General features: G+C 38.0%; 2 protein-coding genes and 1 non-coding gene across 5 annotated transcripts; 1 reads left to right on the plus strand and 2 right to left on the minus strand.

Moving 5' to 3' along the window:
- Window positions 1–13,516: 13,516 nt before the first annotated feature.
- LOC113292854 lies at window positions 13,517–15,305 on the minus strand. Its single transcript, XM_026541688.1, has 2 exons — window positions 15,207–15,305; window positions 13,517–14,263 (listed from the first exon to the last, which is right to left on the minus strand). The coding sequence occupies exons 1-2, from the start codon at window positions 15,303–15,305 to the stop codon at window positions 13,517–13,519; spliced, it is 846 nt and encodes a 281-aa protein (XP_026397473.1).
- Window positions 15,306–19,623: 4,318 nt separating this feature from the next.
- On the plus strand, window positions 19,624–24,175 carry LOC113294366 (zinc finger BED domain-containing protein DAYSLEEPER-like). Of its 3 annotated transcripts, none has more exons than XM_026542757.1 (9): window positions 19,624–19,779; window positions 19,863–19,927; window positions 20,153–20,265; window positions 20,386–20,676; window positions 20,793–20,936; window positions 21,079–21,447; window positions 21,648–21,922; window positions 22,019–22,504; window positions 22,603–23,637. In XM_026542757.1, exons 3-9 carry the CDS (start codon window positions 20,169–20,171, stop codon window positions 23,452–23,454), a joined length of 2,514 nt encoding a protein of 837 aa, XP_026398542.1. In that variant the 5' UTR covers window positions 19,624–19,779; window positions 19,863–19,927; window positions 20,153–20,168; the 3' UTR covers window positions 23,455–23,637. The 3 variants fall into 3 exon arrangements, with proteins under 3 accessions (XP_026398542.1, XP_026398541.1, XP_026398540.1); XM_026542756.1 differs by adding an exon at window positions 23,896–24,175 and having other exon boundaries at window positions 19,625–19,779; window positions 21,648–22,504; window positions 22,603–23,477; XM_026542755.1 differs by having other exon boundaries at window positions 19,625–19,779; window positions 21,648–22,504.
- A 17,002-nt stretch (window positions 24,176–41,177) lies between these two features.
- Window positions 41,178–41,281, minus strand: LOC113300714. The gene has a single exon (XR_003335904.1). It is a non-coding gene; the product is annotated as a small nucleolar RNA R71 (small nucleolar RNA).
- Window positions 41,282–64,733: the final 23,452 nt, after the last annotated feature.

The following is a 64,733-nucleotide window of genomic DNA, read 5'->3' on the forward strand; positions in this document are numbered from 1 at the left end:
GATGTCTTCGTTATAATCGATACGTCTTCACGTTCTTCAGGTATTCAAAGTAATAATTGTATGTATCAACATTTATAGATTTTCTAGTCTAACCTAAACAAAGTTGACTCTAGTAATTTTAATCAAGTTAACCTAATTGAATTTTGATACTCAAATATGATAACCAAACTTGACATACCAATACTTGGTGGGTTCAACCGAGCAATGATCTAACATAACTAATATATCTTTTTTAGAGATATGTTTTGATTGCTGGAAAATTAAAAAATATAATTCGAAAATCTGAATTAAAATATTATCAATATTTCGGTTTGGGATCACCTTGAGTATCAAGGAATATCTTTGAACAATCAATGATAATTATGTACATGTACATATTATATCCACATCTGAAACTTTCCTACCTTGAAAACCCTAATTCCAAATTCACAAAAAGCCGTAAAGTAATATGTGAATGTTGAAAATCGATTTTGATCTTGCGAATGGTTCTACCATGACTCCTAACAGAGGTTAATATCGGTTCTACCAAGTCTCAAAATATGGGTAGGGATCGGTTCTACCATGAATCCAAACAATATCTAGGATCGGTTCTACCAAGACTCGCCATATAGGTAGGGATCATAACTACCATGATTCCAAAAATAGCTATGATCGGTTATACCAAGACTCCTAATATAGATACTGATCGGTTCTACCATGATTCCAAACAATAACTATGATCTATAGCAAGACTCCCAATAAAGGTAGGGATCGATTCTACCATGACTTCCAACAATATATAGGATCGGTTCTACCAAGACTCCCAATATAGGTAGGGATCAATTCTACCATGATTCCTAACAATAGCTAGGATCGGTTCTAACGAGACTCACAATATAGGTAGGGATCGGTTCTACCATGATTACAAAACCTAAGATAGGTTCTATCAAGTATCCCAAGATAGGTAGGGATCTGTTTTACCTTGACTCTCAACATAAGTTAAGATCAGTTATCCATGAATTCCCTCCTTAGGTTCGAATTGGTCATCCAAAAGATCTTGATAGAAAACCTGACCAACATACCTATTGATTTATTTTCGATTAGGAAGCAAGTTCGTATATGTACTTTATTTAAACCAATATAATGAAACATGGTTTCCTAGGATGAAATCACACATACATCCAATACACAATCAAGTAACAAATTACATATATTATGTTGATGTCGCATTTACACTACACCAAATTCTGGGATTAGTAACAGAACAGCCGTTACTAAAACGGGTTGTAACAGCTTCTGCTGTTTCAAAATGGGGTGTTACATTATTTTGTAACGGCAATGCAGCCATTACGAATTCTTCGTTGTAACGGCGTTAGTAACATCTGGGAGCCGTTACGAAATGACACGTAGTAACAGCTGGCAGCCCTTACGAATTGTTTGTAACAATATGGTCGTAAAATCTCAAGCTGTTACTACGTGGCAGATTAGTAACGCGCGCAAGCCGTTACTACGTGGCAGGTTGAAACAACTTGAAGCCGTTATGAATTTTTTTGTAACAGCAAATAAATTACTACCAGTGAACATTGACCTAGTCAAAATTGGTCGTTATTGACCAATTTTGACCATGTCAATATTGACTGGCAGTCCATTTTCAGCCGGAAATAATATGCATAAATCTTTCATCCCATCCAACAGATTCAGTCACAATTCAACAATAACTTCTTTTATTCTTTCTACATACATTCAAGTAGTTTACACTTGATAGAATTCTCAAGTTATGTGAAAGAATAATGCAAAACCAAAATTCCTAAGTTTGAGATAGCATATTACAGTCACAGAGGACAAAACAAAAGAGATAACATAAGAAATAAAACTGACAAAAGTGGGACTCATAAACCCAAGTGAGATTGAAGTTTCTGGTTTAAGACTCCCTGGAAACAGAAAGAGACAGAAGTCTGTGATTCCGAGAAAGCATGAAAAACGAAATGAACAAACATTCCTACCTATTGGACAGATAAAATGAAAGAGGCATTAATAGCAACAAGATAACAATCTCAAAAAGTGATAAATCCAACAACCGAAAATGAAAATTAGGTTCATTATGACATACCTCTACTTGAATTTTGAACTCAGAGACTATATTCTGAATAATTTTTTTCTACCTAGCCCTGGAAATTACAGAATGGAGAAAATTTTAAAAGTAATCAAACACACAAGTTCAACGCATATACACTTAAGATGCAACAGACAAAATGTGCAGAATAACCAATACCAAATTGACAAACATATGTCAAATCACAAGACAAGAATCAGATAACAAACCAATTATTATTCTCAGTGAAATGCTCTAAATCATCCTATATCAAGATCACATCATTGAGATCTTAAAATCTCTCCCCAAATTTTAAAGGAGGCATCATAAAGGAGCTCATATTGCCATCCAGACCATCAAAACTGAATGATTTCTGCAGATAAAACATACACGCTTAAGTTCAAACAGAATAGAAAACAAACTCTGCTGATAAACAAGTAAGAAGAAGGAAAAGCTGAGATTTCATACTTAGATGGATTACTAGACTTGACAACTTATCCCCTTGCTATCAATCCCCTACAAGCAGAACAGGGCATAGTTTCACTGCAAAGTTTACCACATCACTCGATGTTACATTCGACCTTCCTTTCTATATTGCCAGAGTCCAAGAAAGACCAACATATAAGAAAATAAGATACTGATCGGGAATGACTCGGACACAGATAAGGAAACAACTCATCAGTATATAGTATTCCTAATAAACCCTAAACAATAACACAAAAATTTACCTTCTGTACAACAACTCTTCGATCTGCAAGGAACATCACGAAGGTGCAGTGGTCTTTCTATGTAGAGCTTCTTAAAGATCTTAGATTTTTTAATTGAGAATGCAGTTCTTCTATTTCCCTGCAAACAATGGAATCAGAAGCATGACAAAGCTGGAGTAGAAAGAAAGACGAGAAAGCAGCTGACCTGGTAGGTTTTGCATTTGTCTCCAACTGGTTTGAATTATGCCCTCTGACAACATCCTCCTGTGGAAACATGTGCCATGGCAAAGGATTAATCAAGATATCCAATCGTATAATACATGGATGAATTGAAACATATAAGATGTTTGCAAAGACATAAACTAGATGATCAGTGGTGGAACAGTAACATTTTAAAGTAGTTGTAAAAAAGTTGTAATTAGTACACAACCGAGTACCGAATAAATTAGCAAGCGAATACTAAAATTGTGAGACTAAAATGAAGAAAGGCTTGATCGCGCAGTTCGGATACTTCAGTCATTAGCAGTTCTATCTCTCCTTCTTCATAAAAGTCATGAAACCTACAAGCTCAAAAAGTAAGTATGACTAAGTGTCATAAGGTATCAAACCACCAACAACCAGTGACTCAATTTTCTGAATCTTGTCCTCCCGAACTTCAACATCATTTTGGTGCATTGGGTGTCCTCTCATTGGCAAACCTGTAATATGAAAGTTCAAATAACTGGCTGAGATAATTTTGATCCGCAAAAGCAAAACATCAAATGCCACTAAGTTACCACATGATTTAGCTGTGCGATTTCAGCCTCCAACTGCTTCATAGACTTAACCATCTCACACAAGCTATGGCAGCAACACTTGTTTTCTTCATCTGGTTTCTCAGGTATATCATCACCAGAACTTCATCAAAAACCATTACAAACTCATCTACTCTGCTGCTAGAACTCAGAAATCGTAACTCAGGACTACAATTACCGCGAGCAAACATATTAATGACGAGTCACGCTTTTTTGCTATGCTACTAATACTTGTACTTGCTCTGCTAGTCATCCCAATCCTGACTGAGGAAGAATATGGATTCGGGCCGGGCATAAGTTTTGAGGGAACGCAACATCTGCTCCAACAATATGTCTCAGCAACAGTCCACTATGTTGTTCTCTGTTTCCCTAGATTATAACAAGCGAAAAAAAACCTAATCACTTGCAACTACAAATAATTATTACAGGTGTGGATTCTCATCTATAAAGCCACCAAAAGTCACAATGCACATTCAAAAATTCGCCATAACTAGCTAGCTCAAAGCTAATAAAGAGTAACTCAATTATAATTAATAGCACAATGACAACAATTAGCTGGGCACTAACGAAACCACTAAGGACAAAAGTGGAGAAATGTCTAAAGATATACTCACTTAATTACTACCTAAAAAATGTTTACCTTGAGCTTATGCTTCCTTTTCTGGAGTACTAATCCGTCCTTCTGTATTTATCCCCTCAACTTTATTATCAGTTACATTAAGAGTTTCCGCAGACTGGGTCTTCTCAACTAACTGCGAGTGGCGTACTTCATCCGGTAATAAACTTTGGAGCATTAGTAAAAACATTAACTATGGTCTTTCCAATAAAACAACATTTATCTTGATTTAGAAACTAAGAATCAAGCTGCACAATTACTAAATAATAAAACATTACTCTTAAAGTTTCAGAGAATAAAGTCTCCACCACTCTCATCTTCTTCATCATTCACTTCTGATTTTGATTTTTCAGATTCATTTTCACCCTCAACCTCTGCTTCAGAATCCACTCAACCCCCTACAGAACCACCTCTTCCTGAAGTTGCTGCACCTCCACTAGAGAACACCAAGTCTCAAATACCAACACCACCACCAGCAACACTAAAACATAGAAAAACAAAAATACGTAAATTAAGAACCTAAATTTAAAAAAAAAAAAAATTAAACCCAAAACAACACTAATACATATCTAAACCCCAAATCAGCAGGGAAAAAAAACTAAATTAAATTGAGAAATTGAAATTAGAGGAAACAATAATGCTTGAATACCTGAAAAATTGAACAAACCGAAATCAGAAGAATTAAATTTAGTGAGAAATCAAGCAAAAACACGGAAGATTTTATTTTTACGGTTCACAGAAATTAAGTAAGTTCATAAATAATATTAATACCTATTAACTGAATCAATCCGATTAAAGATTTGGTTTACTAGGTTCTAGGGTTTGTCTTTTCTCTTTCAGATAACATATTTCGAAACCTTAATACAGATCTAAAAAATGATGAACAATCTGAAACGATTCACTCCTAACACAAGAGATTTCTTCAGAATAATCGTGAGAATCGTGATTTCAGTTCACTCCTAATACAAATCTAAGCTTCTGTGATGGTTTCTCGGCTAATGGTTTAACTAGGGTTTCTGTGATTTCATTTTAGGGTTCGACGAGAAGAGAGGCAGGAGCAGAAAAGAGGGAGAGAAAGAAAATGAAAAATGAAAAATGAAAAATCGATTCATTGATTCACTAAGGTATGAGAGGAAAACCAATAGCACCCATGTGAATGGCACGCGGAGGGGAGGAAACATCCTCTAGTATAACCCATCTTGAGTGGAAAAAGAAAAGCACGCATGTTAATGGCGCACGCACAAAATGCATCTGTTACGACCCAAGTGTAGCGAAGCATGTGAACGGCACGCCTAAAAAATAATTCGTAACGGCAGGCCGATGTTACAAATTTTTGAAACATTAGTAACGGCTTCAGCTTGTTACGACTCTTTCGTAACGGCCATTTGTTTCGTAACGGCTCTTAAATCATTACGAATTCCTGTTACGAATTTGGGAATTTGGTGTAGTGTTACGAAGTTGAAAAGATAAACGTTATACTTCTTAATTCAATATACTTCCTTGACACTTTTATCATACTAATGCAAGTATAATACTAGAGTATCATATATATAACCTAACATGTTATGTTTTCAATCTTAAACGACTTTAAAGAAAAAAAAGAAATGAAAACAAGTCAAATCGGTATCACTGACCTCAAGCGGAAGGATGATGTCTTCGTGTAAGTAGTTGATACGCCTTCACGTTCGTCAGGTCTTCAGAGTAATACTTTTATGTCTCAGCACTCCTAGAATTTCTAATTTAACGTAAACGAAGTTGACTCTAGTAACTTTAATCAAGCGACTCTAAATATTTTATTTTCATACTAAAATATGGCATACCAACGCTTGCTGCCGAGAAATGCTCTAACATACTACTATAGCTTTTTTAGAAATATATTTTGATTGCTAGAAAATCAAAACATAAAATTCGAAAATCTATATGAAACGACTTTAAATATTTCGGTTTGGGATCACCGTAAGTATTAAGGAATATCTTTAAACAATCAATAATAAGAATTATGTACATGTTGAAATCATGTCGACATCTGGAACTTTCCTATCTAGAAAACCATAATTTCAAACTCACACAAAACTGTAGATGAATATGTAAATGTTGAAAATCGACTTTTCTCTTGGGACCAGTTCCACCATGACTCCTAATATATTTTAAGATCTTCCAAGTATCCAAATATAGGTAGGCATGGGTTCTACTATGACTCATAATAATAGCTAGGATCGGTTCCACCAAGACTCTCAATATAGATATGGATTGGTTTTACCATGATTTCCAATAATAGCTAGGATCGGTCCCACAAAGACTCCCACTATAGGTAGGGATCAATTTTACCATGATTCACAACAAAAGCTAGGATCAGTTCTACCAGGTATCCCAAGATAGGTAAGAATCGGTTCTACCTTGAATCTGAACACAAGTTAAGATCTGTTATATCTGAATTCTCACCGAAGGTTTGAATTGGTCATCCAAATTATCTTCATAAAAAACCGAAACAAAATACTTATTGATTTATTTTCGATTACGAAGCAAGTTCGTATGTGTACCTCTTTTAAACCAATGTAATGAAACATGGTTTCCTAGGATGAAATCACAACTGTATCCAATACAGAATCAAGTAACAAAAGTTATACATATATTATGTTGATGTCGCATTTACGAAGTTGAAAAGATAAAAATTCTACTTCGTAATTCAATATACTACCTTGGTACTTTGATCATTGATGCGTGTCGTGAGTGCAATCAAATTAAATCACTTATTTCCACTCAATTAACTGGTAATATAATGGAAGCAAGGATCGTTCCCACGAAGAGCAGGGAGTTTAGCTGTCAAAAAGGTCACAATTGGGGAGTTTTGTTTTTAGATTGTAAACAAAGTAAATAAAGCAATTGAAAATTGAGTTCCAAGCAATAGGGACAAATATGATCAGAGAATCCTTCTTCGTTACTAAATAGTAATCAAAGTAGCTTATTCATCTATTCTTTATCATTCACGGATTATTATCAACCGTAGGAAAGCATCTAGCGCAGTGCTATCCTCAAAATTCCTTAAGTCACTGGACACAGAAGCGCTCGAATGCCAGATTCTATTCTATAAACCACCTAAAAGTAGCGCACTCTAAGTGTAATTTGGTCGAATGCTTTATATTCTGTGAATTTAGGTCAATCCTAGTAGTTGAACTCTTAGCGCAAGGTTCACTTTCTAGTGTTGTTTTTACTTGCGATTGCTCCACAGAATTCCTCTGCAAGGTTTCGCAATTTCTACTTGTGTAGAGATTATCCAACAATTACGAATATCCTAATTCTCTACTAGCATTAGATTAACTAATAAACTAGTTCAGTTGGCCACCTAAACAATTTATCAATCAAACATAAAGCTAATTATTGTAAAAACAAACAATAATCATGCGAAGAGTTAAATTAGATTTGTATGCTAAATTGAATCATATATTAGAATTTAGAATTCATCCCCAATCACAAAGAAGTTTAGCTACTCATGGGATTAGTGAAACCCATGAGATACATATGATAAAAGTAAGATAAATAATTACGTTGATGAAAATAGTTCCAAAACCCTTGGTTTCTCCTCTTGTGTTCTCCTCTCCAATGGCTTGATAAAAGATTAAAAGATGATATCCCTCAAAAATATTAGAAGAGTCTCTTATATAGGTTTCCAAGTTATTGCTGCGCCCGTGCATAAATCCCCGTCAAAATAGTTGCCAAAACTAGCCGAAATCCCAAGTTTGGAAGTCTGGCCGTGTTAAAATCCTGGTGAAAACACAAACGGGCCTGCTATAAGAACTGAGAAGTCCAGCCCATTTCAATTCTCAACTTCATTTGGCTTGTCAGTCTTCCGGAACTGACAGCCTATTCTTCTTCTCATATTTCGGCCGGAACATCCTTTACGTAACTTCTCCTGTATCTTTTCTCAGATTTCTTCTTATCAATCACGGCTAGGACTTCCTAGACGTTTATTCTCCTGGATGTTTCCCTTACTTTCTCGTCAGTTTTACGGCTGAAACTTTCTAGCCGTAAACTCTCCTGAATTCCAACATCTTTTTCTGTATAAACCCGATCTTCTTTCTTAAGCTCAGTTCATTCCTGTCTCATCACCGTTGATAACAATCAATAGCTCAAATGATTTCGAGCTCCATCTTCCTTGTCACTCAACCACTGGCAACTACAGACCACCAACTCTCTCCATTCTTCTGCATTGCTGCCAGCAGCAGCGACCAAAGCTCAACTTCGTCGATCATTCATGATCATCACAGCCTCGAGTTCCTCCTTCCATCACACTTCCATCGTCCAACCATCACAGAAGACTATGTCCATTCTTTCTCGAGCTATTATCGCATCACAGCTGCAACCATCGAGCTGTTCCTTTCCATTACTGAGCATCAATGATAGATTCATCATCATCTTCTCGTCATTTATCCTCGTTGCTGCCATTTCCAATCAACTCCGAACAACAATGCAATACCCATTCACTCGATATAACACAGCAACACCCAAAACCAATACAGCTTCATTCTCGATCCAAAATCACCACGAGCGTTCCCATCTTGTCATCACCGGTGGCTTATAAGGGCAGAAACAACACGACCTCATCAACACCTGGTTTTGCTGTCGATATAGAGAAGAAGAAGATGGTGGTGTCCCCTGAATAATTCCGAGGGTCTCCTTAACATGCAATCAACTGTCAGTCTTGCAAGACTGACAGTTCAGTTTAGAACTGCATTGGCTGCCCATAGTAGAAGGCGTGCCTGCCTTTATCAATTCTGTGCTTTAACAAGTTTTACTTGCTTCGAATGATGCTATTTTCTTCATACGACGCCGGGATGACATCGTTCTTTCGCCGTTGCCTTCGTATTTCTGTCCTCTTCAAGGTGATGGCAAGCACTCCTAGATTTGAAAGAGTTTCACTTGGTCTTTGGTCCTTCTCCACTTGTAGCTAACCTCAATTCGCTTCTTTTGGATGATTCACCTAATAAAACACAAATAGAGAAAAACAAAAGTAATATACAAATAATTTACAAGAAAATAACAAATACTAGCATGGATTCGACACTAAATATATGCAAAATATGCACTTAACAATCATACTAATATGACCAAGTCCAACACTAGAGTATTATATATATATAACCTCGAATGTGATGTTTTCAAGGTTAAACGACTTGAAAGAAATGATAGGAATGGAAACAAGTCAAGTCGATCGATATCACTGACCTCAAGTGGAATGATGATATCTTCGTTGTAATCGATACGTCTTCACGTTCTTCAGGTCTTGAGAGTAATACTTTTATGTCTCAACATTACTAAACTTTCTAGTCTAACCTAGATGAAGTTGACTCTAGTAATTTTAATCAAGCGACTCTAATTGAGTTTTGATAATAAAATATGACATACCAACGCTTGGTAGGTTCAACCAAGCAATACTTTAACAATCTAGTTGGATTTGGCGGGTTAGGTTCGCAATGGGACCTGTTCTTTTTTACTTTTTTTTTTTCCTTTTTGAAGATATTTTAAACAGAGACTAAGTGAACTTGCAACAAGGGAGAAAACTCTTTGCACTAGATCTTCGTACAAAAGGCTAACCAAAAAAAACGGCAGGCTTAGAATCCAAATTTAGTATATACCAACAAATTTAAAAAATTTATTGGCAACAAAATTACATTCCCTATATAAATGTTGGAAGAAGATTGTCTGGAAACAGTTAAACAACTTATCCGTGAGAATGGACATGTTATTAGGCAAAAATGATTTGTCCACCGTGAGAAAAATCAGGAAAACTCCAGTTGCACTAATAGGGGTGGGATCCACCACCACCACAAGTGGGTCCCACCCCTATAGTGGCACGGAATTTCTCACGGTTTTTCTCACGGTCATCCTAGCATTACTCGTTATTAGGCAAGAGAATTTTAACTTCTTTTTTTTATAGAAAATAGAGTGAAGGGGCTCAGAAGAGCAGCCCACTCTTGGTTACAACCGGGATAGCATCTGTGCTATCTCGAGCACCAGAAGTATCCCTCAAAAGATGGTGGTAGTTAACATTGTTATTTACAGTTATCCCGTTGAATAATGTTTATAGCAAACTGTAAGGCAATTAAAAGAGTCTGGAGGTTGGGGCCTTTCTAGTTAAGATTATGAAAAAAGAGTAGATTTACTAGCTAGGCAGGCTAAGTTGGATGCGGTTGCATTCTGGTGCGTCGTAATGTTGATAAGTCTGCTAAGACAAAGTCGATTGGCTCACTGTTGCTATCCTGACTTGTAATACTCCTTCCTCGAAATATTTGTTGGACTTCCAGTTGGTAACCTGTTTGAATGGCTTGTAGAACGTCTTCTTATTCTGCAGCAAAGTTGATGTTTGTTTGCCGCCTTGTCTTTCCCAAATTCAGAACTAGTTGAGCTCTTATGCTTGCTCTTTTGGTTCTACTGAGGCCAATGGAATTGTTTTTATTGATCCTTGGTCCCATGCATTGACCCGTGAAGGACATTGCAACCAACGCAAAGTTAGTATAGGAAGCTTCATCACTATTAGCATGATGCTGGTTAACATATGAAATATGCATGCTAATGGTCATTTCAAACTTGTCTGTGTTGTGCATATTCAGACTTTTAATGCTTGAGTCCTGAGTGTTGATGTTAAATTGATGATAAAGATTATTAAGAATATGCCCTGGTTTATGATCCACTCTTGAAAAATGACAGAGATGTTGAGTGATTTTCCAGGCTGTGTTGGCTGCAGAAGGAGTGATATTCTTGAAAACCCGATCACATTTGGCTTTCCAGATGAATCAACATATGGTGGCATAAGTTTCATTCTAACTGGCAGTGTTATTGTTATGGTGGAACCAACTATTGAACCAGTCATGAAAGGATCTATGAGAAATAAACAGTTGATGATGATCTCCAAACAAAGTATCCCACACCTCAGAAGCAGCAGGACAAGTTAGGAGAACAAGAGTGATATCTTCAGCACTGTTTTTGCAGAAAGTGCATATGGGATCAATGTAGCTCAAGATGCTTGCTGACTTGGTATTGGTTGGGAGAATGCCATGAGCACATTTCCATATGAATAAGTGGATAGCTGGGGTGGTATCAAGCTGCCATATATTCCTCCAAGGTGCTACAATGATATCATTAGCATACTTATCATTTATTTCTTTATCATATAGGGATTTGACAGTGAATTTTCTGTTAGTGGTAAGATTCACTGAACTCTGTCTTCCTCATTAGGTGAATGTGGGGTTTGGGTGATGAGGTGTTGAAGGTCTTGGGTAAACCACTGAGGTATAATGTCTATATTTAATTCCCCATGGGTATTGAAGAGTTGGTTGGCAGTTTGAGGTTAGAAGGACAGTGAGTTGGTTTGGGTGTTATGTGTCTGGATAGTTGTCAATCCATCTATCCTCCCCCATGTGGACTTTTGTACCATTTCCAATCTTCCATATGTATTTTTGTTGAATGATTGAAATACCTTCTAGAATTCCTTTTCAGATCCAAGAATCAGAGGGTTTTGGCTTTGTGTCCATTCTGATAACTTCATGATTAGGGAAATGAGTATCTTTCATAGTACTGATCCATAGAGAATCTGGTTCTTCAATCAACCTCCAAGAAATTTTTGACATCATAGCCAGATTGAAGTATTCCATATTATTGAATCCCAATCCTCCTAGCTCTTTAGGTTTGTTAACAACATCTCAGGAAATATAGAATAATCCTTTGGATTTATCTTGTTCTTTATTCCAGAATAAATCCCTTTGTATGGCATTGATCTCCTTACACGTGCCTTTAGGGATCTTAAAGAAATTCATTTGATAAATGCAAGAAGTTGAGGTGACAGTTTGTATCTTGGTAACTTTCCCTGTTGTTGACAGATTGGTTTTCCAACCAACAAATCTATACTTCATCTTGTCTACACATGGCTTGAAAGCTTGAAGCTTGCTTCTGTTATTAAATAGAGGTGATCCCAAGTATTTGTCAGTGGTGCTGATTCTTTGGACCTGCATAGCTTTACTGATGTTGTCAGCAATGTTTGGAGCAATATTTTTACTGAAGAAGATACCTGATTTTACAAAGTTGATTAACTGTCCTGAAGATTGGCCAAATTCTTGAAATATCTTGATTAGATTGTTGCATTTTTTCATGTTAGCTATGCAGAAAACCATGCAGTCATCAACAAAGAGAATGGTTGGGGCTTATTTACAAATTCTAGCCCCATGAATGATATTTTGAGATTCTGCAGAGGTCAGCTATCTAGAGAGATCTTCCATGTATAAGAGGAACCGATATAGAGACAGGGGGTCTCCTTGTCTCAGTCCTCTAGAAGGTTTAAAGAATTTACCAGGAGAGCCATTAACTAAAACTACAAGGTTGGTGGTGGATATGCATTGGTATATCAGATTACACCATTGATAGCTGAAAACCATTTGAATCATGACTTTGATCAGGAATTCCCAGTTGACTCTATCAAAGGCTTATCAAAGGCTTTAGCCATAACAATCTTTATGCCCATATATAGTACCATTCTCACCTTTTTCCCCTTTCCTGGTATTCATATAATGGATTATTTCATGTGTTATTGTTATATTATCAGAGATCTGTCTTCCATGGATAAAGGAAGATTGAAATGGGGATATTATTTTTGGCAGGAGAGGTGTAAGTCTCTGAGCAAGAATTTTGGAGATGATTTTGCAAGTGGTATTACATAAGGATATGGGTCTGAATTGAGATGGGTTATTAGGATTTTCAGTTTTGGGAATGAGGGAAATGAAAGTTGAGTTCATTTCTTTTAGGATGAATCCAGAAGTGAAGAAGTTTTGAACCATGTTGGTGATGTCTTCTCCCACTATGTCCCAATTAGCTTTAAAAAAATTTGGTGGGAAAACATTTGGCCCAGGAGCTTTGTCACCTGCCATGCTAATATTTTTGATTTCTAGAGCATCTGGGGTTCTAATGAGGTTTTGGTTTTCATTATTGGTTATAGTAGTATGGATGAGATTTATAAGGTTTTGATTGATAGTTATGGGTTCAGCAGTGGCCATGGAAGCAAAATGATCAGTGAAGCACTGTGAAATTTCTGTACTTTCATGAAGCCAAGATCCATCTTCTTGTTTGATAGAATCAATCTTATTTCTTCTATATCTTTTCTTGGCAGCTAAGTGAAAGAAGCTAGTGTCTTTGTCACCAAGTTTGATGAACTGATCTCTGATTTTAGTTTTCCAAAAAGATTCTTTGACATTTTGCCAATGTTCTACTTGTTTCTTAGCCTCCCTGATGTCCTTCCCTCTAGTTATGATGAACTGGTTTTTGGTAATCCAATCAAGGTGTTTTAGGTACTGTCTTCCAGGTTTGTGTGAATGTTTCCATAGACCTCCTTGTTCCATCTCTTTAATGTTATTTTAACATCTCTTAGTTTCCTATAAATTTTGATAGCTAGAGATCCTTTGTGGTTAGTCTTCCAACATTCTTCTATGATAGTTTTGTAATATTTATGATCAAGCCAGGGACCAAAGAATTTGAAAGGGATGTGACCTGGTGTCCAAGAGGGATTGGTATTGAGAAGAATAGGGTTATGATCAGAACCTATGGCAGCAAGGTCGGATATGGTAGAGTTAGGGTACAGATCAAGCCAACTTTCATTTGCTAGCCCCTTATCAAGCCTTTGTTCAGTAAGATGAATACCATTTCTTCTGTTAGTCCATGTAAAAGGACATTTTGTGTACCCCAAATCTGTAAGATTAGCTGCCTCTATTTTGTTCAGGAAAATATCAGCTTCACAGTTATCAATAGGATGTTGGCTATATTTTTCATGTTCATGTAAAACAAAATTTAGATCACCCATAATTAGCCAAGGTAGATGAATAGCTTCATCGGTATTTTCTATCATTTTCCAAGAAAGGATTTCTTCAGGAGTGGTGTAAGGACTACCATAATATCCCATGAACAACCAAGGGTCTCCATAACTAGGGAAAATAATAGCACTAATGTGATAATTAGAGAAATCCTGAATAGTGACCTTTGGATTGATTTTCCAGGCTAGAACAAGGCCACAAGCAGCTTTGGTTTTTCCTCTAGGCTATACAAACCAGAAATTTGTAACTCCTATATTACCTAAAATTTTTTTAGGTTTCTGGTCTGTTGTTTAGTTTCAGAGAGAAAGAAAATATCAGGATTATGTTTGTTCAACATATTGTTTAAATGTCTACTAGTGTTATGTTGTCCTATCCCTTGGAAATTCCAAGCCATGACTGAGTAGAATTGCCAAAAGTAAGAGATAGTAGGATAAGCAAAAATGATGATTAGATATCCTATAAGAACTATATGCAGCATGGTATTGATGTAGATGTATATACTGTGCATACTCATGTAGTACCAATATAGAGAAGTTATATGAATTTCATAGTGCATGCTTTTGAAGTAAAAAACTTGAGTTTGTAGTTTAGAAGTTACATGAGGGTTGATAAATGGGTTAACTCCCTCCAGGTTGCTGGTAGTCTCATTAGTCAGATGGTCTTCCTCCATTTGCACCATCAGATTGTTGCTCTTCTTAGAAGGTTGGCATTGTTCCCATATTTGATTAATCTTCTCAGAGGGGTTTGTAGGATGAAGAATTTTCTTTTTGGATCTATGAGTTGGGGGTGAATATTAGTATCAACTGCTTTAAGCTTGAACTCCTGCTTCCTTCTCTCCCAAAGTAACTTCTTCTGATTATTGAAGTCTTCATTAATTTGTCTTTGTATGTCATCTAGAGAAGGTTGGTTTTCAAAAACATTAGGAGTACTAATGTCTAGATTTGTATGATGATTGGTGATAAGGTTTTTTGGAAATATATTCTCAGGAATGATGGTTTCTTACACACCCTTTTCAGGAGTTGCTTGATGTTTGCTAGCTGCATCTTTGATATTAATGTTTTTCCTTTTCATCAATTTATCTCTGTTCCTATTGCTTTCAGTAATTTTTTTGTGCTTCCTTTAACAAGCAATGGCCTCAGTGTTGGTGGTTGGTATTTCACCAATTACAGGTTGATGCAATCCAGTTTTAAAGATGATGTAGTTCTCTGGTCCATCTAGTTCTTCAGTGATATTCTGCAAGAGAATTTGTTGTTGTGCTAACCTCATCTTGATACTAAATTCTTCAGCAGGATCCTTGTCTATGTAGTGTCTAATCTTGATGTTTTTATGTGGGCTGTTAGTAGGGATGGTATGGGTGTTGGATGTTGAGGGGTAGAGATTGATGGAATTGGTGGGGTGAGAATTGTGGGGAGAAGATTGAGATGGAGATTCTTTTTCCTCACACAGGGGACCAGGATGATCAAGAATTCTACAGACTTTAAAGAAGGCAATGCCATGCAGAGCATAAGCTAATTCCAGCCAGTATGAGGTGGTGGGATCTTCATAGGCATTTATCCCATATTTTAGAGTTTTGGTTACATAAACAATTAGAGGCACTTCCAAATTCTTCTCATCATCATCTCTTCCATAAGCTTTCCTTGAGTCTTGGTATATTCCAGCTGGTCTTACAATGTTTTGAATATCTGGGATTATGTGTCTTGGAATTCTTTTGACTAGACCCAAATCCAGACTTTGTAGAATTTAGCTTCATCAATGTAATCAGGTCCTGAAGTTGGAAATTTAGTTAGGACAATGAGTTTATCAAATATTCCTCTGGTACCTCCTTTTCTAAACACTTTGTAGTCTTCTATGCTGTTTAGTTTGATTGAATAATAATTTCTTCTTTTCTTCCAGACAGATACTTCCGTATTTCTCCTAAGTTCCCAGTTGGAGTTGACGAATCTTGAGATTACTCTTGTTTCATGAGAGACTTTGCTGCAATATCTGCCAATAAAGACCCATTTCTAATCTTTTTTCTTCTTAGGAAGGATTGTGGCATAGTTGATGAAAACTTTTGGAAAAATGTCTTCAGGTATGTTAAGGGAAGAATTCATCTGTTCAACAAGATTTTCAACTTGTTCAGAATCTTTGGTTCATGAAGAAGTGGCCATGGGATGGTTTCCAGTGGTAATGGTGTAGGAAATGGTGTGGGAGATGATAATAATGAGGGTATGAATAGTACTAGTAAAGAGAACTTTAATTTGAATTCTGTAGGATTGGAAGATGATGACGTTAAGGTACATTTTATGTTGTTGTTGCTGCAGGTGTTCAGGATGATATTTAATACTCCAAAAGTTGGTAGAATGGAAGTACAAGTACCATGTGTTATCCCAGTGAGTCCATCGTTGATGAATTATAGATTGTCTGACTATGTTGGATTTGTTGACTACTAGCAAACCTTTAGAGGGTGACCTGTCAGAAAAATTATCTCCAAGCCAAAACCATATATGCTTATGATGAAGTTTGTTGCACTCGTGAAATTTGGCGTATCGCAAATAATCTAAGTTATTGGTATGATGATTAATACGATGTAGACAATAACTAAGCATGATGGTTATAATTTTATATATGTTACCATTTTAAGATTTGGAATACGAATCCGAGGTGAACCCTATGGTGAGAGTGACCTTCCAATGTGAAGAAAGTACACTTACATGTTGTTTATGTCCGTGAGTCTTAGCTGTGAATGCGAATTGTTGAAGTTGGAAATGCATACTGGTGAACGGATACCTGTTGAAAGTGTGCAGTTTCCACTGTTGCAGATCCAGTATCTTTGTGTACGACTTTTACTCCATGTTGAAGGCCCAGATATTTTATGTGAGGCAGAAAAGGCCCAATTAGCTCGTCGTGATATTTCCTTAGTCATTTTTTCATATCCACTAGAACTTGGGCTTTTGCAATCTGATTCATATTTCCATTCAGCCAGGACTGGTTTGTTTTTCAGAATTTCAGCTAACTCATAAAGGAGCATGTCTTTGGCACATGTGCGGATCTCTCTTAATATTCCCACCGATCTAGCTTTTGCTCCAAATGTGGTGCATGCGAGAGACCAAAATACATCTGTCAAACAGACCAAAGTAGGGGTGGTTAGCCAAAATCTGCAGGAAGGTATCAGATTAGACTGCAGGTAATGATACACTAGAATTGTAGATTTTGAAACGACAGAGATAGGATTAAGAGTGTGGAGAATGAAGAGTTGTTCTCTTTTGGAACCGTCGTCACTTAATATTGAGGAGACCCAACGCCAGATGATGGAGATAAGTATAAAAGTATTTCTACTAATTGGTTTTTGTCTAAAGATTTCCGTCGGTTCTTTTCCTCTCTGCTTTTCCAATTCTTTATTGTGAAATCTCCAAGAAACATGGTTGATGCTGAGAAAATTGCCGATCAGAAAGGAAAGCGAATGATGGTTGAAGTTGATGTTGAACCCAGAATTCATTGGTATCCCCAGGAGCATCTCATAACTCGATTGCCTTATGTAATTGCTTTTCCACATGGTTGTGAATCTCCTGGTTATGAAAGTAGTTTCTCTTGGTATCTTGATGACATGCAGCATAATATGGAGGTAAATATTGAGCAATGCTTGCAAGAGGATGGCCTCCCGGGATTTTGCATGAAATGTTGATGGATTCTCCGATGGATCTCCTTCGACAGATTTTTGAGCAAGCAAAACCAGCACCCATAAATCAGGATACCAGTAATCCTTTTGCTGATGTGTCTGCCAGATTGAAAGATGGAAGTAGTAGTAGTCCAAACTTTGCTGAGAGTACTTCTAAACCAGCTAGTGAGGGAGAAGAGGTTGGTAGGAAGTATGTGACCGGTATCCCTGTTGTTGCTACTCATCCACAGATGGGTAAGAAAGAGAATTGGTCCTTGTATGCTTTTCATCCCAAATACGGACCTTTTGAAGTTCATGAAGGAATTGCAATGGTTGCTGATCGATTCTTGGTCTCCTGTTTGAGTAGAATTGGTTATCAGTCCATTACTCTTGCACTTGAAGAAAGATTCATAGTTCGTCAATTGACTGGTCAGATATGGGATGAGCCTTTGAGATTTCCTGCATTGGATGCTCTTTGTCCAACCACTGGTAAGATTGGTCGAGCTATATTTGCAGGTGCAGTTAATCCAGAGAACAAGCATGCTACTGGTGCTGGTGCTTCCCAAGCCAATTCTGAAGATAATGTTGAGGATGTCGACCCTGTTAATCCAGTGAATGTAGCAGCCAATGGTCCATGTGGTGATGCATCAGATGTTGGTATGCCTAAGACCATTCCGGGGACTCCAGTGCAAAGCAGGGGATTCATGGAACCCAATATTCGTCTGACTCGTAGTGTCAGCCAAGGGACTCGGAGTAAGACTCGGTCTTTCCCTCAATAAGATAGATTTCATTTTCCTTTGTTTGATTTGAATCTCAAAGTTCGGTTTTCGGTTTAGGTTTGATTTGAGAGTAAATCTTTGTTGGACTGATTTTGGTATATTTGAAGTGGTTTATGTATTTTGGATAATTCATTCGTGGTTGCTTTGGATACTTTCTGAATATATGTTGTTGGATATCTCTGTTATATGGATAATTATAATTCTGGTAGTAATCTAATTTGGTTTTTCTTCTAGTTTGATGTTTTTGAAAGATAGTTGGTTCCCCCCCCCCCCCCCCCCCCATAAATTGATCGGTAACAGAATTTTGAGAATCTTTATGGTGATAAGAAATATTGTAGGATACATAGAAGATTGCAACTTTTGAGAATGTAGCTGAGTTTGATGGAATTGTGTAGTTGTGGTCAGGGTGATAGAGATGGTGGTAGAAAAAGGGGATTTTGGAGCTCCTTCTTCTAGGATTAGTGAACGAGATGTCAATAGGACTTAGCCTCTCAGTGAGATTTGTAGTTTCTGAAGTGTTGTAATCGCCAAGGTTTGCAGTTTTTTCATAGAATTTGGTGATTCCGCTGTTGCAATTAGATTTGGTGATGATTGTTGTTGGTGTGAGAACTGTGATTTCATGGTGATAATTGTGATTGGTGATTTTCATACTGATGAGGGAGTAAGAACTGGAGAGAAGGAACAAAATTGAGAGATTATCGATTTTCCGGCATGAAAACTTGTTGAAACAGAGCTGTTACAGAGCCATAAGGGAACAAAATTACAAGAATAACGGCTAGAAAGAGCCGGAAGGGAAATCAGGTGGGTTGGAGAAAAAAGGAGTCGTACATGATATCAAAGCAGATCTGCGACCCAGACTCTTTCTCTCTCGTTGGCACTCGCATATCCAAATTAACCACACTTGTCAATGATTCCCAAAGCATATTCTCACTTTAAAAAAAAAAAAATCTGTTTTTTTCTTTCTTTGTACTTCAATCAATAATCGCATTGATTTGTCGGCCGTGTGGGCACACTCAGAGACCTTATTTGTCGCTCTTTTAACGAGAAGTAGATCAAAAATGTTGCAAGTTTCCAGGAGCACCGTTGAACTTAACAGGCATCCACTTGCCTTAAGGGCACCCACTAGGGAGGCCCTAAGTAAACACTAGTAGAAATAGAAAGTAAAATGAGTAACTTTCCACCGAGTCATACAGTTTAAATCAGCTTCCATTGAGCTTCGATCTCCCTCACTTTCTTCTCCTCTGAGGACCCTTCACTGAAATTACAGCTACAGAACTTCAACCCAGCTTCAGGCATAATAATGTCTTACTCCCAATACAAAAAGGTCAGATTTTTTTTTCTTTCAGTGATTAATTCCATTTTTCTAACTAAAAAACCTAATTTTTTGTAGTTTAAATTTCAATTCAGGAGTCAAACTGAACAACAAGAAGAAGAAGAATTAGGTTGATTTCAGGGCATTCATCATCTTGGAGGTAAGAAAGTTGAGTTTTTTATATAAAAGATATTCATTTCTGGAAAGGGGCAGATTATCAGTAATTGAATCCATGGATTGCCCAAATTGGTGCTATTTGGGGCAGATAATCCATTACATAGTTTTTTTTTAAAGTGTGATTGTCTAACATGCTGTAGTTTGGGTTCTAAATGATCGTATTTAGTTATTAGCCGGAAGATTAGTTTCCGTTTATTGTCTTGTGCAGATTTGGAACCCAAAGCATGATGGAAGTAGTCAAGTTCTTTGAAACAGCTCCTGATGGGAAGAGTCGAAATTGCAAGTTCTGCAAGCAAAGCTATCCTATTGCTACGGCTTTCGGTAATCCCTATGTCAATTTACTATTATTGAATTGCTATTGCTAACTAAGAGAATTCGTCATCTGTTGTTCATTTTGCACAAGTCTATTTTTTTTGATGTCCGCTTTCTTTTACTGTTAAGGGAATTTGGGGAGGCATTTGAAATATTACCATCCTGGATATGATAAGATGGATGATGCAATCTCCAGCCTATCGCCACAACCCATCACCATTATATCGTCTTTGGGTGATGCCAATGCCAGACCATCTCCGCAGCCTATCACAAACGGAAGGGAAACCGCTGATAAGAATGGTGGTGCTGCCCCCAGGTCGTCGCTGCAGTCCATTACAAGTGAATTGCAGAGCGCTGATAAGATGGGGGATGCCATATCTAGTCTATCTCCGCAGTCCATAACAACTGTATCGAACAGGGGTCAGTGTTAACTCGAATATTGTATCATTGTGAATTTTTACCATGAAACATGTAACAGTGAGCACATATTATAACATGCTGTATTTTGGTGGTGCTGTATTTATTGCCATGTGCAGATGTGGAACCTAAAAGCACGCCGGAAATAGCAATAGTCACTGAGGTGGCATCATTGTATCTCAAGTTCTTTGAAACAGCTCCTGACGGGAAGAGTCGAAGTTGCAGATTCTGTAACCAAAGCTATCCTAATCCAACAGCCTATGGTAATCCCTGCTTCTCGTTCTATTGAATCACTATTGCTAGTAAATAGAATGAGATATAATCAAAGAAGTTTTCATCTATTGTACATTTTGCACAAAGCCATCTTTGTTAATGACTTAATGTTCACTTTCTTGTTTCGTCAAGGGAATTTGGGAAGGCATTTAAAATATCGGCATCCTGAATATGAGAAGATGGGTGATTTTCTCTCCAGCTCATCCCTGCGGCACACTGCAACTGTAGCAGAGAGGGCAGACAAGACGGGTGATGCCATCCCCAGCCCATCCCCATCGCCCATTGCAACTGTGGCGGGAATAACTGAGAAGAAGGGTGAAGCCGTTCCCAGACAGTCATTGCTGCCCATCACAACTGTAACCAAGACTGCTGATAGGGGAAACATTCGTGCCGCAAAACCAACTGAAGATTCAGTGACTTCGTTCTTTGAAATATCTTCTGATGGAATGAGTCAAAGTTGCAAATTTTGCAACCTCAGCTATTCTATTGCAACGGCAATTGGTAATTCCTGTTTTCTTTCCTTGAATATCACTATTAGTCTATTACTAACCAGTGAAAAAATTGAATTAATCAAAGAAAAGAGCGGGATCATAAGTGAGAGAGAGAGAGAGATGTTTCAGATTAACACTACGTCATTCATCAATTGTCTATTTTTTGCTTAAAGCTGTTTTTATTAATATCCAACTTGTTTTTCCATCAAGGGAATTTGCAAAGGCATCTGAAGCATCGTCATCCTGATGAATATGATAAGATGGGTGATACCGTCTCGAACACATCAACACAGCTTGTTACAACTGCATCAAAGAGTAGCACTGTGGATCTTGACAATCTGAACTGGTTACTACTTAGGTGGCTCATAGGAGGTTCTTTTCCACCCTCTGCTTTGCAAGATAAGTGGCTATCGAACTCCTTCAAATTTGTCAATCCCATGGTCAAATTATGGTCGAATGAAAGGCTTCAAGCTATCATTCGGGAGGTATTTAAAAGCACGCAGGAAGATGTAAAGGCTTCATTGGAACTTGTTAACTCTAAGATCTCACTTACCCTTGATTTCTGGACTTCCTACCAACAGATCTTCTATATGAGCATCACTTGCCACTGGATTGATGAGAGCTGGTCTCTGCATAAGGTTCTTCTTGACATTTTGCGCATACCTTTATCGTGTGCTGGTGCTGATATCTACCGCGTTATTGTGAAAGTCCTCAAGATATACAACATTGGAAACAAAATTCTCTCCTGCACCCATGATAACAGTCAGAAGACCATACATGCTTGCCACAAACTAAAAGCGTATTTGGATGGTCAGAATTCAATGGCCTTCTGCTATATCCCATGTGCTGCTAGAACACTAAACCTAATCATAGAGGACGGACTGAGAAATGCAAAACCTGTGATATCTAAAATACGGGAATTCGTACTCGAGTTGAACATGTCTCCAGCAATATCATCTGATTTCAAGCAAACAGCATCAGCATATCAAGAAGGTTCATGGGAATTCCCTATTGATATTTCTACTCGATGGAGTGGCAGTTATGCAATGCTAGATATTGCGTGCAAGGTAAACATCAGAGTTCATCACATCTACTGTAACATTTTTGTTTTTATACCGTTCTTTGGGGAGAACACAAATCTGATTTAACGTATCACCTCTTTTAGGCCTCTAAATCCATGGACGTTGTTATAAGAAAGCATGCAGATACTCTGGATGGTAGTTACATGCTCCTGAACCCTGGAGAGAAAGTTTCTGTTAGTATCATGCACCTATTCCTTGAGCCGTTCCAGAAGACCGCAAACAACATATGCACAAGCAAATTCCCAACTGTTGGACTGGTACTAGTCTTTATGGATCATGTCTTCGAGATGATTGCTGCTTGCAGGGGTTCCCGTAACACCCCAGACTGGCTAAAGAATTGTGCTGAAGATATGGCGATAAAGGGTAAGATCTACAACGATCAAGTACATAACTTATACACTTACATGGCCATAATCCTTGATCCGAGGTTCAAAGTTGGTCTTATCCCTGAAAGATTCAAACTGGAAAGCAATCTGAAAGAGGCAAGGGACCATTTCATGAGACATTATTCGACTACCCATTTTCCAACACCGGCTAATGGGTACAGCACTCAGGAAAAGGAAGACGGAGGCAATTGGAAAAGACGTAGAGTTGACATGCCAACATCTACAGATGAGCTCAGTCAGTATTTGTCCGAGGCTCCATCTCCCATCACCACTGATATCTTGGACTGGTGGAAACGAAACAGTTCCAAGTACCCACGCTTATCTGTAATGGCTCGAGATTTTCTGGCTGTCCAGTCCACTTCAGTTTCGCCTGATGAAGCTTTCAGTGAAAAAGGTGACGAGGTTGATAACCAAAGGTTCTGTCTTCCCCATGGAAGCACACAGCCAGTTTTGTGCATGAAGGCATGGAGTGAGAGTGGTTTCAAGTTGAAGTACCGGTCAGCGGAAGTCAACTTTGAAAAGCTTATGGAACCTGTCATGAGGTCCTAGTACTGACACCCCCACAAACCCAGGTATTCCTCTGTTTATATGTAAGTTATGCAGTCGAGAAGTTGTCATGGAAGTTAGCGTTTCCATTGATGTTTGTACATAAACCTTGTCTGGATTTGCTCTGCATTGGTTCAAATCAGACTTTTGGTAATGCGGCAATTTGCTTTCAGTTAGTATTTACAATGCATGTTTGATCAACTTTAATGGTCGAGAATGAACCTCCATGGCGGATTATATTTGACCTTTTAGAACCCATACAAGGTCATAGCCGCCAATGGAAGATATGTTGGTCAGCAAATCCGGTCAGTCATTAAAATACGTATCATCCGTTAAATCAGTAATTCAATGATCAGAATTGACCTAAAGTAAAGGTGTTAGCCCTATTTCAGTATAAAGTTAACTTGGCTACACATTATTTTACCATAAAAATACATTTTGTAGGCATGGAAGCTTTGGTATTGGAACCAAGGAAAACATCTAGAGTTGCTCGATGTCACATTGAGAGAACATTGCTATGCATCCAAATTGGATTACCATGTGTTCAAGAAGATATCAATGTGTAGGCATGGAAGCTTTGGAATGAAGGAAACCTCTACAGTTGCTCGATCCCAAATTTGTTTACTATGTATTCAACTACTCTGCTGTCACTCTTGCAGCACCTCTAACACCGTCTATACATTCAGATAACATAATCCAATATCCATTATCTAGATGTTAACAATGAGATTTCAAGTCAGATGTTTATTTATTTCTTTGGATTATTGCAACCTCAATGGAGGACATTCAGAGAACACATAAACTGATTGAATGGCAAAATTATACGTAGGACAATCATTTGGAAACATTATTATTACATAAAAAATATGCAGGATCATTTAGTTGCATTACATTTTAGAACCAACCCTAAAAACCCTTAAAAAATCTACATAGCCAGAAAGCATTCGGCAAAAGCAAAAAGTGGGAATTATATAATTGCCCTCAATTTTGAAGGGCTTCACAAATACCCTTGTCCCATAATAAAAATATTCCTCTTCATCCAAAGCCCATCAGGGGTCTATTAAAGAATATACAACATTACATGTTTACCCTTCATTCTATTGAGTATCTTCTTCTTTTTCATTTCATTTTCATTTGCAGATGTAAAATCTGTTCTCTCGACTTCATCGTCGTTACCACCACCTTCTCCTCCATCTCTGCAGATTCAGGAACACCATCTTCGCCATCACCTTCTATACTTCCACCTAATCCACCACCACCAGCAAACGACATCAACGAGAAACTAACTTCTGTAATTAAATTTGTTAGAGCATTGCTCGGTCGAACTCGCATGCGTTGCTATCTCAAGCATGTTTGTCAATGTTAGTAATCAAAACTATAAGTCTTGATTTCTAGTCTCATATAGCTAAGTCTGGGACTAGGATAGAAAGTGTAGTTGAGCTCAAGAACTCCATGGCGGATCATCATGCAAGACGAAGAACTACTCAAGGAACTAGTGGAACTTCATCGAAAAAAAGGTATGTGGAGACTTGAATTTATCTATCACTCAAAAGTCTATCTACTCTATCTCATATCTTGAGATAAAAGTCATTTTGCTATATAGGATTTGATTATACACATTTGTTATTTCGAGCGGAGTATATCTCGTCTATCTATTTCTCAAAATATGTGTTGGTAAGCTTTCACTTTAACCAAGTTCATCTTTACCTAATGAAGAAAGTCATGATATGTTTCAATCACATTGAAAATGGCTTTGACGAAAAATGGTTTGTGAATAACAACTATATAACGTCCTCTAAGAATGTTTCAATGATTGAAATGAGAGTTTAGATTATATAACCAATTGTGGATATAAGCATTATTATGGAAACACATATATGTATAAGTCCTTATTCCTTGAATCGAAGTTTGCGAACTTTGTTGATCAAGAGAACCGAAACAAGAGCCGTGAACTCAGTCCGCGAACTGGCGGAAGTTCTCGAGACGAGAAAATCTGCTGGAGTTTGAGAACTCCTTCCGGGAACTTAAGTCCGCGAACCCAGTCCGCGAACTTGAGTTAAGTTATATCTAAAGAACGATTGTTTTTGAACTTACACTTATATAAACTAAGGAATGCATTTTCCAAGCCGTGGCTATAAAGTTCGTGGACCGATTCAAGTGAATCAAATCGTTTTTGCTTCAATTGTGTCTTGTGTAGTTACATAAGATTTCTTTGCAGTTGAACAACTCCCTAACTAGTTCATTTGAGTCATTTGAACTAGTTATGGTGAAGAATAATATGGTTGATATGAAAGTGATCATATGGCTAACCATTTGGTTAACTATTGTTGAACCAAAAAATGTACATTTTTGGGTACGGTTACACAAACCTAGAAACGTGCATTTCATTTGTGTGTAACAAGATAAGTTTTCGATCTAACGGTTGAAAGATATTAGCTTCTATCTAATCAGGTTTTTTCATCTAACGGTGAATATTGAATGCTTTGTTCCCAAGCTAACATCGATTGCAAACCCTGATTTGAAAGCCTATATAAGAGAGAACTCTAGCAACTGGGAAACCTAATCCCCACACCTTACGTGTGATACTAGTTGTATCTGCTAGAGTCGATTCTCCTTTAACCTTTGGTTTCTTATTAAAAACCAGGTTAACGACTTAAAGACTTCATTGGGATTGTGACGCCAGACCGATACTATTTTTTCATAGTTGTGTGATCTGATCTTGCTATTTCTATCGTACGAGTACAATAGCAAAGATTGGATTGAGATTGATATCTCTGATAGGCAAGATATAAAAGTAATCACAAACATCTTCGTCTCATTGTTTGTGATTCCGCAATATCTTCTTTCGCCGTGTCAATTAAGATTATTGTGAGGTGATAGATAATTCTAGGTTGATCTTCGGGAATATAAGTCCGGGTTACCAATTGGTTCATGTTCACCTTGATTTATCAAAAGACGGAACAAAACTTGTAGGCATTTCTGTGGGAGACAGATTTATCTATTTTGTATACTTTTCTGTGTGATACAGTTTTGTTTATTTTAAGTCTTCGACTTTGGGTCGTAGCAACTCTTAGTTGTGGTTGAGATCAGGTAAGGGAATCAAGTGCGTAGTATCATGTTAGGATCAGAGATGTATGAAGCACAACTGTACCTTGGATCAGTGGAAGATTGATTGGGATTCAACTACAGTCCATACCGAAGTTAGATTGTAGTAGGCTAGTGTCTGTAGCGGCTTAATACAGTGTGTCTTCAATCTGGACTAGGTCCCGGAGTTTTTATGCATTTGCGGTTTCCGCATTATATTGTTTATCTTTATAATTGAAATATCACAGGTTGTGCGTTAGGTTCAATCAATTAGAATATCCGACCTTTGGGTGTTGATTTAAATTGATTGACACCTGGATATTGGTCTTTGGTACCATCCAAGTTATCTCTCTTATATTTAGTCAGACTCCCAGATTTCTATTTGCTTGAGTAAGGATTAAATCGAGAGATCGAGATAATATAACTCTTTGATATACTTTTTATAGATTGAGTCTTATTTGATTCTCTTAAAAGTATATTAGAGTTTGTCCATACAGATTGCTAAGAGAAATATTGGGTGTGGTTGTTGTACCCCCGCTTTTTCAAAATTCATTAGAAACATCAAATTCAATTATGATAACATCAGATTTGGATTGAATAACCTAAAGTCGATGATAACAATTAGTTCTTAAAGATCTTTTTGCATCAATTTAGGAAGACACAATTAAAATCGTCAGTATAAGTTGATGATGGTGGTGATGGTGGCGGTGGAGGAAGATACCAGATCTATAATGATGGTGGTGGCGGCGGCGATGAAGGAGGTATGTATTTCAGTCTATCACATTTTTATTATAAAATGATGGTGTTGCTGATGGTGGTGGTGGTGGAAGATACCAGATCTATAATGATGGTGGCGGCGGCGGCGATGAAGAAGGTATGTATTTCATGTTACTTGATTTTCAGTTTAATTTATGAGAGCGGTAGAATTGATGATGTATATTTGTTGTGGTTCTGGTTGGAATTGACGATGTATATAGAAGAAATGATGTAATTGATGATGGAGATTGTGGTAGTTCGGGTTGGAATGATGGTTTTGGTGAGGTTAGAATATTAATTTTGTTGATGGGGATAATGGTGATGATGATTTTTGTGGTGGTGGTGGTGTATATTTTGTGTGACTGTTGCTGATGGTGGATATGATAGACACATTTTTGTGTCCGATTTGTCTCGATTCTATATATTGTTAGGGCTCATTTTTGTACTTATTATGGTGTTTTATTTATTTGTAGGTATTTTTGGCCAATAAACATTTTTGGGAAAATTGGCTCGAAAAGTTGTCGGAAAGCACCCGGAGGACACTTGCTATTCGGACCCCCGGTTTGGATAAGGGGCACCCCAGGGCACCCCTTAAGGCAGCTGCTAAAGGCACCCCTATGTAGATAGTGGTAAAAGTGGTTCGATTCTCAGACTTGTGAAGGATATTAATTAGATTTAAATCCTAATATTAAAATAGAAAACTCACTAAAAATTACAGCAAACTCAATCAAAGATGATATCAATACTAAAAGAAACACTGAGGCTAAGATTCCACTATTTTCCAAATTCAAAGTGATTTAATCCAATATTCATATTCATGCAATTTTTTCGTTCAATTTGATTCTAAACTATTGCAACAAGTAGATTCTCAAAATAACAGGTGTAAATCCGAAGCATAGAACATCAAAAACCTAGGTCCAAGCATGCTCTATCAAAAGAAATAACAATTGCTTAACAAGAATCATTCAAACAATTTTCACTTAAGGCAAAACAATCATAAAAACAATTGCGATAAATAAATAAATAAGAATATACCACTTTTTGTTGGAAATAGCTTCCTCTGTCGCCTCAGTAATGAGGTTTAGCTCCTCATATTAACCACTTGCTCAAAATACATGTTTGTTGCTCAAAAGTTGATTATAAATAAGAGAAGGTATAAAACAACGTGTTTGTAACGGATATAATTGTTACGAACCACTGTTACAGAGAACCCTAACACGGAACTGTTACGAACTCTGAATAGTTGTTACAGAAATTGTTACAAAGTGATTGAATTTTGAAGGAAAAGGCCACGGATTCTACGACTGTCTTCGTCTGTCCGATATTCTTCAGCTTCGTCTTCTTCCTCCTGCTGCTGCAACTATCGCTGCAGTGTGATTTCTTCGTACCAGAGCTTCCCCTAAACTACGTAAAGGCCCCAAACTACTCGATGATCCCCCTATGTGATACTCTCCTATTATTTATATACCACAGGTCATATGAATCCCGAGAATATCTTCCTTTTTCTTCTCTCCCAAGTTCCGTAACTTCCTGCTGTTTTCCTTACTTTCACGCCTCTCTGATTTGGTTAAAACTCTTCAAAACGGAGAGTAAAATCTCTCGAGAATATATCCTCTCTTAACTTCACACGTACCTTCCCTTTAATGAACAGGAATTCCCGAAAATATGCTAACTTCCTGTTTTACCCAACTCGAAGATATTTCCTTCTATTTCTCTTCTTCATACGTTAAACAGAGTCCGGGCCCTTCTAAACCTTTCCTTATTCGAAAGATATGAATCCTGGAGGAATTTATCTTCTTCCTGTTGCACGTAATTCCCATATTTAGACACATAAAAATCACGAGACTTACCACTACCTGTTTTGCGTCAAATCAATAATCAAACCTGTTTAATCGACCAAAACTCCTATGTTATCCATGTTCATCACTAACAGGCCAAAATAAATCCATTCCCATAAACATCTCTTGTTAAATCTCGTCCAAATCCAAACCAGCAAATACACAGAGAGCTGTAACCATTTTCCCACCAAATTTAATTTTTCAAATGGAGAAGATGACCTCCCCCTAACCAACTGTCGTGTGTCTTTAACATTTGGGGTGTCCTGGTTGTAAATAACAAGTGGGTGCCCCTTAGTAATTGAGTGTCCCTTATCCAAATAAGGGGTGCCTTTAGTGATTTTTTCCCACGATCGCAAATAACACTTTTCGAGCCAATTTCGCCGCAAAATCTTATTTTTCCAAAAACACCTACAAAGACATAAAAAGCCAAAATAAATACAAAATCGAGCACTACCAATATATACAATTGAGATTATATCGGACACTAAAATGTGTCTATCAGCGCGCCCCTTTTTCTTCATCGTTCAAACACAATTTTGGCGGGAAACTATATTATTACCTGCGTGAATTTGGGAGCATCAGTTGGACGTGAAATAACGAGATTCAATGGCTGATTTTTGTTGGGCTGGACTTCCTAGAGCATAACAGGGTCGGTATATGTGATTGGATCGAATGAATTGGTTAGATCGACCGAGAGAAGGAAACAGAGGTGTTTTGGTCACGGGTTGCTGTTGGAATATTTTTTTTCGAAAATTCAGGGAGATTTAAGGCTAGAAAAGCTTCCCTAACATTCGTAATTATCTAATAAAGAGTTTGGAAGTATTGGGAGAGGTCAAATACGCGTGAAGAGAGTTTGGCAGAAAGAAAACTCTGAAACTTGAATCGTGAGCCCCACCTAATCACTTAGAGAAACATAGTTTAAAAACAAAACAAAATAAAAACAGAAGTAAAAAGGACTCAACGAGATATGGTGAAACTATCATGTTATTTCTAACACCTGAGCTCTGTGCTTTTATGAATAGACTCTTTAGATGTTGCCATCTAGTCAGATTGGCTCCTCAACTCCTACAACCAAAATGCTTCCATCCACTTAGATTGGTTAGTGCCATCCTTAATAAGCATAAATTTCTAGGCTCTGGAGTTTAATTATTGCAACGAAAAGGTAACAAAAAGTTCTACCCCACCCCCAAACTTAAATCTAACATTGTCCTTAATGTTTCTAATCAAAGAACAGTACCAAAAATATAAGTAACATGAGGAAATAGTAAAAAGAGAAGTCGGAAAGATAGTACCTGGGTGAAGTGTAACCAAAAAATCTACAAAAATATTATACAACATACAAAATCGCCTCGATGGTCAATCAATGTAAACAGGGTCCTCCAGAGGGACCTCCTCAACATCATCTGTAGGACAAGGCTCTAAAAAGGGCTTCAATCGCTGGCCGTTAACCTTCGAAGAACTAATACCATCTGGTGTCTCAATCTCAACATCACCATGAGGAAAAACAGTACGGACCACAAAAGGACCGGTCCACCGAGAGCGCAACTTCCCTGGGAATAGATGCAAACGAGTGTCATACAGAAGAACTTTTTGACCTGGAGAAAATGACTTTCGTAAAATATTCCTATCATGCACAAGTTTCATTTTGTTCTTATACTCCTTAGCACTATCGTATGCATCTCTACGAATCTCGTCCAACTCATTGAGCTGGAGCTTTCTTTGAGCTCCTGCCTTGTCAAGTGAAAAGTTTAAGTTCTTAATAGCCCAATAGGCTCGATGCTCTAACTCAACAGGGGTGACATGCCTTGCCAAACACTAAACGATAAGGTGACATTCCAATGGGTGTCTTAAACGCAGTACGGTAAGCCCATAAGGCATCAGTAAGCCTCGACGACCAGTCTTTCCTATTTGGATTAACTGTTTTCTCTAGAATACGTTTAATTTCCCTATTGGAAACCTCTACCTGACCACTAGTCTGAGGGTGATATGGGGTTGCTACTTTATGGGTAATACCGTATTGTTTCATTAAAAGAGAAAACGGTCTATTACAAAAGTGTGAACCTCCATCACTAATTATAGCTCGCGGCGTACCAAAACGTGTAAGTATATTCTCTTTCAAAAACTGGACTACGACCCTGTGGTCATTCGTTCTACACGGAACCGCCTCAACCCACTTAGACACATAGTCTACAGCGACAAGTATGTAAAGATAACCAAACGAAATAGGAAATGGACCCATAAAATCAATGCCCCACACATCAAAGACCTCAATCACTAAAATAGGGTTCAAAGGCATCATATTTCTACGGGAAATGGTTCCTAACTTCTGGCAACGCTCACAAGAAACACAATGACTATGGGAATCTTTAAACAACGAAGGCCAGTAAAATCCACACTGCAAAATCTTAGCAGCAGTCTTCTTAGCACTAAAATGACCCCCACATGCATGTTCATGACAAAAGGAGATAATACTAGACTGGTCACTCTCAGATACACATCTCCTAATAATCTGGTCCGGACAATACTTAAACAGATAAGGATCGTCCCAAAAGAAATGCTTAACCTCGGCTAAAAACCTAGAACGATCTTGCTTACCCCAATGTTGAGGGGTTCGACCAGTAACAAGATAATTCACTATATTTGCATACCAAGGTGATTGGGAAACAGAGAACAATTGTTCATCAGGAAAGCTATCCCTTATAGGAAGGGAATCACTAGGGGAACTAAAAACTAGCCTAGACAAGTGATCTGCTACTACATTTTCTGCACCCTTTTTGTCTCTAATGTCTGGGGAAAATTCCTGTAACAATAGGATCCATCTAATCAATCTAGGTTTGGTATCCTTCTTAGATAAAAGGTATTTCAAAGCAGCATGATCTGTATAGATTATGATCTTAGAACCTAATAGGTAAGACCTAAACTTATCCAAGGCAAACACGATGGCTAAAAGTTCCTTCTCGGTAGTTGTGTAGTTCATTTGGGCATCATTCAGAGTTTTGCTAGCATAATAAATCACATGAAGTAATTTGTTTTCTCGTTGTCCTAAAACGACGCCTATAGCATAATCTGAAGAATCACACATAATCTCAAAGGGTAGGTTCCAGTTAGGTGCCTGGACTATCGGGGCAGTAGTGAGTAAAGTTTTAAGCTTCTCAAAAGCCTCTAAACAAGCATCATCAAAGACAAACTTAACATCTTTTGCAAGCAAATTGCAAAGAGGTCTAGAAATCAAGCTAAAATCCTTAATGAATCGACGGTAAAAACCTGCATGCCCTAGGAATGACCTAATATCTTTTACGGTTTTTGGGACCTGTAAAGTCTTAATAAGGTCAACTTTGGCTTTGTCTACCTCTATACCCTTTGAAGAGACGATGTGCCCTAATACAATTCCTGATTTAACCATGAAATGGCATTTTTCCCAATTAAGCACTAAATTTTTTCCTTACACCTAGTCAACACTAATGTCAAATGATGCAAGCACTCATCGAAAGATGAAAAACACTAAAAATCATCCATAAAGACCTCTAAGAACCGTTCTACCATATCAGAAATATGCTCATCATACAACGCTGAAAAGTTGCAGGGGCATTACATAGCCCGAAAGGCATGCTCTATACGCAAAGGTACCAAAGGGACAGGTAAAAGTGGTTTTCTCTTGGTCTTCTGGGGCAATAACGATCTGATTATAACCGGAGTAGCCATCTAAGAAGCAATAGTGACTATGTCCAGCTAATCGCTCTAGCATTTGGTCGATAAAAGGAAGGGGAAAGTGATCCTTCCTTGTGACCTTGTTCAATTTCCTATAGTCAATATACACACGCCATCCCGTGGTCACTCGGGTTGGGATTAATTCATTATTATCATTCTGGACTACAGTGATACCTGATTTCTTGGGGACAACCTGAACAGGGCTGACCCACTTACTGTCTGAAATTGGGTAATAATACCGCATCTAACAACTTAAGCACCTCTTTTCGAACTACCTCTTTCATGTTAGGGTTCAGTCGACGTTGCATCTCCCTAGAAGGTTTGGAGTCTTCCTCTAAATGAATCTGATGCATACACACAGTAGGACTTATACCCTTAATGTCTGCTATAGTCCACCCTAAAGCTTCCTTATTGTCTTGAAGTACATTTACTAGCCTACTTTCCTGATCACTATCCAAATTGGAAGCTACAATCACAGGTAAAGTCTCAGATGGGCCTAAAAACACATACTTTAGAGTATCGGGTAGTGGTTTAAGGTCCAACTTTGGGGGCTCTTCTAAAGAAGGAATTAGGGTAGTCTCAGAAACTGGTAACGGTTCGAACCTAGCTTTCCATCTATCAGTGTCTAACACAGGGGTAGAATCTAATAGAGCATTCACCTGTTCAATAGTGCTATCGTCGTCAAAATCTAAACCAAAATGGGATAGACAACTTTCTAATGGGTCTTCAGACAAGATGTTTGGTAATGACTCCTGAACTAAGGCTTCTATCATGTTCACCTCCTCAACACATGTGTCATCTAGCTCATGAGGTTGCTTACTGACATTAAAAATGTTCATCTCCATAGTCATATTACCAAAAGATAAACTCATCACACCATTTCGACAGTTAATGATCGCATTAGACGTAGCTAAAAATGGGCGACCTAAAATCACAGGTATCTGGTTCTCTGGGTCAAGGACAGGTTGGGTATCTGGAACCACGAAATCCACTGGATAAATAAACTTGTCGACCTCAATAAGAACATCCTCGATAACACCTTGAGGGATTTTAACAGACCTATCAGCTAACTGCAGTGTCATTTGAGTAGGTTTCATTTCACCAAGTCCTAGCTGTAAGTATACATGGAATGGCAGTAAGTTCACACTGGCTCCTAAGTCAAGTAAAGCTTTTTCTACCCGGAAGTTACCTATTGTGCAAGCAATGGTAGGAGAACCTGGGTCTTTGTACTTTGGAGGTGTAGTGTTCTGAATGATTGAACTTACGTGACTAGCTACAAAGGCTTTCTTATGGACGCTAAGTTTTCGCTTTCGCGTACACACATATCCTTAAGGAACTTGGCATAAGCAGGAATTTTCCTAATTGCATCTAATAAGGGAAGGTTTATGGTAACTTGCTTAAAAACCTCCACTATGTCATTAAAGTTCGATTCCTTCTTTGTTGGTACTAATAGCTGAGGAAATGGGGCTCTAGGCCTAAAATCAAACCTTTGAGGAACCGAATTCACATCATTAGAAACTTTGTCAGTCTCTTCAGCTACTAGTACTGAGAGGTGAGATCCTGAGGGGTGAACTACAATATGTTCACTATCGGGCATGGTTACCTTATTGTCTACAACTCTACCACTTCTAAGGGTTCTAACAGCATTCAATTGATTCGATGGTTTTTCACCTAATTCATGAACTCCTCTAGGTTTGCGTTGCGTTTGATTAGAAAACTTACCTTTTTCTCTCAAAGAATCACTTATCAGACCAACCTGAGTTTTTAACTCGGAAATAACCTGACTGTTTTCTTGTCCTATCCTGTTACTAGCTTGTAGACTTTGTTCTACGGATAAATGGAATTTTGAAGTTTGCTGAGTTAGCAAGGCAAGAGATTCCTCTAAACTTAGGATTTTCTTATCTGACTGATTCTGAAACTGAGCTAGTCCTGAAGGATTCTTAGTATAGCCAAAACCCGGGGGAGCATTAGAATTACTAAACTGACCTTGACTTTGGCCCTTAGACCACGAAAGGTTCGGATGGTTTCTCCAACCAGGATTATAGGTTTCTGAATATGGGTCAATATTTTGACGGTTATAAAATCTAGTGTTATTATAAAGAGTATTGGCCTGCTCTTCAATATTCTGGCCTTCCCAAAAAGGCTCCACTCTACCACTAGTCTGTCCCACTTCTAAGGCTTCTAACCTTTTTGCTATAGCAGCAATTTTGGCATCTCATTCATAGCCTCCTTCTACCCTATTAACGTTTCCTCTACTTAAAAGAATTGTTTTCTGGGGTGCCCTACTATTTTCCTATTGCTGGGTTTTTTCAGCGATTTCATTAAAAAAATCGCCGCATCAACAGTTTGGTTTTCAAATCCATCAGTGCATAGAGACTCAACCATGGTCGTTATGGAATAATCTAAACCCTCATAAAGGATCTGAACTAGCATAACCTTTTCTAAACCATGATGAGGACACTGGGATAATAAATCATTGAACCTTTCCAAATACCTATATAAAGATTCTCCCTCTTGTTGTGAAAATGTGCATATTTGCATCCTAATAGACGATGTTTTGTGCCTAGGGAAAAACTTATTGAAAAAGGAAGATGTAAGTTGTTCATATGTCTCAATTGACTCGGAGTCCAAACTATACAGCCACGACTTGGCCTTATCTTTCAGGAAAAATGGGAATAACCTAAGTTTCAAAGCATCATCATTTAAGCCTCTAATTCTTAGAGTACTACAAATTTCCTCAAAATCCCTAACATGGTAATAAGGATTTTCATTTTCTTTCCCCTATGGAATCAATCCGAGTTAACGTAAGTTGAATATACGCGAGGGAAGCTCGGTGGAGCTTTTATACCCAAGGCTTCACCAGTATTACAGAGCGGCGCAGTCACGCATTCAACTTACAGAAACCGTCAAGAACTTCGAAGTATGCTTAAAAGAGTAACCAATATTTTTCGAATGACTTTCTTGTTAAGCTCGTTACCCTATCGGTCTCGTTCTATTCAAAATTTTAGTCTTAGGTTCGCGTAGGTTACGTGTTCCTAAAGCGGGCAAGAAGAGAACGGTGATGAAATCCGAACCCTTATCTTGTATGGCCAGGCCTTGCCCTTTACTAGAAAAATAAATGTTCGTATTCAGTCCTCAACATATATGCATACGAAGGAGTCCAGTAACTCGCTGACAGGGGATTCGCGAGTGTTTAGAATCTTACCTCCCGTTCCAGACGGGGGATGAATCGGTTGTAGTCGACTCGGGCCACTGACTCCGATGTTTAGTGTACGAACCCAAGGTGCAGAGACAATATCGTAATTGTCCTCCTTCTCTGCAAACAGTTTATATTTAAAGTACCCTTCCGTAGGGTAATAAAAAAAATAATGTCCCAAAGTCCAAAAGTCCAAAAAAATAAAGAAAAACTACAAAAATAATAAACCCTAGTACAGTTTTTTTTTTAAATAAAATAAACAAGCCCTAAACTAAAATTGTCTAAAAAAAAATAAAATTTTCTTCTTTTCTGTTCTTTTTGCTTTAATCTTTAGCTCCAAGTCTTTATGAAATCACCAAACTCCTTGGATCAATTTTCTTTATGATCCAGAACCTGTACACACAAGATAAATACCCAAAAACATAAAAAAAAGACAAAAATAATAAAAACAAAAAAACCAAAAAAAATAAATCTAAAACCCTAAAAACAAGTCCGCGTCGGCGGCGCCAAAAATTGATGTGATTTATAGATAGTGGTAAAAGTGGTTCGATTCTCAGACTTGTGAAGGATATTAATTAGACTTAAATCCTAATAATAAAATAGAAAACTCACTAAAATTTATAGCAAACTCAATCAAAGATGATATCAATACTAAAAGAAACACTGAGGCTAAGATTCCACTATTTTCCAAATTCAAAATGATTTAATCCAATATTCATATTCATGCAATTTTTTCGTTCAATTTGATTTTAAACTATTGCAACAAGTAGATTCTCAAAATAACAGGTGTAAATCCGAAGCATAGAACATCAAAAACCTAGGTCCAAGCATGCTCTATCAAAATAAATAACAATTGCATAACAAGAATCATTCAAACAATTTTCACTCAAGGCAAAACAATCATAAAAATAATTGCGATAAATAAATAAATAAGAATATACCACTTTTTGTTGGAAAAATAGTTTCCTCTATCGCCTCAGCAATGGGGTTTAGCTCCTCATATTAACCACTTGCTCAAAGTACATGTTTGTTGCTCAAAAGTTGATTAAAAAGAAGAGAACGTATAAAACAACGTGTTTGTGACGGATATAATTTTTACGAACCACTGTTACAGAGTACCCTAACACAGAAATGTTGCGAACTCTGAATAGTTGTTACAGAAATTGTTACAAAGTGATTGAATTTTGAAAGAAAAGGACACGGATTCTGCGACTGTCTTCGTCTGTCCAATGTTCTTCAGCTTCGTCTTCTTCCTCCTGCTGCTGCAACTTTCTCTGCAGTGTGATTTCTTCGTACCCGAGCTTCCCCTAAACTACGTAAAGGCCCCAAACTACTCGATGATCCCCCTCTGTGATACTCTCCTCTTATTTATATACCACAGGTCATATGAATCCCGAGAATATCTTCCTTTTTCTTCTCTCCCAAGTTCCGTAACTTCCTGCTGTTTTCCTTACTTTCACGCATCTCTAATTTGGTTAAAACTCTTCAAAACAGAGAGTAAAATCTCTCGAGAATATATTCTCTCTTAACTTCACACGTACCTTCCCTTTAATGAACCGAAATTCCCGAAAATACGCTAACTTCCTGTTTTACCCAACTCGAAGATATTTCCTTCTATTTCTCTTCTGCATACGTTAAACAGAGTCCGGGCCCTTCTAAAACTTTCCTTATTCGAAAGATATGAATCCTGGAGGAATTTATCTTCTTCCTGTTGCACGTAATTCCCATATTTAGACACATAAAAATCCCGAGACTTACCACTACCTGTTTTGCGTCAAATCAATAATCAAACCTGTTTAATCGACCAAAACTCCTATGTTATCCATGTTCATCACTAACATGACAAAATAAATCCATTCCCGTAAAAATCTCTTGTTAAATCTCGTCCAAATCCAAAGCAGCAAATACACAGAGAGCTGTAACCATTTTCCCGCCAAATTTAATTTTTCAAACGGAGAAGATGACCTCCCCCTAACCAACTGTCGGGTGTCTTTAACATTTGGGGTGTCCTGGTTGTAAATAACAAGTGGGTGCCCCTTAGTAATTGCGTGTCCCTTATCAAAATAAGGGGTTCCTTTAGTGATTTTCTCCCACGAGCGCAAATAACACTTTTCGAGCCAATTTCGCCGCAAAATCTTATTTTTCCAAAAACACTTACAAAGACATAAAAAGCCAAAATAAATTCAAAATCGAGCACTACCAATATATACAATTGAGATTATATCAGTCACTAAAATGTGTCTATCAGCGCGCCCCTTTTTCTTCATCGTTCAAACACAATTTTGGCGGGAAACTATATTATTACCTGCGTGAATTTGGGAGCATCAGTTGGACGTGAAATAACGAGATTCAATGGCTGATTTTTGTTGGGCTGGATTTCCTAGAGCATAACAGGGTCGGTATATGTGATTGGATCGAATGAATTGGGTTAGATCGACTGGGAGAAGGAAACAGAGGTGTTGTGGTCACGGGTTGATGTAGGAATATTTTTTTAGACAATTCAGAGAGATTAAAGGCTAGAAAAGCTTCCCTAACATTCGTAATTATCTAATAAATAGTTTGGAAGTATTGGAAGAGGTCAAATACGCGTGAAGAGAGTTTGGCAGAAAGAAAACTGCGAAACTTGTTGTGGAGATAAACCAAGATTTTGGGGGAGATTTAATCAAGCCGTGGCCTATAAAAGGAAAGGAGATAAGTCATATAAGGGGTACGAATCCTTTCATAGAAGTTTAGAACACCATATAGCTCCAGAGATCGAGTTGCAGGAAAATACCTTATTCTGCTGCTGCTGCTGAAGAGGAAGAACACGAAGAACATTGACGCACAAGCAACTGTCGCAGAAAACTATCATTGTTTCACAACAGTACCTATGTGTCGTTCATCACAGATGTTGTATTAGGTCTTTAGCTACTATTTCTCCCTGTAACAGTGATTCTGCAACACCAGCAAACTGTTGCGAATCGTCTGTTTTATCATTTTTCATCTTTTTAATCATCTTTTGAGCCATAAACAAATATTTTGAGATCATGATTAATATGAGGAGCTAAACCCCACTGTTGAGGCGATAGAGGAAGCTATTTTTCCAACAAAAAGTGGTACAATCTATTTTATTTAATTTATTGCAATTATTATTATGATTATTTGCCTTGAACTATTATTGAATATGATTTTTATTTGAGTGATTGTGATCAATTTTGATGGAGTATACTTAGTTTATAGACTCTTGATGCTTCATACTTGGTATTTACAATTATTACTTTTGAAAATCTATTAGTTGCAATATTTTAGAATCAAATTAAACGAGAAAATTTCATGAATATAAATATTTGGACCAAATCACTTTGAACTTGGAAAATAGTGGAATCTTAGCCTCAGTGTTCTTTTAATATTGATACCAACTTTGTCAGTGTTTGTTATAATTATTAGTGAGTTTTCTATTTAGTTTTGAATTTAAGTCTAAAGTTATCCTTCACAAGTTCGAGAATCGAATCACTTTTTACCACTCTCTACAAACCACATCAATTATTGGCGCCGCCGACGCGGACTTGTTTTTAGGGTTTTAGGTTTATTTTATTTATTTATTTTTATTTTTATTTATTTTTTTTGTTATTTTTTTTGTTATTTTTTATGTTTTTGGGTATTTATCTTGTGTCTACAGGTTCTGGATCATAAAGAAAATTGAGCCAAAGAGTTTGGTGATTTCATAAAGACTTGGAGCTAAAGATTAAAGCAAAAAGAATAGAAAAGAAGACAATTTTAGTTTAGGGTTTGTTTATTTTCTTTTAGAAAAAAAAAAAGAAAAACTCTATTAGGGTTTATTATTTTTTTAATTTTTCTTTTCTTTTTGGACTTTGGGACATTATTTTTTTTTATTACCCTACCGAAAGGTACTTTAAATATAAACTGTTTGCCGAGAAGGAGGACAATTACGATATTGTCTCTGCACCTTGGATTCGTACACTTGACATCGGAGTCAGTGGCCCGAGTCGACTACAACCGATTCATCCCCTGTCTGGAATGGGAGGTAAGATTCTAAACACTCGGGAATCCCCTGTCAGCGAGTTACTGGACTCCTTCGTATGCATATATGTTGAGGACTGAATACGGACATTTATTTTTCTAGTAAAGGTCAAGGTATGGACATACAAGATAAGTGTTCGGATTTCATCACCTTTCTATTCTTGCCCGCTTTAGGAACACGTAACCTACGCGAACCTAAGCCTAAAATTTTGACTAGAACGAGACCGATAGGGTAACGAGCTTAACAGGAAAGTCATTCGAAAAATATTGGTTACTCTTTTAAGCATACTTCGAAGATCTTGACGGTTCCTGCACGTTGAACGCGTGACCGCGCCGCCTTGTAATACCGGTGAGGACTTGGGTATCAAAGCTCCACCGAGCTTCCCTCGCCTCTATTCAACTTACTTTAACTCGGATTGATTACAGAGGGGTTTGCTTAAATTGTAACGAATTCCCGTTCGAAGGATTAGAAGCTGGTCTAGAAACAATCTAAGTGGAGCCATCATGCTTTTTGTTTGATAGAAATCAATAGGTTTGATTTGGTTGAGTCAGCCTTGATCTGTGTTTGTTTACCCTTACAATTTAGAAAATTCTATTGTATACCTGAACGTAAAAGAGATGCACTAGGTAGATTTGATAAAGGGAAAACTAGTAGTTCTAAGCGTCTCGATTACCTTAATTTAGAGAGTACGACTTTTGAAGATTCTGTTTTTGAACGTCCTTTGACTGAGGATAGAATCCATGTTGCTCCGATAGCGCCAGAAATGGCAACTTTGAAAGCTTTGTTGAATCCAACTAGGACTACTCGTCCCTCATGTATCAGGTTAGTTGATACGGAAGCAACTTATGAACTTAAACCTAGGACCTTACAACTGCTCCCAATCTTTTTAGGGAAAGAAAATGAAAACCCCTTTTTCCATGCTAGGGACTTTGAGGAAATTTGTAGTACCCTCAGGATTAGAAACCTAGATGATGATGCTTTGAAACTTAGGTTATTCCCCTTTTCCCTGAAAGATAAAGCTAAATCGTGGCTATATAGTTTGGCTTCCGGGTCAATCGAAACGTATGAACAACTTACATCTTCCTTTTTGAACAAGTTTTTACCTAGGCACAAAACTTCGTCTATTAGGACGGAAATCTTCACGTTTTCTCAACAGGAGGGAGAAACTTTGTATAGGTATTTGGAAAGGTTCAATGATTTATTAGACCAATGTCCTCATCATGGTTTAGACAAGGTTAGGTTAGTTCAGATCCTTTATGAGGGTTTATATTTTCACACTACAACCACTGTAGAATCTATGTGTACTGGTGGATTTGAGAACCAAACAGTTGATGACGCGATGACATATTTGCATGAAGTCGGCGAAAAGACCCAACAATGGGAAAGTAGTAGGGGACCCCAGAAAACAATTATTCTCGGTAGAGGAAACGTTAATAGGATAGAAGGAGGCTATGAATAAGATGCCAAAATTGCTGCTATAGAGAAAAGGTTAGAAGCTTTAGAAGTGGGTAACACTAGTGGTAGATTGGAGCCTGTTTGGGAAGGCCAGAATAATGAATACCAAGCCAATGCTCTATATAATAACACTAGGTTTGATAATCGTCAGAAGTTTGACCCATATTCAGAAACCTATAATCCTGGTTGGAGAAACCATCCGAACTTTTCATGGTCTAAGGGCCAAAGTCAGGGTCAGTCTAATAATTCTAATGCTCCCCCAGGTTTTGGCTACACTAGGAATATATCAGGCCCAAAAAATAAAATGACTAGCTTAGAGGAATCTATTAAGATGTTAGCAAAAACTCAGGAAATGTTAGCACAGAGCCATGTTAGTTTTCAACAGGAAACCAAGCAGAATTTTCAAACTAATGCTCAGAGCCTTGCTAAGTTAGAACTTCAAGTCGGCCAAATAGCTAAGAACTTAAGTGAGAGAGATAATGGTAGGTTCCCTAGTCAGACTAATCCTAATCCTAGAGGAGTTCATGAAGTAGGTAAAAAACCATCAAATCAATTGAATGCTATTAGAACCCTTAGGAGTGGTAGAATAGTAGACAATCATATAACCATGCCCGATAGTGAACATACTGTAGTTCACCCCTCAGGAACACTAGATAAGGAAACTGATAAAATTTCTGATGATGCCAACTCAGTTCCTAGGAGGTCTGATTTGTGTCTAGAGCCCCATTTCCTCAGCTATTAGTACCAACAAAGAAGGAATCAAACTTTAATGACATATTGGAGGTTTTTAAGCAAGTTACCATAAACTTTCCTTTATTAGATGCAATTAAGAAGATTCCTGCTTATGACAAGTTCCTTAAGGATATGTGTACGCAAAAGCGAAAACTTAGCGTCCATAAGAAAGCCTTTTTAGCTAGTCACGAAAGTTCAATTATTCAAAACACTACAACTCCAAAGTACAAAGACCCAGGTTCCCCTACCGTTGCCTGTACAATAGGTAAACGTCGGGTATAAAAAGCTTTACTTGACTTAGGAGCCAGTGTGAACCTACTTCCGTACCATGTATACTCACAGCTAGGACTTGGTGAAATGAAACCTACTCAGATAACACTGCAGTTAGCTGATAGGTTTGTTAAAATTCATCGATGTGTTATTGAGGATGTCCTTATTGAGGTCGAGAAGTTTATATATCTAGTGGATTTCGTGGTCCTAGATACTCAACCTGTCCCTGACCCAGATAACCAGATATCTGTGATTTTAGGTCGCCCATTTTTAGCTACGTCGAATACGATCATTAACTGTCGAAATGGTGTGATTAATTTATCTTTTGGTAATATGACTATAGAGATGAACATTTCTAATGTCAGTAAGCTACCTTATGAGCTAGATGACACATGTGTTGAAGAGGTGAACATGATAGAAGCCTTAGTTCAGAAGTCATTACCAAAAATTTTATTTGAAGACCTATTAGAAAGTTGTCTATCCCATTTTGGTTTAGATTTTGATGACGATAGCACTATTGAACAAGTGAATGCTCTATTAGATTCTACCCCTGTGTTAGACACTGATAGATGGAAAGATAGGTTCGAACCATTACCAGTTTCTGAGTACTACCCTAATTCCTTCTTTAGAAGAGCCCCCAAAGTTGGACCTTAAACCACTAACCGATACTCTACAGTATGTGTTTTTAGGCCCATCTGAGACTTTACCTGTGATTGTAGCTTCCGATTTGGATAGTGATCAGGAGAGTAGGCTAGTAAAAGTACTTCAAGACAATAAGGAAGCTTTAGGGTGGACTATAGCAGACATTAAGGGTATACGTCCTACTGTGTGTATGCATCAGATTCATTTAGAGGAAGACCCTAAACCTTCTAGGGAGATGCAACATCGACTGAACCCTAACATGAAATAGGTAGTTCGAAAAGAGGTGCTTAAGTTGTTAGATGCGGGTAGTATTTACCCAATTTCAGACAGTAAGTGGGCCAGCCTTGTTCAGGTTGTCCCTAAGAAATCAGGTATCACTGTAGTCCAGAATGATAATAATGAATTAATCCCAACCCGAGTGACCACGGGATGGCGTGTGTGTATTGACTATAGGAAATTGAACAAGGTCACAAGGAAGGACCACTTTCCCCTTCCCTTCATCGACCAGATGCTAGAGAGATTAGCTGGACATAGTCACTATTGCTTTTTAGATGGCTACTCTGGATATAATCAGATCGTTATTGCCCCAGAAGACCAGGAGAAAACCACTTTTACCTGTCCCTTTGGTACCTTTGCGTATAGACGCATGCCTTTCGGGTTATGTAATGCCCCTGCGACTTTTCAGCGTTGTATGATGAACATATTTTCTGATATGGTAGAACGGTTTTTAGAGGTCTTTATGGACGATTTTTCAGTGTTTGGTTCATCTTTTGATGAGTGCTTGCATCATTTGACATTAGTGTTGACTAGGTGTAAGGAAAATAATTTAGTGCTTAATTGGGAAAAATGTCATTTCATGGTTGAATCAGGAATTGTCTTAGGGCACATCGTTTCTTCAAAGGGTATAGAGGTAGACAAAGCCAAAATTGACCTTATTAAGACTCTACAGGTCCCAAAAACCGTAAAAGATATTAGGTCATTCTTAGGGCATGCAGGTTTTTACCGTCGATTCATTAAGGATTTTAGCTTGATTTCTAGGCCTCTTTGCAATTTGCTTGCAAAAGATGTTAAGTTTGTCTTTTATGATGCTTGCTTAAAGGCTTTTGATAATCTTAAAACTTTACTCACTACTTCCCCGATAGTCAAGGCACCTAACTGGAACCTATCCTTTGAAATTATGTGTGATGCTTCAGATTATGCTATAGGCGTTGTGCTAGGTCAACGAGAAAACAAATTACTCCATGTGATTTACTATGCTAGCAAAACTCTGAATGATGCCCAAATGTACTATACAACTACCGAGAAGGAATTGCTAGCCATCTTGTTATCCTTTGATAAGTTTAGATCCTATTTATTAGGTTCTAAGATCGTAATCTTGATCATGCTGCTTTGAAATACCTTTTGTCTAAGAAGGATACCAAACCTAAATTGATTATATGGATCCTTTTGTTACAAGAATTTTGTCCAGACATTAGAGACAAAAAGGGTGCATAGAATGTGGTAGCAGACCACTTGTCTAGGCTAGTTGTTAGTTCCCCTAATAATTTCCTTCATATAAGGGATAGTTTCCCTGATGAACAATTATTCTCTGTTTCCCGATCACCTTGGTATGCAAATATAGTGAATTATCTTGTTACTGGTCGAATGCCTCAACATTTGGATAAGCAAGATCGTTCTAGGTTTTTAGCCGAGGTTAAGCATTTCTTTTGGGACGATCCTTGTCTGTTTAAGTATTATCCGAACCAGATTATTAGGATATGTGTATCTGAGAGTGACCAGTCTAGTATTATCTCCTTTTGTCATGAACATGCATGTGGGGGTCATTTTAGTGCTAAGAAGACTGCTGCTAAGATTTTGCAGTGTGGATTTTACTGGCCTTCGTTTTTTAAAGATTCCCATAGTCATTGTGTTTCTTGTGAGCGTTGCCAGAAGTTAGGAACCATTTCCGGTAGAAATATGATGCCTTTGAACCCTATTTTAGTGATTGAGGTCTTTGATGTGTGGGGCAGATTTTATAGGTCCATTTCCTATTTCGTTTGGTTATCTTTACATACTTGTCGCTGTAGACTACGTGTCTAAGTTGGTTGAGGCGGTTCCGTGTAAAAAAAATGACCACGGGGTCGTAGTCCAGTTTTTGAAAGAGAATATACTTACATGTTTTGGTACGACGCGAGCTATAATTAGTGATGGAGGTTCACACTTTTGTAATAAACCGTTTGCTCTTTTAATGAAACAATACTGTATTACCCATAAAGTAGCAACCCCATATCACCCTCAGACTAGTGGTCAGGTAGAGGTTTCCAATAGGGAAATCAAACGTATTCTAGAAAAAACAGTTAATCCAAATAGGAAATACTGGTCGTCGAGGCTTACTGATGCCTTATGGGCTTACCGTACTGCGTTTAAGACACCCATTGGAATGTCACCTTATCGTTTAGCATTTGGAAAGGCATGTTACCTGCCTGTTGAGTTATAGCATCGAGCCTATTGGGCTATTAAGAACTTAAACTTTTCACTTGACAAGGCAGGAGCTCAAAGAAAGCTCCAGCTGAATGAGTTGGACGAGATTCGTAGAGATGCATACGATAGTGCTAAGGAGTATAAGAACAAAATAAAACTTGTGCATGATAGGAATATTTTACGAAAGTCATTTTCTCCAGGTCAAAAAGTTCTTCTATATGACACTCGCTGCATCTATTCCCCGGGAAGTTGCGCTCTCGATGGACCGGTCCTTTTGTGGTCCGTACTGTTTTTTCTCATGGCGCTGTTGAGATTGAGACACCAGATGGTAGTAGTTCTTCGAAGGTTAACGGTCAGCGATTTAAGCCCTTTATAGAGCCTTTTTCTACAGGTGATGTTGAGGAGGTCCCTCTGGAGGACCCTATTTACCTTGATTGACCATCGAGGCGATTTTGTATGTTGTGTATTATTTTTGTAGGTTTTTGGTTACACTTCACCCAGGTACTATCTTTCCGACTTCTCTCTTTACTATTTCCTCATGTTACTTATATTTTTGGTACTGTTCTTTAATTAGAAACATTGAGGACAATGTTAGATTTAAGTTTGGGGGTGGGGTAGAACTTTTTTTTACCTTTTCGTTGCAATAAATAAACTCCAGATCCTAGAAATTTATCCTTATTAAGGATGGCACTACCCAATCTAAGTGGATGGAAGCATTTTGGTTGTAGGAGTTGAGGGACCAATCTGATTAGATGGAAACATCTAAAGAGTCTATTCATAAAAGCACAAAGCTCAGGTGTTAAAAATAACATGGTAGTTTCGCCATGTCTCATTGAGTCCTTTTCACTTCTATTTTTTTTTTTTTATATATGTTTCTCTAAGTGATTAGGTGGGGCTCACGATTCAAGTTGTTACCATTGCTAGGGTGAAATAGAGTGATTGAGATAGCCATAAAAAAAAAGAGAGAGAGAGAGAGAAATTGAGAACAGATCATCAGACCAACTGGAATAAATTCAATAAAGTCGACCACTGGAACCTTGTATGTGCCAGTTGTGTTGACCTAGAGTTAGGATTATCGACCACTGGTACCCTTGTATATGCCAGTGTGTTGATATTAGTCAGACCGGTATCTCAGTCCATTAGGATAGGTTCATTATGGCAGTGGCCTTCAGACAGATATGAGAAACACCGTTCACCTTAGTCAACATCAAAACCATCTATGTTTTTCTATATCCATCTTCTTAATCTATCCATGTGATTTGTTTGATTCTGAGTTTGGATGCGACTATCTGAGTAGAGATTTGTCACTTTATATGAATTTTAGTATGCTTGAGTGGGAACTCGTGTACAACAATTGGAATTTCGCATCAGGTTACTTCCTCTTGTAGTCAATAAGTATGCCAACCAAAGAGATTCTTTAGTGCCTTCCAAGGTTCTGTGTAGATAACTAGGGTCTGGAGTATAAAGGTTTTGTGGGTATACCTCTGGTAAGACCTCCGGAGACAACACTCCGCCACTAGAGACACCTAGGGGTTTAAAGGCTTATTGCATATGCTAAATGCAATCGACGATGCCTGCGACAATGAGTTAGGATTTTATTTCTATTTTATTTTTGCTCGAGGAATAGCAAATAATAGGTTTGGGGGTATTTGATAGACACATTTTTGTGTCCGATTTGTCTCGATTCTATATATTGTTAGGGCTCATATTTGTACTTATTATGGTGTTTTATTTATTTGTAGGTATTTTTGGCCAATAAACATTTTTTGAAAAATTGGCTCGAAAAGTTGTCGGAAAGCACCAGGAGGACACTTGCTATTCGGACCTCTGGTTTGGATAAGGGGAACCCCCAAGACACCCCTTAAGGCAGCTGCTAAAGGCACCCCTATTCTGGATAGGGGGCGCCCCCTTTTTCTTCATCATTCAAACACAATTTTGGCAGGAAACTACATTATTACCTGCGTGAATTTGGGAGCATCAATTGGACGTGAAATAACGAGATTCAATGGCTGATTTTTGTTGGGCTGGACTTCCTAGAGCATAACAGGGTCGGTATATGTGATTGGATCGAATGAATTGGGTTAGATCGACTGGGAGAAGGAAACAGAGGTGTTGTGGTCACGGGTTGCTGTTGGAATATTTTTTCGACAATTCAGGGAGATTAAAGGCTAGAAAAGATTCCCCAACATTCGTAATTATCTAATAAAGAGTTTGGAAGTATTGGGAGAGGTCAAATACGCGTGAAGAGAGTTTGGCAAAAAGAGAACTCCGAAACTTGCTGTGGAGATAAACCAAGATTTTGGGGGAGATTTAATCGAGCTGTGGCCTATAAAAGGAGAGGGGATAAGTCATATAAGGGGTAGGAATCCTTTCAGAGAAGTTTAGAACACCACAGAGCTCCAGAGATCGAGTTGCAGGAAAATACCTTATTCTGCTGCTGCTGCTGAAGAGGAAGAACACGAAGAACATTGACGCACAAACAACTTTCGCAGAAAACTATCGTTGTTTCACAACAGTACCTATGTGTTGTTCATCACAGATGTTGCATTAGGTCTTTATCTACTATTTCTCCCTGTAACAGTGATTCTGCAACACCAGCAAATTGTTGTGAATCGTCTGTTTTATCACTTTTCATCTTTTTAATCATCTTTTGAGCCATAAACAAATATTTTGAGATCATGATTAATATGAGGAGCTAAACCCCATTGCTGAGGCGATAGAGGAAGCTATTTTTCCAACAAAAAGTGGTACAATCTATTTTATTTAATTTATTGTAATTATTATTATGATTATTTGCCTTGAACTATTATTGAATATGATTTTTATTTGAGTGATTATGATCTATTTTGATGGAGTATACTTAGTTTATAGACTCTTGATGCTTCATACTTGGTATTTACAATTATTACTTTTGAAAATCTATTAGTTGCAATATTTTAGAATCAAATTAAATGAAAAAATTGCATGAATATAAATATTTGGACCAAATCAATTTGAACTTGGAAAATAGTGGAATCTTAGCCTCAGTGTTCTTTTGATATTGATACCAACTTTGTCAGTGTTTGTTATAATTATTAGTGAGTTTTCTATTTAGTTTTGAATTTAAGTCTAAAGTTATCCTTCACAAGTTCGAGAATCGAATCACTTTTTACCACTATCTATAAACCACATCAGGATACTCTGTGTGATTGTTGGTGGTGGTGAGGCTGGAATGATAAAGACAAGAAGATCGGTGCTTGATTTAATAGAAAACTCTGAGGTAACTACTACTTATGTTACCTTACTCTTTATGTTCAAGTTCACGACTATCAACTACTCTTGTTGATCCCTTTTATGGGATCAACTACTGTTGTTGATCCTATGTATGGCATCAACTCCTGTTGTTGACAGTGTTATATTTATGGGATCAACTACTGACTTCTATTATTGACATTATTTCCTTGCATTAGGATAGTCATGCTTGTAGTTTAAATCATGTTTGTTAAAAAAATAGTTTAATTTCTTGTTGGTTTGTGTTTGTGTATTCTTATTCAACTAATGATAGTGGTGGTGTTGTTGAATTTTATAGTTGTAAGGTTTTCAAATGTTTAATTTGTGGTGCAATGGTAGAAATTAACGATGTGTATTAATTAATTGGGAAGAGACGGTGAAAATCTTCATCAATAAGTGGATCTGAAGATTCAATCATCATAAACAAATTAAAAGATAAGTTTGATCTTTTACAGTCATTCTAAGTAGTAGCCTAAATTTGATTTTGGTTTTGATTTTTTGTTGTTGATTCAACATGATGTCTTTGTTTATTTCGATTTTAATTGAGCTCTTGATTGTAATTCATTTTCTGAAACAAGCGAATGGATTTTGTTTGTACTAGTGAGGTTGGTGGTGCTGATGGTTATACAAGCATTTGGTATTGGTGTTGTTGTTGTTATGGGGGCGGTGGTGGAAAGTGGTGGAAGGTGTTTTTACAGCGGTGGTGGGAGATGTTTGGTGCACTGTAGGTAATAGTGGTGGTTTTTTGTAAGGGATCAACTACGGTTGTTGACACCATTTATTGGATCAACTCTTGTTGTTGATACCATTTTTATGGGATCAACTACTGTTGTTGATCTCATTCATGGAATCAACTCCTATTGTTGACATCATTAGTATAGTCATGCTTGTAATTTAAAGGTTAAATCATGTTTGTTAAAAAAAATTAGATACTTTATAGTACGAGTACCTAAAATGCTCTTCATATTGTGTATTGTCTTTCTTACATCAACATTATAAAGACTAGTGTGCTTATGGATTTTTTTTTTCTGTGGTTTTTGAAAGTTTTGGTTGATGAGTGTGATAGTAGTTGTGTGGTGCTGGTAGTGGCGATGTTCGATTGGTGGTTATGTCGAAATTTGGTGATTTTGTTGGTTCGTGTGTTGTTGTTTGACTGATGGTAATGGTTGTGTCTTTGGATTTATAGATGTAAAGTTCTTCGGATGTTGAATTTGTGGTGCAATGGTGGCATGACTGACTCCATGTCAGATGATGCTTGTTCGACTCACGCCAAGTTCACTTTCACTCATTCCTATATGTCATTCCATTTCTTTTTTGTATCAAAGATGTTTTTTGCAGAAATTTTTGTTGCTCTGTGTTTCTTAAGTAGTTGTCAGTTTGCAGGTTCCAGGTTTATTGGTTTTTACAGTAAACAGACTTGTATAAATGCTGTCAACTTTAACTGTTGATCCCATTTTTGTGGATCAACTTTCATTGTTGATCCAACTTAATGGGATCAACTTCAATTGTTGATCCCACTTAAAGGGACCAACTTTGGTTGTTGACACTATAATCTCGAAACATTGTTCCTGAGTTCCACCTTTTGTATCAACTTTGATTGTTGACTCCATTCACTGGGATCAACTTCGATTGTTGACGCAAAAAAAAAAAACTGAATATTAGTTAGTAAAGTTATTTTTGAACTTTTGATTTTTTGGATCAACTTCAGTTGTTGACACCTAATTTTGATGGTGGCGGTGGTGGTGGCGACGGTGGCGATGGTGGTGGCGGCGGTGGTAGCGGCAGCACCAGTGACGGCATCAACAATGGTGGTGGTGGCGGCGGAATATTAGTGGCGGTGGTGGAATATTATTGGTGGTTGTATTTAGTAAGTGATGGTGGTGGTGGAGTGGTGGTGGCGGCGGTGTTGTTGGTGGTGGTGAAATTGTGGCGGTGGTGGATGTGAAGTAATAGAAAAAAAAATTTGTTAAGGGAAAAGGGTTTTAAATGGAAAATAATATTGTTTGTGGGGGTATTAAGGTAATCTAATTTTTAATGGATAAGGATTTTAAATGGTATTTTGTTATAGGGGAGGCATGGTTTATTAGAGGGGCGACAGTGTGATAATAGTGTCCTTCTAGTTCGTTAGGAGGTGTCCAAATGGTTTTGTAAATTGTCTAGATTATCCTCTCCATATTTTAACCTAAATCAAAGCTAAATTGAAAATCTGTTTTCTTTCTTCTTCTCTTCTCCTGCCATCAGCCGTAACCTCCATTAAAACTGAAAATTTCATCGTCTTTGATTAATCAATGATTCGAAAATCAATCAAGTATAATGACTTATATGAGCTTTGTTATGAAAAATCCAGTTAGGATTTAGTTTATCTTGTTCGATTTAAGTTTACTTTCTATCAGAAATTAGGGTTTTAGGTGAAAATTGAAATTCAAATTTCTGGGTTTATGTGAGTTACGGTTGATTTTAACTCTATTACGAACCGTAACTGGAGAATTTGATATTGTTACGATTGGTAATAGTTCAATTACCAACCGTATGTTCTTATATCTGAGAATTTTCTTCAGTTACGGTTGGTATCGAGCATTTGGTTACCAACCATAACTGAGTTACGGTTTGTATCGAGCATTTAGTTACCAACCGTAACTGGTTTTACAATTTGGTTTTCCCCAAATTTAACCAGTTACGGTTGGTAGTTCATCTTTTACGAACCGTAAATATGAATTACAATTGGTTACGAGCAAAATGCCAACCGTAATTAGCTCTGAAAATGTAAGAAATTGAATTTTTTTACGTATTTTAGCAACAAAAAGCTAGTTGGGACTAATTTAGAAGTATACCTGGTCATTTTCAGGCATTGGGTTTTCACTTTGTTGATTAATTTCTTCAATTGATTGAGATTGACCTTCACTTTGGGTTAAAACTTCTCTACCATCTCCAAATTTTATTTTATTTTTAAACTCAAAAATATGATTTTGTTTTGATTTTGAGTTAATATAAGTGAAATTAATCATTAACATTAATCATTACTAAACTAAGTTATCAATTATGAGGGATAATTTGTCATTTCCGGTTTTTTTTGATAAGGGACACCTTGAATGATCATGTAATGACCCCTTTTGTCCTATTAGAATGCCGCCCCTCTGATAAAGCATGCCGCCCCTATAACGGGTTACTTTAAATGATAGGAGTATTTATATTGTTGTATACGGGTATATTTATTGGGTGTCAAAACTAAGGGTATTTAATTAATATACCCAAGCAAAAATGGTTCGTTATCTTGCTAAACCCTAAGATCTAACCGGTGAGAAAGTTTTTGTTGATCTGAAAGAGTTTAACAAGTAACTCTCTTTATATGAACGATTTTTTGGGGACCATGCTTTTTTTTTTGGACCATGGTTTGATCACCTGGCTTGATTGGGGTATACTCAAATTAATTGGGGTATACCAAATGAGATAAAAATAAGGTCATTTTGAAGTAAAACACAAAACCCCTTAACCACATATTTACAAAAATGGCTAATCTACCTTTGATTAATTAACACTAATAAATATGATTAGGTTAATTAATTTACTTAGTTAATTAGTTGATTGAAATTTGAAATCAGGTTTTATTTTAGATTGAAATCATGGATATGGGTAGATTTTTGGATTCTTTTATTTTTTTTGAGAATTCTACTTGTAACGGAAATGAAATCGTACTACCCAAACACTTATAAATATGGGATTGTAGAGATGCTGGACGATTTTATACTCAAAATTATAGAAGGAATCAACATTTTCAGTTATGAAAATATGAAAAGTCGGCAAGGTCGACGAAAAAATACCCTGTCGTCTATAGGATTTTTGACATACAGAGAAAGGTGTTACAGATGCATGATTAGTCGGCAAGGTATTAATTTCGTAACATGCCGACTAAACTATAATCGGCAAGGTATAAGGATGAATATCGCGCCGACTAAAATATAGTCGTCTAAGTATAAGATTGAATATCATGCCGGCACGGTATTCAACCTTATACCCTGCCGACTATATTTTAGTCGGCAAGGTCTACAAAATAAACCTTGCCGATTTTCGATCCGTTTTGATTCTTCGTTTTTTTTTTTTTTTTTGATTTCATCATGTATAATTAGAGTTTTGAAGAAAGATTTTGAATTTTTTTTAATATGTTTTACTCGGCATGATTTTTTAGTATGGGTAATTTGGTTTTTTAGCACCTTTTAGACACGCCTTATCACACTAGTTTGGATGAGAATAAAATGGGTATACCCCAATTAATCTGGGTATATCCCAATCAAGCCAGGTTTGATTAGGACAATCTCCTTATACTTCTAGGCGGTGTCCTAATGTTAAGAAAATACTAATTTACCCTTTATGATAATTTAAATTAAAACTAACCTAATAACCACTTAAACCTAGTCATTTATAAGTCATTAACCATAATTATAAACAAAAACGTGAAGGAGATGAGAAAATTTTAGTTTTGAAAAAAAATAAATTATTCTCTTTTTGTTCTCTTTTTCCGCTACGTTACTCGTTAAATTGAAAAATACATCACTTTTAATTCGTTTTGATCGAAAAATTAAGTAGAAATCATCAAAATATGGTTTAAATGGAAATTATGCTAGCTTGTTCGGTTAGCAATAGTTTAAAAATACCTAGTTTGCTAACCGAACATTCTGAAACCAAGAACACGAAATACACTTCGGCTATTACGATTTTTTTTATCGTAACCGAACTCATGTATAGAACCATAAATGCCAAGTTCGATTAGTTCGCAAAAAAAAAACGAACTCCTCTCCGAAAACCAACATATTGTGTTCGGCTGGTTAGGTTAGTTGGAAAATTCTGTCCCCTAACTTAACTCTTGTATAGAACAATAAATCCTAAGTTCCGTTGGTTCACAAATTTTTTTTTTGATAACCTAACTCTACTCAGTAAACATATATGTTGAGTTCAGTTAGGAACTTTGTTTGATGGAATTCTGCGAACCAACCGAACTTTAACACTTGGATAAAATAATTTTGTACAGAAGGTTTGGTTAAGAACTTTGTTTGTTGGAATTATGCGAACCAACCGAATATTACTCTGTATATCCTATAAAAAAATTTGGCTACATGTTGAATTTTGTTAACCGAACTTGTTTGTACCCAAAATTACTTTTAGGCACTACACACGATGATTTGATGATGATTATGCAAACTAGGGCTATAAAACATAGATAAATTTGAGGATACAAGAATTTAACGTGGTTCGGAAAGTGTTTCCCACATCCACGGTGGAACGGAGAGACATTTTATTGATTATGATAATACAAAGGATTTTTTCCGGGTTAGCTAACCTAAAATTCCATATCTCTCTAGAGTTTAGGATACATGTATTTATATAATTTATGTAACCCTGATTATTATGTAAACTTGATATGCAAGCAACTTGGGAAACAAGACTTCTGGAAACTTCTGGAATCTTCACGGGTAGACGGGCTTGAATAACAGGCTCTCCGTCAATTTATTGATGGTACGAACATCGCCCCCTCTTAAGCTCCAACTCGTTGGGGGTTAATAAGTTTGTTTTTCCTTCGCATCGATCATCGAGGAAGTAAGTCTCCCCCAAGCGTGACTATAGACATTACAAAGACGCCCCCAACTGTAATAACCTGCAATAAAATTTTCTCACGTGGAAGGCGAGACTTTTTTCCACGTTATGGACTTTATGCTCAAAAGATAGTCAAGTCTTGTGTAGAATGTAGTGTGCTTGCGGTTGAAGCACGGATTTTTGCTCGCAACTTAACAAGGATGAAGCGCTGGCTGCTCGGGCAGGCTAGCTGTTGCTTGTATTGAGTACGAGTCTTTGGACCAATATCGGGAATTGGGATCGTGGTTCAACGAGAATTTGGACCAACATCGGGCATTGGGATCATGGTCGATACGAGACTTTATGCTTGCTAAAGTTCAAGTCTTTGTACTTGCGTTCAAGGAGAGATTTTATGCTTGTAATAAGAGCAGGGCTTATGTGCTCACGTGAAAGTGAGGCTTTGGGTGCTTGCGATGTGATGCAAGTCTAAATATTGAAGGGTCTAAGCAATCCTCGTCTCCAACTCGATCATATCGCCATACACGAACCTCGAACTCGATCATGTCGCCATCCACGAACCTCGAACTCGATCATGTTGCTGCTCCAAGTGCACATAAAAGTTTCTTGAACACAGGAAATTTTCCTTCCATGTTGTAGGGAATTGAAAGACGATTCCGACGGGACAAAAATCATTCAATTCAGACTTAAAACGAAGAAGTTATTGACGAAACCAGTTTGACGAAGAGCGCGTGCTCACTGCAGATGTGGCGGTCACTGACTGTATGCTGAAGTGGGTGCTTATTTGGAAACTGGTCAGACCCGAACGGTCTGGACCGAATGGACCAAATACAGACTGGTTGGACCAAAAACGAACCTATTTAATGAACCGGTTATTGTCTTGGTTCTTCCTGTCACCTTTCTACAACACTTATATTTGTTACTGTTTTCTAGATTCTGCAACTCTTCTGCTACTGTTTTCGCAACAGTTGCTGCAACGGTTTTCAATCTTTTCGCAACATTATGTTAGAACCCTAATTTTATTTTCCTTTTTCCCTGCTGGTTTTTGCTGATTCTTTGCTCTGAATTCATGCACGTTTTTTTTTAGGTTTTTAGCGCACCTATCTCAATGGAAAAACACGATCGTTTTACACGAATCCCTTAGTCGGCGCCAGTGTTTGTGCCCAAAATTACTTTTAGGCACTGAACATGATGATTTGATGATGATTATGCAAATTAAGGCTAGAAAACATAGATAAAATTGAGGATACAAGAATTTAACGTGGTTTTCCAAGTGTTTCCTACATCAACGGAGGAACGGAAAGATATTTTATTGATTATGATAATACAAATGGTTTTATCCAGGTTAGCTAACCTAAAATTCCATATCTCTCTAGGGTTTATGATACATCTATTTATATAGTTTATGTAACCCTAATTATTATGTAAACTTGATATGCAAGAAACTTGGGCAACAATACTTCTGGAATCTTCTAGGGTAGACGAGCTTGAATAACGGGATCTCCGTCAATTTACTGATGGTACAAACAGAACTACGCAAAACCTACATTAAAAATGGGGTCGGTTACCTGTAACTTTCGAAACGGTAACCGAAACTACACTTCCAGATATGTCCGACTACCTGTTCTTCACATCAAGTAACCGAACTCTCTTGACCTAGCCGAAATCTACTTAAAATTTTATATTTGTAGGAAACTTTTGACCATTGTAAGAAACATTAACTAGAGGTATATCAGATTACCCAAATGGTCTTTCTCTGGTTGTGGTAAAATCCACCATTTTTGTCTTGAAATTGAGTTTGGGGAACAAAACATTAATCATAGGGTAATTTTTGTATTAATAAAAGTATTTGGTTAAGTGGTGTTCAGATTTACTTTAAATGTCTTACCCAAAATTGAACAATGGTCCCCTAAAAAAATCATGGTCCCCAATATATAATAGGGATCGTTATCTTGCTAAACCATAAAATCTAACCGAATCAATCCCAACAAGCCTAGTCTTATATGTACGCATATCTTTTTAAGAGCACTGTAATGTAATTTTCTAGTGTGTGCCTCTGTAATTGCTAGATCTAGATGTTGATCAAGTTAGAATCATAAAAATCAAATATAGGAGATCATAACATCACCCGCACACAATATGAGTACTACCATTTTTGTGATTTTTGGTTTCATGCATCATCCATTAGTTAGTACATATACAATCAATCAATCTGATAACCTTAATTTTCGAGAAAATTAGGGTTTAACGCGTGCCGTTACGCCACGTGCATAATTTTTATTTACCCCTTCTTATCAAGTTTATCCTTCTCGCATATGAATATTAATTATCAAGTTTACCTTTTTTATTTATCCTTCTTGTCTCGACATATAAATATTAATTATAATATTTATTAATATCAAGTTTATCCTTCTTATCGTTATAAAAGTAAAGGAAAATCCGATAGATATTTTTATTCTCCACTCCACAAGTTTTTTCTAGCATTTTTCGCCTTGACATTATCCTAAACTATGCCTCTCTTTTCTCGAGTTGTATCCTCAAGCTATCCATGAAAGTATATCGGAAATAATTTTTGCATATTTTGTCCCCTCCAAAAAAAACATTATTTGATATGTTTTTTAGTTTACAAAGATATTTTATCAATCTTTTGAAATGGTATTAACTTTCTGCATCTTTCTTGTTTCAGTGATCGTTAGGATCTCCATGGACCATAGGAACTTATTATATATGGGCCCGACCACATAGCATCGATGCTTCCCCTACTTGACTACCTTGGGATAAGAGGTGTACGATTTTAATCTAAAACGCATCGGTACTAGTAAATAGATGCCCAAGATTATTAAGCTCCATATGTACTCCTATTTCTTCCATGTGAGACTCCCTAGATATACATATATGGTTTATCGCGCCACATACTCCAACAATCTCCACCTTGGAGAGATTAAACCACTTCACCAGTCCAATCAGACTCCACCATATGATTATTATATATATATGCTACTCATCTATTTTGATTAGTGTCACTATGCGCCCGGGAATCCTACTCCACGTCGAGTTAATAGGGCAAGCACTCACTCCACCTTGACCATTTGATTTCCCACCTAGAATCCTGCTCCACTTAAGAGTTAATATGTGAGACACTAACTCCACCTTAAGCGCCAGTTCAACCTTGAGCATTTCCTTTTCGATATAAAACCTTGCTCCACCTGACTTAATGGTGAGACATTAACTCCACTTTGAGCGCCAGTTTAGTTTATGTCCTTGCCTGATCCACCTTGAGTCTGACTCCACTTGCGCCCTAAATTGGGTGACATCCACAACCATATCCACGTTCGGACAATATCCCCAACAATGGGCTTTGATACCTATTATTAACGGACCATTGGACACTACTCAGTGCCCGACCACACAACCCCGAACTCCACTTGACCACCTTGGGATAAGAGGTGTGATGTTTTTAAATGAAAGGCCTCGGTGTTATGTAATGATATACCCAAGCTTATTAAGCTCCAGATATTCCTTTTTATTCCATTAGGGACTATCCATATTATCGCGCCAAATACTCCAATAACCAAGCGGAACCAAAACATTAAATTATGTAAGTTGTAACAAAATTACAACACCAGAACTCATGTTCCCAAGATATTAACAATGTTCGATCCTTGTTGCTTTTTCTCCTTTAAGAATAGTCTGAAAAGAGTGTTTGTACCATGAGTAAAATTGCCACATATTGGGCCAGAATCATACCTGGGCCATTGTTCAAGCATGTTAACCAAGCAGCCGACGCAGCCCATCAGCCTTCCCAGTGTTATATAAGTTCAATGCTCGGTCAATGATCAAAGCCAACACAAGGTCAATGGTCAAAGTCAACCATCAGTCAATGTCAAGGTCGTGTTGCCGATGGTGCATTTATGAAGTTTCCATCCATGTTGCCAATGGTGCTGCCATGCAGTTTCCACTCATGTTGCCAGCGCTGCTGCCAGCCAATTCCCAGCTAAGTACTCTATCGCACTGCCAGCCAGTCTCTACCCGCGCTGTCAGCTATGCTGCCAGCCAGCCTCCATCCATGCTGTCAGCCATTATGCATATCAGCCAGTCAATCCAGCCTGTCAGCCAGCATCCATCCATACTTCCAGCTATTATGCCTGTCAACCATCAATCCAGTCTGCCATCATGCAGAATTAATTCAGGAAGCATGCAAAGGCAGTTTCATGCAAATTAATTCAGGAAGCATGCAAAGGCAGTTTCATGCGAATTAATTCAGGAGGCGTGCAAAGGCAGTTTCATGCGAATTAATTCAGGAGGCATGAATGAGCAGTTTTATGCAGAATTATACGTGAAGGCATGAATGAGTAGTTTCATGCAGAATTAAATATGAAGGCATGAATGAGCAGTTTCATGCAGAATTAATGCAAGAGAAGTAAATACCATTTATGTTTAGGATTATATAAATAGAGGGAAATGTAATTCTGAGGGGGGGAAGGGGAGAGAGGTAGCTAATAAAGAAAAAGATACATTGTAATATAAATATCAATAAAATATTACTCCCCAAGGGGATTCGTCCGTGGACGTAGGCAAACCATGCCGAACCACGTTAAACCCGTGTGTCTGTCATTTCTGATTCTTTCTTGTTATTATCCCTGTTTTAATCAACTACACCAAAATCATCGTGTTTAGTACCTGGAAATATTTCTGGGTGAAAACATTGGCGCCGACTAAGGGGAATACGAGAAAAGGAATCGTGTTTTCCCATTGAGAAAAGTTGTACAAAATACATCAAAATTGAATGTCTTGAAAACTTATTGTTGCAGTCCAGTTGATCACAACTGCTGCAGTCCAGTTTGATCGCAATTGTTGCAGTCCAGCTGATCGCAACTGCTGCTTACCATATAATCGCAGATACTGCAGTCCAGTTGATCGCAACTGCTGCAATCCATATTCAAAGTTCAGGATCTGTTAAAACTATTATATTCGGAAATCACTGAAACTGCATCACTACAAAGGCCGATGAAACCGCTCCCATGACGTTCGGTCCACGGTAAAGGATGGCGTAAAAACATCATCAAAATTGTTGCAGGATGTTCGGTCCACAACATGATAGGGTTGAAAGTTCGTTGCAACCTCCAGCAAGGATCGTCAAGATTGCTATTAAAACAGACACAAAATAAATAAATATTTCTTCTCAAATAACGCAGTGTCCACATGTTCGAATTTGTAGTATGTCAAAATCACTACTGTCATGATCTCGAGGTTGTGAAGTTTCCTACATCTCTAGGCGCTTGAAAACCCTAGAGAAGACCTCCAGAAAAGCATCTCGAAAGGTTCCATAAAAGTCTACAAAAGTGTAGCAAAACGGTGCTGGAAAGTCCACATGAAACGGCAACAGACCCCAGAACCGTTGCTAAAAGTCCAAGGAAAAAGAAGAAAACACAAAACTGTTATAGAAAAGTTCGTGAGAAACACTAAGAGTTACAGAAAACTGTTGCTGAAAATTAAAAAAAAAATCGTTACAAGAAGCTTTGAAGGAAAAGACAACAGTTCAAAAAATCTGTCGCAAAAGGTCCGAAGGCATCACAGTTGCAAAAATCTGCCAAGGCCGACGGCCAAACTCTTTCACCCATGGCAGTGGGTTTCGTTCACCCTCGTCATATTTCTGTTGACCCACGCCAGGGAAGGTTTACCCACTTCAACGGGTTTTGTTCACTCTCGTTAAGAATCTGTCGACCCACTTCTAAAATGTTCACCTACGTCAAGGGGGTGATGTCATTTGCCACGTCATCAACGTATCCCACATCAGCATGCCACGTCGGCAAACATGTCCATCGAGAATTCGGCACGTCAGCATTGCCACGTCATCAAGGAGATACAGTCAGCAACCGTCATGTCAGCGCTCGGACCAGTCAGCGACTGCCACATCAGCATGTGGTCTAGTCAGCAAAGCCACGTCAATGTTGGGATGCCACGTCAGCACTCGATCCAGTTAGATGCCGCCACATCACCTTGCCACATCACCTTGCCACGTCATCATACCACGTCAGCACTGTAATGAGTTGTCACCTTCCCACGTCATCACTCATCGCCAGGTCACCTTGCCACGTCATCACCTTAGTGCCACATCATCGCGTCACATAGTGATATAATGAGTTGTCACCTTTCACGCATCACTCATCGCCACGTCACATTGCCACGTCATCATCTAAACGCCACGTCATACCGCCACGTCAGCAAGGTGATGCCTTGTAAGCATGCCATGTCAGTAATTTGTCCACTCGATGATTGCCACGTCAGTAATTTGGTCCAGTCAGCTGTGTCGCGTCAGCAGCAGCACGCGCGCTAAGAGAAAATCTTGTTTCGTCAATAACTTCTTCGTTTTAAGTTCGAATTGATTGATTTTTGGCTCATTGGAATCATCTTTCAATTTCCTACAACGTGGTGGTGGAAAGTCATGAGTTTGAGAAAAAATATTTTTTAATTTGGAGCGGAGACACCTAAGTGGGGCGCCTTTTATAGTACCATATGAAGCCATAAAAAAATCCTCTAAGACTAATGTTGTGTCGATTTAAGTCCGCAACATGGAAATTTCGTGCTTGTTGTATAGATTTTCAAATCTCAAAACACCTAAGTTCGTTGATGATCAAAACTGCTACAGTCAGTTGATCGAGCTGTTGTAGTCCAGTTCCTCAGCAAATACTGTAGTCAAGTTGATCGAACTGCTGCAGTCATTTTTCGCATATTTACTACAATACATTTGATTGAGATGTTGTAGTCCAGTTCCTCAGCAAATACTGCAGTCCAGTTGATCGAACTGCCGCAGTCATACTTTTTTGTATAATTACTAAAGTCCAGTTGATAGAACTGCTATAATCCGGTTTTCCTCAGAACTGTTTCAGTACAGTTTTCCTCACAACTGCTTCAGTCCAATATGATCGAACTTCTGTGGTTCGGTTTCTCAGCAACTACTTCAGTCCAATTTTACTTATAGCCGTTACAGCTCAGCTGATCGCAGCTGCTGAAATACAGTTCCACGGCAACTGTCTTCAATCCAGTTTCGATTCAACTGGTGCATTCCAGTCCCGCGGACAAATCTAGTTGCTGAATCAAGTCGAGACGCTAAGGCAACTATACTAGTTATCACCACTAAGAAACAACAACATAGCCAGTGGACATCCTAACATCCACATGTACACAAAGTCGCAATACCATATCTCATAAGGTGCATATACAATTTACATATTTTCGCATCTTTTCATATAATCATTCATACTTTTATTCAATAGGACACCTAAAACATGTCGAGAATTTTCTCACGAGGAGATACACATATCTCAATTCTGCGCGCATCTGGAATAGTGGAATTGGCCCCCCACGCGAATTCCAGATAGCAGACACCATCAACATTTCATGCGCGAGCAAGATGCAGAAAGGAAATGCACCCTTGTGCGAGCATTGAGCAGCATCACAATTACTATCTTCTGGGGGCGAGTTGCATATCACTTCAATGTGAGTGAATATCAATTGAGGTCGAGATATGTAACACCTCATGATCTAAAGTAAATTTTTTGGGGCGAGATGTGTAACACTTCACACGCTTGGGGGCGAGTTACAGAGTACCTAATGCAATGCGGAATTCAGCTTCTGAAAATCGAAATAAAAGGTAACCCAAACTTCTTAATCCTCCAACGAGTTACAGGATTAAGAGGGGGAAATCATACATCCTAATGTTTTGATGAAATTATCGCAAACAGAAGCGTTAATGACTGCTACAGTCCAGTTGGTCGAAATGCTGTATTCAGTTCCTAAGAAACTGCTGCACTCAGTTGGACGCAACTGATGCAGGTCAGTTTCACTAGCCACTGCTGCACTCAGTTGGACGCAGCCGATGCAGTCCAGTTTCGCTAGCAATTGATGCACTCAGTTGGACGCAACTGATGCAATCCAGTTTCGCTCGCAACTGCTGCACTCATTTGGACGCAACTGATGCAGTCCATTTTTATTTGCAACTCTTATAGTCCAGTACCACAGAAACATCTGCAATTTAACTGATCAGCTGATCGCAGCTGCTGCGGTGCAGTTTTGCTCGTTGCTGCCGCATTCCAGCTGATCGAAGCTGCTGCAGTCCATCTATGTTCGCATCACGTGCAGTCCAGCTGATCGCAGCTGCTACAATGCAGTTTTGCTCGTTGCTGCCGCAACCAGCTGATCGAAGCTGATGTAGTCCAGCTATGTTCGCATCTCCTGCAGTCCAGCTGATCGAAGCTGCTGCAGTGCATGTAGTCTTGCTCATTGTTGTTGCAGTCCAGCTGATCGCAGCTGCTGCAGTCCATCTCTGTTCACGAATTCTGCAGTCCAGCTGATCGAAGCTGCTGCAGTGCAGTCTTGCCCGTCGCTGTTGCAGTCCAGCTGACGGCAACTGCTGCAGCTCAACTCTGTTCACGACTCCTGCATTCCAGCTGATCGAAGCTGCTGCAGTGCATTGTTGCCCGTCGCTGTTATAGTCTAGCTGATCGCTGCTGATGCAGTCTAGCACTGTTCGCGACTCCTGCATTCCAGCTGATCGAAGATGCTGCAGTGCAGTCTTGCTCGTCACTGTTGCAGTCCAGCTAATCGCAGCTGCTGCATTCCAGCTCTGTTCGCAGCTCCTGCAGTACAGCTGATCGCAGCTTCTGCAGTGCAGTCTTGCTCGTCGCTGTTGCAGTCCAGCTGATCGCAGCTTCTCAAGCATGCTAACCAGTCAGCCGACGCAACCCACCAGCCTGCCCAGTGTTACATAAATTCAACTCCCGGTCAATGGTCAAAGTTGGAGGTTAAGAGGGGGCGATGTTTCTACCATGGGTAAAATTGCCACATATTGGGCCAGAATGTTACATGGGCCACTTTTCAAGCCTGCTAACCAGTCAGCCGACACATCCCACCATCCTGCCCAGTGTTACATAAATTCAACGCCCGGTCAATGGTCAAAGTCAGCGCAAGGTCAACGGTCAAAGTCAACCATCAGTCAATGTCAAGGCTATGTTGCAGATGGTGCTGCCATGCAGTTTCCATCCATGTTGCCAATGGTGCTGCCATGCAGTTTCCACTCATATTTCCAGCGGTGCTACCAACCAATTCTCAGGTAAGTACTCTATCGCACTGCCAGCCAGTTTCTACCCGTGCTGTCAGTTGTGCTGCCAGCCAGCCAGCCTCCATCCATGCTGTCAGCCATTATGCATATCAGCCAGTCAATCCAGTCTGCCAGCCAACATCCATCCATACTGCCAGCTATTATACCTGTCAACCATCAATCCAGTCTGCCAGCATGAAGAATTAATTCAGGAAGCATGCAAAGGAAGTTTCATGCAAATTAATTCAGGAGGCATGCAAAGGCAGTTTCATGCGAATTAATTCAGGAAGCATGCAAAGGTATTTTCATGCGAATTAATTCATGAGGCATGCAAAGTAAGTTTCATGCGAATTAATTCAGGAAGCATGAATGAGCAGTTTCATGCAGAATTAAACGTGGAGGCATGAATGAGCAGTTTCATGCAGAATTAAATACGGAGGCAATGAGTAGTTTCATGCACCATTAATGCAAAGGAAGTAAATACCATTTATGTTTAAGATTATATAAATAAAGGGAAATGTAATTATGAGGGGGGGAGGTAGCTAATAAAGAAAAATATACACTGTAATACAAATATCAATAAAATATTACTCCCCAAGGGGATTCGTCCGTGGACGTAGGCAAACCATGCTGAACCATGTTAAACCCATGTGTCTATCATTTCCGATTCTTTCTTGTTATTAGCCCTGTTTTCATCAACTACACCAAAATCATCGTGTTTAGTGCCTGGAAATATTTCTGGGTGCAAACAAAGAGTACAACTCAAATTTGACTCAATAGTGCATATCGTATTGTATGTTCTTATTATTTTAATGAAATAATGAAAAGATAAATCATTCACTTAAGCTATATATTTTAAAATGTTAAGTCATTTCCGATGGAAACCATTTTACTCACATACGATGTAGTTATAGTTTTTCAAGATTCCAAAATATATTATGTACGCAATTCAATTCGGCAGGAATAGTTCACCGAATGCAATATAGGTAATGCATTTTCCTTTCATAAAATTGTAGCATTTTCAATATAGTTGGATCCAAAGTTGGTAAAAATAACTGTACTTATACTTTCTCGGGCGAGAGTAATATAGGGATGTGCTACCTCCCAGAAAACTGCTGATTGATGACTGCATCAGTGTCCGCTGAAAATACCAAACTGTCGGATAAC

Source organism: Papaver somniferum, chromosome 7 (assembly GCF_003573695.1).
Source record: "Papaver somniferum cultivar HN1 chromosome 7, ASM357369v1, whole genome shotgun sequence".
Classification (NCBI taxonomy): Eukaryota; Viridiplantae; Streptophyta; class Magnoliopsida; order Ranunculales; family Papaveraceae; genus Papaver; species Papaver somniferum.

Excerpts from the sequence above, each read along its gene's own strand:
- LOC113292854 (XM_026541688.1), bottom strand. The coding sequence starts at position 15,305 with ATGAGGTTAGCACAACAACAAATTCTCTTGCAGAATATCACTGAAGAA. Across the intron at positions 14,264-15,206 it reads AAACTGGATTGCATCAACCT|CCTAGAGGAAAAACCAAAGC; the intron begins GTAATTGGTGAA and ends TGGTTTGTATAG.
- LOC113294366 (XM_026542756.1), top strand. The coding sequence starts at position 20,169 with ATGATGGAAGTAGTCAAGTTCTTTGAAACAGCTCCTGATGGGAAGAGT. Across the intron at positions 20,266-20,385 it reads TCCTATTGCTACGGCTTTCG|GGAATTTGGGGAGGCATTTG; the intron begins GTAATCCCTATG and ends TTTACTGTTAAG. Across the intron at positions 21,448-21,647 it reads TTCTATTGCAACGGCAATTG|GGAATTTGCAAAGGCATCTG; the intron begins GTAATTCCTGTT and ends TTTTCCATCAAG.